At 42.3% G+C, this 72,089-nt stretch overlaps 2 protein-coding genes across 2 annotated transcripts; both read left to right on the top strand.

The window, feature by feature from the left end:
• The first annotated feature begins 13,832 nt into the window (after positions 1-13,832).
• Positions 13,833-15,738, top strand: LOC124271107. Its single transcript, XM_046706175.1, has 3 exons — positions 13,833-14,028; positions 14,469-14,672; positions 14,876-15,738. The coding sequence occupies exons 1-3, from the start codon at positions 13,833-13,835 to the stop codon at positions 15,736-15,738; spliced, it is 1,263 nt and encodes a 420-aa protein (XP_046562131.1).
• A 3,967-nt stretch (positions 15,739-19,705) lies between these two features.
• LOC124271110 (cytochrome P450 3A24-like) lies at positions 19,706-66,073 on the top strand. Its single transcript, XM_046706177.1, has 14 exons — positions 19,706-19,998; positions 21,938-22,031; positions 27,091-27,146; positions 29,238-29,334; positions 30,508-30,630; positions 31,356-31,447; positions 52,018-52,169; positions 52,364-52,488; positions 52,747-52,855; positions 54,408-54,565; positions 55,220-55,308; positions 56,811-56,948; positions 61,789-61,951; positions 63,120-66,073. The coding sequence occupies exons 1-14, from the start codon at positions 19,841-19,843 to the stop codon at positions 63,189-63,191; spliced, it is 1,626 nt and encodes a 541-aa protein (XP_046562133.1). The 5' UTR covers positions 19,706-19,840; the 3' UTR covers positions 63,192-66,073.
• Positions 66,074-72,089: the final 6,016 nt, after the last annotated feature.

The raw sequence follows: 72,089 nt of genomic DNA, 5'->3' as shown, positions 1-72,089 counted from the left end.
TTACATTCTAAGATGTCTAGCGGTTAGAACAATCGGAAAAAAATGCATTATCAGACAATAAAGGTATAGTTTTTTGATGACGTAACAATTGAATGACGTTATCTCGTCACTGCGCCATTCTAGTGTGCCCCCTCGTAATCGAACCATTTTACATTACGTCACGATGCATGTGACATCACTGGTGGAAACATTACGTTTATCTTTTACGACGGTTAAAATGTGTCATTTCGACTCACAAGTTTTCAGCGACACGGTAACGTTCGTAATGTTTACATTCCCACAATGCAATTGTCGAATGTCGCTTGACTACTCAACTTCCTCTGGATGTACTGATCTAAACTTACGCTGGTAGTAGAAATGCAACGTTCATATTCATACATGGTTTACGTTAATGACAGATGTAATTAAAATAATTCAGAGAAGATATTTAATCCGAACGTAAACCGTCATCAAACTGTTATCATTTGGGTTTTTTCTGGTAACGTTCGTCTTAACGTAGGGGGCAGACACATCAATAGAACAGCGCGCCAGTTAGCCCTGTGCGAGGATTCTTAATTTAGGTCACCGACACGACCGTTTGTTTTCTGCCTTAAATTAATCGTAATTATCTTTAGAAAGTATTAAATTTGGCATCTTAGAAAAGAAATACACTTCGCCCTACCACAATGTATAGTGTAATAAAACACACTTTCGCCCTGAACTATTATAACGTTAAAGCACTCGGACGCAAGCGTCCTCGTGCTTTAACTATAATAGTTCAGGGCAAAAGTGTGTTTTATTACACTATACATGATGGTAGAGCGAAGTTTATTTCTTAATTCAGTTAATAACCTCACAATACTTTGACATCACTAAGAAACACAGCTGACAATGCTACGACGTAACAAAGTTGATGACGTCACAATGCTATGACCTCACTGGGATCGCTGCTAAGAAGCCTAATGGCAGTTATTTGTTCAGACAAATTCATTCTGTTACTGATAACTGATGAAGAATGATTTTGGATGATAAATGCAATCTCACCCTCGTGTCTTCTGATATCAAATATATCAACACTCGTTGATTAAAGTAAAAAATCCTCGGCAAGCCACGGATATTTGTAACTTTATCAACTCGTGTTGATATATTTGATATCAGAAGACACTTGGGTGAGATTCTATATATAACGAATAAGGTATGTACATATATTACGTGCACTAAGAATGAAATGTGCATTGAGTGATGATTACTCTCCTCTAACACTCCAGAGATAAGTAATCACTAAGACATAATTAGCTTACTAGACTTAAATACCCAACAAGGACGGTTCGTGCTCTCTGTGAACATTTTGCTTCTGTTTTCGCGACAGATGGTGACGTTTGTTGCACTGTCGCCACGCGACATCCAGAACACCGTCTGGAATGAAGACCACAAAAACATCTTTGCCGCATCCTCGATGGCGCGTGTGGTGCAGTTTGACGACTACATCAAAGACGACTACTGCAGCGGGGCACCATAATGATGTATGACTTGTACGTCAATAAAATCCTGTGACCGCTATTGTCTTTTGAAACTAATGTTTACGTACACACCACAGGTATATAGATTGTGGCAAGAGTTAGTTGGCTGGACAGATGAACAATGGTTTATTTAAAGGACACACGTGGTTTTCACATTATGACTCAGGTTAAGCAACCCATGGATATAATGGAGCGGGCTGGTCAGGCTCACTGACCTACGTGACGTACTGTCATCGTGTTACAACTGCGTAGGTCGATGCTCATGGTGTCCATCACGGGATTGTCTGATCTAGGCTTGATTATTGACAGACCGCCCTCTCATAGCTGAAATATTGCTGAATAACACAAACAACATTCATAACATTTTAAGGCAGTGATTGACTGAGTGAGTATGGTTTTGTGGGGATTCGAACCCGGGTCTTCGACGTGACGAGCCAATGCTTTAACCAATAGGCTACCCCACTGCCCCGTTTAAAGGTAGACATGTACAACACCAGTAACGATGTACCAGATCACATCGTCTACAACTCTACCTGAGTCAAAGATAATTCTGCAATTTCCAATTGTAACGAAAATTATGTCTGGCTCAATTTCCTATTTTGCACACAGTCCTTCTTGGGACCGAGCAGTTCTGGAAATTGCAGCCCTTGACCATAGCCAGCGGGCATTGTCTGGCTGGTAGTGGACTTATTCATTCAGATTAATCAGGTTAATTCATTATAGTAATATTAAGCTTGCCTAATTTTTCACATGCCATCAACTACTGATTAATGACTTTAATAGGGATGAAATCACTAAAGGAAATGAATCACCAATATGACATATTTTTCAAAAAAGGTTAAAGTTATCTTTAAGTTGTTGTGAAGAAGTGTGTTGCTTGGGTTCTAACGCCGCCCTCACCTGTGCTACTGCTATATACCGGAAGTCTGTACATAACCTGCCCTGGACCAGACAACCTAGTGACTGACATCATGAACATCGTTCTGAGGTACGAGGCCATGCAATAATTTCACTGAGCCAAAGTATTAAGCAATGTATTGAAACAATGAGGCCATACGATAAATGCCCACGCTGCTTATTCTAATTATTTTAGCGAGAATGTATATTGATCGAAGTGCAGGCTTCCACTAGACCAAACTGCAGAATTAAAGCGTTCATACACAATTAAGAGAAACGACTGAAAACGTGATATACTGAAGGAAAAAAATAATTAAGAAATACAGTTCGCTCTACCATCATGTATAGTGTAATAAAGCACACTTTCGCCCTGAACTATCATAGTTAAAGTACGAGGACGCTTGCAATAAGGACACGGATTGGAAGTATTCCCAGACGTTGTCAGACAGTCGCAAGAACACGTGGAGGACATACTCGATACTAACTTTCTTCATTTAAACTGAAAATAATGATTCAAGCCTGTTATGTTAGACGTGATTAAAATTTGAAATTTTATGCTATCCCGTATTTTCTTCTCTCAGTATATATAAATCATTTTTTGTCAGTGGTGAGTTAGTGAGTGTGTGGGTTTCTTCATGCCCATCAGACAGTTTATGCTTGTCTCAGCACTCTTCAGCCAAAATGCTGGGCTTCAGCTTGTTTTTTTCACTGTGTTAGTATGTAAGTCCGTACAAAATATAGACATGGCATCACAACAAAGATCGAAAATATTTAATGCCATGAAAATCATTCAGAAATAAGCTTGGTTTACTTGACTTTAGTTTGGTTAGACCCCAAACTGGAAGTTTTGGGGAACGAGTGGTTCATTCTTCTTGGGTCCAGCGAGTCTTCTCTGCTGAGTTGGGTTGCAGAGCCACCTTTGACCATGTGTTCGAATCCCTTATCGCCCTGATTATAATCCGTATTGAGATAGGGATATAAACCAAAGTAATTTACTAACTCCCTCAAAGTAGGTGACGTCATGTCAGTGATAACAATGACCCTGCGTAGAACGTTAGATGTTCCCATTACTTGGAGTTTGGTTAAGTCTCTGCAGCTGAGGAAACATGATCCGAAGTGATGCTGATCAGGTCTCACAAGCCTGAAACCCAACGCGCTATCGTGGCAGTATTGCACTATTACTCCTTAGCCAAATGTAGAGATAACATCATTATCAGGTAATATGATACACCCGGCTGTATCACCCATACTGCATATCCTGATCATGTTGAACATCAGTGCTTGTCACCGTCCTTTAAACCATACGGTTAATAGTCATGAAGTTGGTCTATGAACATGTGGACACTGTTTCAACAGCTGGGTAATCCTTGTTTGTTTTCAGCAACCTGACACATTCTGTGTCTAGTTCCACATTGATAAGAATCTCTGGAGGGTGGGAGTTGTCATACCAATTACTGGATAACGCTTTTACTGCTGCTGAGAGATCTTAAAAGATAGGGACTTTTGTAACATTTGACCTAGGACTACTATGATAGTTGTACATTTAGAATTACTCGACTTTAGAATTACTCCCCAATACCTAACACCATCGGACGTTTGGACATGGACGGATTTGGCGGGATTCTATTGGGAAACCAGTCTACTAAGTATTGGGGTGTGGCTTTTAGTAGCAAGGTAATCTCCAATCAAATGCATACTGTGTAACAGTGTTAAGAGTTATAGACCTTTAGTTGTGGTGCTGACTAGTGTAGTGTCATGACGAGCAAGCGTGACAACTGGGATGTTGAGTCCATGTACAATGAAACAACAGTCTTTACTTCTCAGTTCACGATCAGATAATTAATATAGACAATAAAGAGCCACGAAGGAAGAACCCGTCCTTGCCAGACACCTCATCCAACAGGGAAACTACGTGACATTTCACCACAGTATGTGGCATGCGAAGAGCTGTTGCTGATAACGTTGATGCAGGAGATTCCACATAGCTCCGTATATCAGTCCCCACACATACAGGCCAACTAATAGTTTGTCTCACAGAGTCCCAGTCCCTGAACCACATTACTTTCCCTACAGCCAAGCCCTCTCTGCAGTGCTAAAGCTCTAAATAAAGCAGTCCTTGATTTCCTCTGGTCTGAATCTCTGGTCTACCTGGGGCTCCTTTTCAATTTAAATGGGCTTGTTTGTAACTATCAGAAGTACATATATTCAGATTAAGCGTTAGTCTAGCCAACTAACTCATTTCCGGTTGTAGCTCGCTCGGTACAATCACATTACTGAACTACAAAAATCAGATACGGATAACCTCCACTGCTCAATCATTAGCCCACAAAAGGCATAAAATTTCCCATTGGATTAGCAGTACTACTTTTTATAGCAAAACGTATTGGAGCGCTTGGAATACTCCGTGGAATGAAAAACTGCAGGATTAACTCGGAGAACTGCACTGTACAGCAGATGTTCATGGTTCTATCAGACCGTGGTCCCAGTATATAGTGATGGGGGCAGATGTTCGTGGTTCTGTCAGGCCGTGGTCCCAGTATATAGTGATGGCAGCAGATGTTCATGGTTCTATCAGGCCGTTGTCCCAGTATATAGTGATGACAGCAGATGTTCGTGGTTCTGTCAGGCCGTGGTCCCAGTATATAGTGATGGCAGCAGATGTTCATGGTTCTATCAGGCCGTGGTCCCAGTATATAGTGATGGCAGCAGATGTTCATGGTTCTATCAGGCCGTGGTCCCAGTATATAGTGATGGGGGCAGATGTTCATGGTTCTATCAGGCCGTGGTCCCAGTATATAGTGATGGCGGCAGATGTTCATGGTTCTATCAGACCGTGGTCCCAGTATATAGTGATGGGGGCAGATGTTCGTGGTTCTGTCAGGCCGTGGTCCCAGTATATGGTGATGGCAGCAGATGTTCATGGTTCTATCAGGCCGTTGTCCCAGTATATAGTGATGGGGGCAGATGTTCATGGTTCTATCAGGCCGTGGTCCCAGTATATAGTGATGACAGCAGATGTTCATGGTTCTGTCAGGCCGTTGTCCCAGTATATAGTGATGGCGGCAGATGTTCGTGGTTCTGTCAGGCCGTGGTCCCAGTACAGGGTGATGGCGGCAGATGTTCATGGTTCTATCAGGCCGTGGTCCCAGTACAGGGTGATGGCAGCAGATGTTCGTGGTTCTGTCAGGCCGTGGTCCCAGTACAGGGTGATGGCAGCAGATGTTCGTGGTTCTGTCAGGCCGTGGTCCCAGTACAGGGTGATGGCAGCAGATGTTCGTGGTTCTATCAGACCGTGGTCCCAGTACAGGGTGATGACAGCAGATGTTCATGGTTCTATCAGGCCGTGGTCCCAGTACAGGGTGATGGCAGCAGATGTTCGTGGTTCTGTCAGGCCGTGGTCCCAGTATATAGTGATGGCAGCAGATGTTCGTGGTTCTGTCAGGCCGTGGTCCCAGTATATAGTGATGGGGGCAGATGTTCATGGTTCTGTCAGGCCGTGGTCCCAGTATATAGTGATGGCAGCAGATGTTCATGGTTCTATCAGGCCGTGGTCCCAGTATATAGTGATGGCGGCAGATGTTCATGGTTCTATCAGGCCGTGGTCCCAGTATATAGTGATGGCAGCAGATGTTCATGGTTCTATCAGGCCGTGGTCCCAGTATATAGTGATGGCAGCAGATGTTCATGGTTCTATCAGGCCGTGGTCGTGGTCCCAGTATATAGTGATGGCAGCAGATGTTCATGGTTCTATCAGGCCGTGGTCCCAGTATATAGTGATGGCAGCAGATGTTCATGGTTCTATCAGGCCGTGGTCCCAGTATATAGTGATGGCAGCAGATGTTCATGGTTCTATCAGGTGGTCTATCATGGCAGCGATGTTCATGGTTCTATCAGGCCGTATATATATAGTGATGGCAGCAGATGTTCATGGTTCTATCAGACCGTGGTCCCAGTATATAGTGATGGGGGAAGATGTTCATGGTTCTATCAGGCCGTGGTCCCAGTATATAGTGATGGCAGCAGATGTTCATGGTTCTATCAGACCGTGGTCCCAGTATATAGTGATGGCAGCAGATGTTCGTGGTTCTATCAGGCCGAGGTCTTAGTATATAGTGATGGCAGCAGATGTTCATGGTTCTATCAGACCGTGGTCCCAGTATATAGTGATGGCAGCAGATGTTCGTGGTTCTGTCAGGCCGTGGTCCCAGTATATAGTGATGGCAGCAGATGTTCATGGTTCTATCAGGCCGTGGTCCCAGTATATAGTGATGGGGGCAGATGTTCATGGTTCTGTCAGGCCGTGGTCCCAGTATATAGTGATGGCAGCAGATGTTCATGGTTCTATCAGGCCGTGGTCCCAGTATATAGTGATGGCAGCAGATGTTCGTGGTTCTGTCAGGCCGTGGTCCCAGTATATAGTGATGGCGGCAGATGTTCGTGGTTCTGTCAGGCCGTGGTCCCAGTATATAGTGATGACAGCAGATGTTCATGGTTCTATCAGGCCGTGGTCCCAGTATATAGTGATGACAGCAGATGTTCGTGGTTCTATCAGGCCGTGGTCCCAGTATATAGTGATGGCGGCAGATGTTCATGGTTCTATCAGACCGAGGTCCCAGTATAGAGTGATGGTGGCAGATGTTCATGGTTCTATCAGGCCGTGGTCCCAGTATATAGTGATGACAGCAGATGTTCATGGTTCTATCAGGCCGTGGTCCCAGTATATAGTGATGGCGGCAGATGTTCATGGTTCTATCAGGCCGTGGTCCCAGTATATAGTGATGACAGCAGATGTTCGTGGTTCTATCAGACCGTGGTCCCAGTATATAGTGATGGCGGCAGATGTTCGTGGTTCTGTCAGGCCGTGGTCCCAGTATATAGTGATGGCGGCAGATGTTCATGGTTCTGTCAGGCCGTGGTCCCAGTATATAGTGATGGCAACAGATGTTCATGGTTCTGTCAGGCCGTGGTCCCAGTATATAGTGATGGCAGCAGATGTTCATGGTTCTATCAGGCCGTGGTCCCAGTATATAGTGATGGCGGCAGATGTTCGTGGTTCTGTCAGGCCGAGGTCTTAGTATATAGTGATGGCGGCAGATGTTCGTGGTTCTGTCAGGCCGAGGTCTTAGTATATAGTGATGGCGGCAGATGTTCGTGGTTCTGTCAGGCCGAGGTCTTAGTATATAGTGATGGCAGCAGATGTTCATGGTTCTATCAGGCCGAGGTCCTAGTATATAGTAAGGGCGGCAGATGTTCGTGGTTCTGTCAGGCCGAGGTCTTAGTATATAGTGATGGCGGCAGATGTTCATGGTTCTATCAGGCCGAGGTCCTAGTATATAGTGATGGCGGCAGATGTTCGTGGTTCTGTCAGGCCGTGGTCCCAGTATATAGTGATGGCAGCAGATGTTCATGGTTCTATCAGACCGTGGTCCCAGTATATAGTGATGGCGGCAGATGTTCATGGTTCTATCAGGCCGAGGTCCTAGTATATAGTGATGGCGGCAGATGTTCGTGGTTCTGTCAGGCCGAGGTCCTAGTATATAGTGATGGCGGCAGATGTTCATGGTTCTATCAGGCCGAGGTCCTAGTATATAGTGATGGCGGCAGATGTTCGTGGTTCTGTCAGGCCGAGGTCTTAGTATATAGTGATGGCAGCAGATGTTCATGGTTCTATCAGGCCGAGGTCCTAGTATACAGGGATAGCCGCATATGTTCATGGTTCTAATAGGCTGGCTTTGTGGATTTAAGATCGAACTGAATAATCAGGAAACTTAATAGTGACAAAATGGAAGTCGGTAATATACTGAGTCAAAAAAGAAACTTCACATTCCTTCTTCAGGGCACTATAAAAGAACAAGAGATGGTAAGATGGTTAAATTGTTATTATTTCATTGCTGAGATCTGTGTGATGTACTCGATACACTGACAGTGCCATAATCAGTTCCATTAGGCTACACCGCCGTTCCAAAACATGGGTATACAGAAAGTCAAGTCACAAGAATAAAATGCGAAATTTCTCAGTTCAATATCGTGTGTGGCCGCCCCGCGCATTTACCACTGCCAAACACCGTCTCCTCATCGACTGCCTGATGCTTGTGAACACGTAGTTGGGGAATTTGCGCCATTGCTCTTGCAAGGCAGCGCCAAGTTCCTGCAAATGCTGAGGTTGGTTCCTAAGACCACGAAGCCTTCTCCCAAGTGCATCACAAACGTGCTCTATTGGGATTAAGGTCAGGGGACCTCCATGGCCAGTCCATGACGTTGACTCCAGCGTTTTGAAGGAAATTTCGTGTCAACATCGCGGTATGCGGCCGAGCATTATCATGCTGGAACTGTAGACCTGGGCCATGAGCCGCCATGAAAGGAACGAGTTCAGGGGTGAGCACCTGGTCGCGGTAAGCAGCAGCTGTGAGGTTTCCACGGATGACCAGAAGTCGGGAACGGTTTTTCCCACAGAAAGCACCCCACACCATGCAACTTCCGCCCCCGAATCTGTCGACTCCCCTGTACACAACATTGGGCATACCGTTCACGACATCGTCTCCAGACTCTCTATATTCCTGCCGTCCGCGAATCTGAGGGTAAACCTGGATTCATCGCTAAAGACGACCCGATTCCAGTCTCTCTGGGTCCATCGGAGGTGACGTTGGGCCCACAGCAGACGTTGACGTTGATGAAACGGCGTCAATATTAGCCCACGATATGGAAGTCGAGAATGGAGATTGGCAGCCCGCAACCGATTTCGAATGGTCTGTGAGGACAGTCCACCTCTAAACATCTCAGCCCTGGTGTGTGCACATGTAGCCGGCAGAAATCTGTCACGTAGGTGACGTAGGACGATTTGACGGTCTTCTGCTGGTGACGTCACACGTGGATGACCCGACCTTGGGCGATCAGAAGTGGTGGCAGTTTGTTGTAGACGACCTCGCAAGTCATACACAGTACGACGGCTGTATCCCATTGCTCTTGCGACGTCAATAACTGACCTTCACGCTTGCAACATGCCAACGGCACGTTCACGTTGCACATTTGACAATCGTGGCATTTCAAGTACCGTTAGAACTGTGGTTTAAAAGTGTTTTTTCAATTCTTGATCACGTGATCGACTGCACGTGCAAAACCTGATTTGGCACTAACGTCATTTACACGACGAATGGATGGGTTTGAGTGGGTTTTGCTAACGTTTTTCTAGAGTCGAAAGATAGGGATCCCATTTCGGATACATAGATGTATCATCAGAGAAAAATTATTCATTATTTTTCAAATTACATTTTGTGAAGTTTCTTTTTTGACTCAGTATACAATTTTGCCATAGAACGTATTCTCAACATCTTTTGCGTTAGTTTCGAATATAGGTCCACCTTTCAGTTTCATTAAGGGAAACAGTCACGAAACGATTCACAGACTGTTGTCATAAGGAAATATTTATTGCCTCCTGGCATCAGGAAACAGCGAATTGATGTATGTATATAACATTCTAAGATGCCTAGCGGTTAGAACAATCGAAAAAAAGACAACATTATCAGAAAATAAAGGTATAGTTTTTTGATGACGTAAAAATTGAATGACGTTATCCCGTCACTGCGCCATTCTAGTGTGCCCCCCTCGTAATGGAACTATTTTACATTACGTCACAATGTAAGCGACGTCACGATGCATGTCAGTTGTCATCGCCTCGTACGGCCTCCTACAGTAAACTACACCGTTGCATCACGTTTCTTGGTTTGCTGTTGCTTCACGCAGCTAACATCACTGGTGGAAACATTACGTTTATGTTTTACGACGGTTAAAATGTGTCATTTCGACTCACAAGTTTTCAGCGACACGGTAACGTTCGTAATGTTTACATTCCCACAATGCAACTTCCTCTGGATGTACTGATCTAAACGTACGCTGATAGTAGAAATGCAAAGTTCATATTGCCCCATATGGTTTACGTTAATCACAGATGTAATTAAAATGATTCAGAGAAGATATTTAATCCGAACGTAAACCGTCATCAAACTGTTATCATTTGCTTTTTTCTGGTAACGTTCGTCTTAACGTAGGGGGGCAAACACATCAATAGGACAGCGCGCCAGTTAGCCCTGTGCGAGGATTCTTAATTTAGGTCACCGACACCGTCGTTTGGTTTCTGCCTTAAATTAATCGTAATTATCTTTAGAAAGTATTAAATTTGGCATCTTAGAAAATAAATACACTTCGCCCTACCACCATGTATAGTGTAATAAAACACACTTTCGCCCTGAACTATTATAACGTTAAAGCACTCGGACGCAAGCGTCCTCGTGCTTTAACTATAATAGTTCAGGGCAAAAGTGTGTTTTATTACACTATACATGGTGGTAGAGCGAAGTGTATTTCTTAATTAAAATGTTGAGTGTGTTCGGAGGTCATACTCTCGTTCCAGTGCCGTCAGTCGTAACTGTACACTGTAAAAAATCCCTGTAATTTCTACGGTTGGACCGACGTGAAATATTCACGTTTGTCGCTGTAAACGAAAATAACGTCGAAATGCACGTAAGCGTTGCATCGTGGGAGACAAATTCGGGTTATCGCGCTCGTACATATTGTACAGCTAAGAAGTTGGCAACCGCGGGAGCTCAAAATTCATTATGATTAGCAGGTAAAGGCATAGGGCGTGACAGGGAGAGACTTTCCATGGGGCAGTTGTACAATTTATGGAATATTTGTTATGTATTGTCGAATATTTTATCTGTTTTTGTTCAACAATTTGATAGTTGTACAATTCATCAGTTCCGTGCAGATAGTGGCCACTATATCGTCATGTATCGATGCAAACACTGTTCATACTTATCTAGTACTCAAAGAAATTATGCTGCCCACTACCAGTACCATCGCAATGATGGCAATGTCAGATTCCCTTGCTGTTACGGCGAATGTAGACGCGATTTTAATACCTATTCATCGTTCAAATCACATGTAGTTAGAGATCACTTACACCCTGGACAGAATGTGCAGCGGAGTGACACTGAGATTATGCAAGGAAATGTACTTGCCTGCAGTATCTTTGATTGTTGAGAAAGGTTTACGAAATTTCACGATTTCATAAAACATTTGAAACTTCATATTGCAAAGCACGATCGTGTTGGATGTCCCTACAAACAGTGTAATTCGTGCTTCACCAAAGTGTCTACCTTTACAAGTCACTTATCTAGAAAGCATAGGTCACAAAGTTTGGAACATCTGGAAAATGATTTCATTGTGTCATTGATAGATGGTAACACAAGTTCTGTGAGTATGGTAGTTGATTCAGGCCTAAACATGTTAGATGGAGGAACCAACCCTTCTGATGAAATAACTGACATGAATAAAGAATTTGAACCAGAGGTCACTGATGACACATGAAACTGCAGAGTAAGAATCTTTTGCCAGTTAGTACCTTACAACAAATTGTTACTGAATTCCAGGAAATGCATAATGCAAGCCAGTCCATTCGTAAACACAATGTCACTGAGAAAATGAAAAAAATAGGACTGCCAGAGGAGGTGATGGGTGAAATTATTGATGAAATAACTGTCAGTGATATATTCTCATCATGCAATGAAGGACCTTTGAAAACAAACCAGAAAAGAAACACCTTTTATAAACAAAACTTTGCCCATGTTGAACCAACAGAGGTTTATCTTGGTTTTGATAACAATGAGAAGGCATCCTCATACCAGTATGTGTCAATTAAGGACACAATTAAAATGTTGTATCAGCATTTTCCAGATAGTTTTAATTTTGAACCATCAAACATTGAACATATACTCAGAGATGTGCATGATGGGAAAGTCTACAAGTCAAATACCCTTTTGAGTAGGAGGGAAAAAACATTCACAATAATCCTTTATCAGGATGCATTTGAGGTAGTAAATCCCTTGGGTTCAGCAAAGAAAAAGCATAAATTGATTGGTGTATACTACACTTTAGCCAACTTTAATGTTCACAATAGGTCCAATATAGGTCATATGCAGTTAGCTGTTTTGTGCAAGGAGAGTTACCTGAAAGTATTTGGTGCCCAAAATGTGTTGTCAAAACTGGTTGGAGAAATCCGAGAGCTGGAGTCAGTTGGTATAAGAGTTGGGGAAGATGATTACATCAAAGGGACATTGTTATGTGTAGCAGGAGACAACCTTGGATCTCACATGTTAGGTGGGTTTGTAGAAAACTTTAATGCTACTTATTTCTGTAGATACTGTTCTATAAAAAGGCAGACTTTCAAGAGTCAGATGGTTTAGCTAAAGGCTGTAGAAGGACAATAGAACTCTACAAGCACTCTGTTCAAATTCTCATGGACAATCCAGACATGGCAAATCATATGGGCATAAAATCAGACAGCATTATGAACACTTTAGACTTTTACCATGTTGCAATGCCAGGTTTGCCCCCCTGCATTGGTCATGACTTGTTTGAAGGGATAGTTCCATATGACATGGCACTAATGATTCGCTATTTTGCAACAGAGAAACACTTTTTTACATATGATCAGTTAAATAGGAAAATTGAAAACTTTCCTTATAAAAGCACTGACGCTTTAGATCGTCCATGCACTGTAAATCATCAAAGTAACAAAGCAGGAGGTCAAGCTATACAGAACTGGGTTTTTATCAGACTTTTTTCCCTTTTGGTTGGATCATGGATTCAACACACTGACAGTGTTTGGCAGTTGTATTTGAAACTGAAGGAAGTCATTGAAATTATATGTTCTCCACGCATATCTTTCAATCAGATCGCATATCTCAAGGTTTGCATTGAGGAATATATCTGCGATCGAAAGTCACTCTTTGCTCATACACCACTGCGTCCAAAACACCACTTCCTCACTGACTACCCTGAAATGATTTTAGCTTTTGGTCCTCTGATACATGTTTGGACAGTTAGATTTGAAAGTAAACACTCCTACTTTAAACAGTGTGTGAGAAAATTTCACAACTACAAACACATCACTAAAACTCTAGCATGTAGGCATCAACTTTTGCAAACCTATCACTGTTCTGTTAGTTTGTTTTCAAGTGAAATTCGCTGTGATGATGGTATCCCTTTTGTTACAGAAAATTACTGCAAAGATTTCCAGGAAGCTGTTAAAGAAAAGTCTTTTACTGGGATGAACACCATTATTTCCAATAAACTTGTGTACAGAGGAATAAAATATGAGACTGGCATGGTATTGGTGCTATCATTTGCAGGAATTGACAGTCATATTAGAAGAGAAGGCTATATCAAAGGGATTCTTGTCAGGGACTCAACTGTTTTCTTTCTATTGCATCTTGGAAAGTCTCTTCCTGTTCCAACACTTGGCCTTTGTGCTCTGATATTTGAAACATTTTCAATTGTATGTGTTAATACATCTGAACTTGCAGATCTACATCCCCTCAGTGAATATACAGCTTTCGGTGAAACTTACATTTCTTTGAAACACAGTCTAGAGAAATAATGGCTGATCCCACTGATGGACTTACTGAAGAAATAATGAACACTTTACCCAATATTGATGACACGTTGCTGCAGTCATTAATGGGAAGATTAATGTCATTGGGTGTAGAAACTGTTGATGATATAGGACTTCTACAGGAGCAAGATCTTGAGGGGTTTTTGAAGCCTATCCAGATAAGGAAAATCCTCACATCTGGTAAGTCGAGCACATTTTCTTGTTGATCTTTTTCATCTGTGTTTAGATATTGTGCCCCAGTATTGTTTTCCACAGGGGTTGACAAATGGAATGCCCATGGCATGACTTGCCTGGTTTTCTTTTCTTATGGCGAGCTGACATACTGAGCCAAAATCTTGTTTATTCTTTACAATAAATTCTCTCAAAAGCATTATGATTTAGTGGATAACTAATGTATATGTCAGTTAAGTGAATGTTTGAGCCCTATATGTATTGTAGATTGTATATTTTTAATATATTATTATATATTATTTCATTACAATAAACCATTTTGTTTACGGTGGCTGACAATAAAGCCAGATGAAGCTAGAACTAGTAGAAGTTTCTTACAATTGCTTCAGTTAAGTTGCATTCATATAATTGTACTAATACATACTGAATTTGTATTGGTTTTTTTTAAGGTGGGCAAGTGAATGTTCAACTTGCAAAAAGGTCCTCATCTCAATTTGAACCTTCAAGTCCTGTTTCTGGAACAGCATCGATGTCTCCTTTAAGCAGTTTAGGGTCACCAAGCCAGATATTCTTTGAGAACAGCACCAACACAGATCCAAACTGGGCTTACAAGGTTGATATTCCATGGACCAAAATGGGCAGAGATATAACAGGTCAGATTCCATCATGTTGCTAATGCTCATTATCAAAGTTGTATTCAACTCATGTTCGAAGACTAGATTGGTCAGCAGTCATTTTATTATGGTGAGTAAGTTGTCAGTGAAATGTGTTTTTATATATTTTTAAATTTTCTTCTGCTTCAAATTAGGAAATTTATATACCCTGTTAACGATATGCTCTTTCTTTCCTCCACCAGATCCATTGCAGAGAGGGAAAAGACTAATGCCTGATGCCAGGAGAAAACTGGTGAGAATCATTGTTGATGAAATCAGAGAGAGGACCTTTCATGCGACAAAAACACAGTTCAGTGTCATTGCAAAGAGAATTGTACAGAGGTTTCCAAAGAGTCTAGAGGATAGGATAGAAGATATTGTTGTAGGTACAGGATATGATTTATTTGCAAAGCAGCTCCTTAACAGAAATGACAATCTGAATAGACCAATGGGAGTGAAGATGGGTGTGAAGACAAGTGACGTAGGAGAATCAAGTGGGAAAAGAAATGATTCTCAGGAAGTCCAAGTTGTGGGAGAAACGTCAAAGAAGAAAGTTGATTCTTATGGATGCATTAACTTTTCACCAAGTTTGAACAGCGATACAGCAGAAAGTTTGGAAGAAATTAGAGAAGACATGTGCAGAAAGTACAACAATCAGAATCCAAAGGATCATGATTGGGAGATGAAAGAAACTCAACTTCGTGATACATACAGCTTACAGAGATACAATATCAATGAAGGAGAAAGCGTCAGGGATCTGTTGTCTAAATGGCCATTTTTATTCACAGAGAGGGGTCTGTTTCTCCATTTCAAGCTACTGGTTGGGCTGGATATCAGAAACACAATCTGCGAAGCTTTTTCTAAGAAAGCTCACAGACTGAACAAGTTTTTTAAAACAGAAGAATCTGGTATTTGTAAAGAAGCTGATGAAATCATCAAAGAGGCTAAAGCTCAAAGTGCAAAGGACAGTGTTATTGCTTGGCTACCTGCTAATATCCTTGCTATCATGAAGTACTTCTCAGAGAAGGAAGAACAACTTTTCTTGACAGTTGATGTAAGAACTTAGAACTTCTTAGTTATTAGTCGTTTTACAATTTTGGGTGTTTGGGGAATAACCTTGTCATGATATTTATTTTAGAGAACAATAATGGGTAACATGTCCAACCTTACCAATGAAAACCAGCCTCCTATCCAAGAACAAAAGCTTAGTGTCTTTTCACAGTGTAGTAGCTGCAGCAAGATGTATTTAATAACATGCTGAAAAGGATAGATGTTTATGAACTTCATGTGTTGCTTTGGTACTGAATATATTGTTATACATGTACCTTTCAGGACACGTCTACCAGAGCTGAAGTTGAAGCTGCAGACACAGATGGCTTGCCACGGATAGTTTGCTCTGGTAAATTTTGTGTGAGATGAGTAATATAGCTTGTACAGCAATAACCCAGTTTGGGGCAAAAGCTCTCTCTTAGCGCTTGATTCAAGAAAAAGCACGTATCTAAGGGATACACAGTCACTCTTGAGTCTTTACCCTGAGTTCTCAGATAAACAAAATTTCTAAACTAATTTTGTACTCTGGTAGAATGTCTGTATCAAAGTTTAGAACATAACGAATAGAAAAGAAACATATATTTGCATGTATCATTCATGTTACAGGCAGGAGTGTTATGGAGGCCAAAAGTTCAGGATTGTGGTTGACAGAGTGGTGGTGATGTCTGACTTGACAAGCTTTATAACATCCCTGAGTGCCCTGTTTGCTCTCTTTTTTACATTCTGAACATTCAGTACCAACATGGAGCATCAGCTACCTTAGAATTCATACAAAGGTGAGTATCACTTGCCAATTATTGCTTTTCGTGATTATTTCACTACAAAATTTCAGTATTGGGTGATTCAAATAGCTTATATGAAAACGTTGCTTGTTATAGATGAAAGTGTACTGCAGGGCTTGATTTAGTGCGTAGTTACTTGCACTGGTGCAACCCAATATTGCAATGTGCAACCTAGTTATTTGTCTAACATTACAAACATAATTATGTCATTATGTAAACTTTGAACAATTCAATAGTATATTTCTTTCATTACTATTGCACTAAAAGCAGTGCAACTGGAATTAGGCTGGTGCAACTAGTTGTTTTTTCTTAGGTTGCACCTGGTGCAAGTACAGGGGTGGAAATAACCCATTGCCCGACGCCCGAGTCCAGTGTTTTTTTCTGTCGGGCAAGCAAAATTGTATGTCACACTGTACCAGTGTCCAGTTGACTTTCCAATGTTAATTATGTTCTTTAAGTAAAAAATCAACAAGAAAACAGCTGGTATAGTGGAAAAATTATCAGGGCAAGTGATTTTTGCTTGTGCCACTGTACCGGAGTACACTAGCAATTTTAAAGTTATTTCCACCCCTGAAGTTGGTTAACACCTCTTAAATCAAGCCCGGTACTGTATTTGACTTTGTGGCTCTACTACTAAAATCTGCCTGAGGAAGCAGACTGTAAAGGAATGAGATTTGTTTTTTCTCATAAAAATTTCTTTGATCTCAAAAGTTAATGTTTTTAGAGATCATTCTGAAATTTGGATTGATGTTCATTTTATATTGTAGTGGCTAAGGGAAATAAGTTATCTATTTTTATCCCGTCACAAAGTTGGGAGGGATCTAAGAATGTCTGTCTCATCTGTCACATTTTGTTTGTAGGATAACGACTGTTCAATATTTCTGGATGAAATTTTGCACACAATTGAAATTGTTTGTTTAGTTAATTTCCAAAATATAATCATAATAGATTCAATAATTCATTCAATACATTTGTCAGAACATAACCTGTGAACCTTTTCCATGTTTGACACATTTCAATGGTTTAAAAAGAAAGTTTTTACTACTAGATTTCTTTTCCTATTCCATCTGAACAAATGGAAAATAATATCCAATGATAATCACTGCTTCTATTATTCATTTGATAGTAGCACCACCCTACTAACTAGTACCGAGATAGCTAAAGGTATTGTGGGCCATTTCTTTATTCAGTGTCATTGATCCTTGGCAAGTCCAAGTCAACTTTTGTGGTCAGGGTTTTCAGCTTGCACTCAATAGAAGTATTAGTATTTTATGCTTATCTTCACTGAATCTGCTTCATGGTTATTGTTTCTATGAAATAACACACACAGACTATTTGGTTTACTTTCAGATGTTTCGTTGGAATCAACCCAGACAGGGGCAGCAAGAGTGACCGAAAAAGGAAATCTAGTTGTGCTGGAAGTGTAAATGCCAAGGTTCTGCGACTTATCAACCAAATGGCGAATTTTGAATGGACTACCTGTTAAATTGTGAACTGTGACTGTTGTTACTGTTATCTCACTTGACTGAAAGGACATGGTGATTCATGTACAATTTATTTGGTGGAAGTTTTCCAAAGTTATTGTGAACCAGTTATTGTAAGTTTGTTTTTAGTGGCACCTCAGGTCAAAGTGAGTTTTTGGCATAGTGTCTTGTCTGTCCACCCATGAACCTCTTGTCTGAAGAGAGCTTTATGTTTATGAGACTATTTAGAACTATGACACATTTGTATCATCAACATTTTCTTAAATGATGGTTTCAGAATTGTCAGGTATAATGGAAAATATCTGGTGAGCAGCACGTTTCATGTAAAAAAAATTCATTGCAAGTGAGACAGCATTATAATTATCTTAGTTTTGACATGGCTCTGATGGTGTGCAAGAATGCATAAAGATGCATTTAGAGTTAAATTGTTCATTGAAACAGTGGACATAATATGTTTCTATAAATGAATCTGTTGCAATTGTGTTGGTATTGAGTTATGCAACTGTTAGTGACATTAGTTTGCATACCATGCAAACAGGCTAGTTGCCTACAATCATACTAAATTACTGCTATTAGAGAAATTAGCTTTCATATATTGCAAACAGGCTGTTTGTTTGCATTTGTATTGAGTACATCATGTTGAGATTTAAATCACTAGACTTTATGGCTCATAACTAAATGATGATGCACTAAGACTTAATTGCTGTTTGCATGATTTAACTTTTCTTTCATGGTGTTAATTACACTATTTAACACACCTTATTGTTCCAGATGTAATAATAAAAATTCGCAAACCTTCCTTCTTTGTCATGTTCTATGTATTTCAATAAATTCGTGTAGTTTTAGTGTTTTCCTTTTCATGTTGAAATACAGAATTAATGTTAATTTACAGAAAGACTGTGAATTGCAAATTACATTTGGAATGTTTATCCACGACAAATGTTTGGCAACCATGCTGCCAGTTATTTCGTCGTAAATTTACAGAATATCTGTTAAATTACGGAATCACTGTAAATTACAATTTACATTTCGAATGTTAATTCACGACAAAAGTTTGGCAACCATGCTGCCAGTTATTTCGTCGTAAATTTACGTGGGAATTTTTTACAGTGTATTCTATGGTATATTTAGTTGCCATACACGGTGACACATTAGTTTATCAGAATATTTCATCAGTTTACAGTACATGTAATACCTATATGTAGAAATTGACTCATGAGTGAACAGTGGCAATTTTGAAAAAGTCGTTATCGCTGCCAGGGTGAGTTCAGGGCAACGGGTAACTAGACGGCAAGCTCCTATCATCGCTGTTTATCTAAACTATAACGCAACAGGATTCGCCAGACATGCTGTTAGGAGTTAAATACACCCGGTGGGGGTTTCGAGAACATTTTTACGTTGTTGTAAATTAGGTTAAATAACATTAAACTCTTTCCTAACACTGAATTATTCGCCATGACAGTATGGTTTTAAGTATAATAAATATTCGCTTGAAAATGAACCAGTCGAGAAGTCTTCACTTCACAATCTCACCATATATGGTCACTCAACGAATCACACAGTATACGAAAGCTGAAATGATTGGGCGATGATGTTATTATTTTGATTCTGCGCACTCCTGTTTCGCTGTTAAATATAACTCTAATCAGGGGTCCAAATATGGACCTGTTGCACAAAGGGATTGTGGTATATAGTATCTGTTAATATAGTAGGAGAGCACATAAAGTCCCGATGCTGCGCGAGGGTTAAATCGATTGCCGTTTTGTACACGAGGTTTCTACCTTTATGGTCGTGCCGTTTTCTACTGTTGCCTTTGTTTACATCACAGGAAAGTTTGAGGAAATTGTGAGCAATGGACAGGTTGTCGTCGACGATGGAGAGGTTGTTGTCGCCAGAGACAGTGGACATCATAAAAGAGAAGACAGGAGAGGGGTATAAGTTAGTTGTCGAACTGCCAACAGGTTACAAGGTCGTCCTTGTCGGAGTCGGGGCTGTTGTTCTGATGTACAAGTAAGTTCATTGACACAAAGACAATCTACTCGTCATTGCATCAGTCGTAATTTCACCTAAATTGTGAAGTAAAACTGCTGGTATATCAAGATACAAAAATCAAAATGGTGTGATTGTCACTTCAATTATCCGTTGTCATCTCAACGGAGACCTCAATACTCGCTGTGGAGTGACCCAGGAATTATGTTATGAAGTCTTGTGCAATGTCGAAACTAGGCCTTAGGCAAACTCGTGCTTAGCCGAGACTTGCGATACGTAAATTCATATCTCGTGCTCAAGATAAACCTACTGTACGTTCACTGTCCCACTGTAGAGTAGATACCTCTTAATATTTCAATTATATAGCAAGGATTTAAATCATAAATTCAGCCACAGCGTCTTTAACAGATATTACTAATTTTCAGATTGTGGTTGACAATCCGTACCCACGAGATCCAAGGAAAATACTTAAACTACTGGTTACATTGTTACCTGTTTTAGAGCATGAGTCAACCAGTAAAATGACTCATAGCCAATTTTGTAAGTCTCATACCCATTTATATATACTTCATATGGATGAAACTAAATTGCATTAACAGATATATATACCTTATAAACGACAAAAGATATTTTAACATTCCATTTCATCTTCCTTTTGGAATACTTTGGTGAAATATTGCTAGCTGAGCAGACGACAAACTAAGGGACATAACTCTAATATCATACTACACCAATTCATATTGACTTCCCTTTCTATTGGCAGGCGATATTACCCAGTTATGCAATAAATACACATTTTGTTACAATCATTGTGACTACCACAGGACTTCATAAACCACCACACACACACACACACACACACACACACACACACACACACACACACACACACACACACACACACCCTCACACTTACCACTCTTACAGATCACCCACCCACACAGTTCATCTCTCACTAATACAGTCCACCAATCAAAAAGTCCACTCTCGCAGATCACTCACTCACACATTCCACCCACTCACACAGTCCACACACAAAGTCGACTCACTCACACTGTCCACACACTCATACACAGTCCACTCACACAGGCCTCTCACTCACAATCCACTCACACAGTCCATTCACACAGTCCACTCACTCACACATTCCACCCACTCGCACAGTCCACCCACTTGCACAGTCCACCCACTCGCACAGTTCACTCACTTGCACAGTCCACTCCAGTCCACTCCGCACAGTCCACTCACTCGCAGTCCACCCACTCGCACAGTCCACCCACTCGCACAGTCCACCCACTCGCACAGTCCACTCACTCACACAGTCCACTCACTCACACAGTCCTCCCACTCACACTGTCCACTCACTCACACAGTCCACCCACTCACACAGTCCACCCACTCTCCACACAGTCCACCCACTCACACACAGTCCACTCAATCACCCAGTCCACTCACTCTCAAGACAGTCCACTCACTCACACAGTCCACTCACTCACAGTCCACCCACTCCACTCACTCACTCACACAGTCCACTCCACTCCACACAGTCCATTCACTCACACAGTCCACTCACTCACACAGTCAACCCACTCAGTCACACAGTCCACTCACACAGTCCACCCACTCACACATTCCACTGAATCACACATTCCACTCACACAGTCCACTTACACTGTCCAACCACTTACACAGTCCACTTAATTACACAGTCTGCTCACACAGTCTACCCACACAGTCCACAAACTCACACAGTCCACCCACTCACACAATTCACTCACACAGTCCACACTCACAGTCCACTCACTCACACAGTCAACCCACTAACATAGTGCACTCACACACACAGTCCACTCACTCACCCACAGTCCACCCACTCACATAGACCACTCACACAGCTCACTCACATTGTTCATTCACTATGTGATCCACAGTCACACGGCACAACCTTCCTTTGTTTCAGGTATGCCACCTCAACTCATGGGTTCTTCAAGAAGTTGGGAATTCCAGGGCCAAATCCAGGAATATTTGGAGCAATTAGTGGAATCAAGAAATCTGTAAGCTAAACCAACATCTTTTGATTTTGTGCTTTGTAGATCTGTGACAGGAGATATACTGTTTCAGAACTGTTTGACAGTGGCTTTTGATATGGTATACATGTCATGGTGAACAGGTGCCAAGCCATGATATACACAGTAATAGTCATTAAGTGACAATTATAATCTTTTTAGCTGAGGTGCAGCACTGCCCATCTAGTTTTAACAGCAATATCACCTTTCACTTATAAGAATATCCCAGTAGAATCCCAGATGTAAAGAACACAATGAATCCAGATGTAAAGAACACAATGAATCCAGGTGTAAAGAACACAATGAATACAGATGTAAAGAACACAATGAATACAGATGTAAAGAACACAATGAATACAGGTGTAAAGAACTCAATGAATACAGATGTAAAGAACACAATGAATACAGATGTAAAGAACACAATGAATACAGGTGTAAAGAACACAATGAATACAGGTGTAAAGGACACAATGAATACAGGTGTAAAGAACACAATGAACACAGATGTACAGAACACTATGAATACAGGTGTAAAGAACTCAATGAATACAGGTGTAAAGAACACAATGAATACAGATCTTAAAAACACAATGCATACAGGTGTAGAGAACACAATGAAAGCAGGTGTGTAGAACACAATGAATACAGATGTAAAGAACATAATGAATACAGGGGTAAAGAACACAATGAATACAGATGTAAAGAACACAATGAATACAGATGTAAAGAACATAATGAATACAGATGTAAAGAACAATGAATACAGGTGTAAAGAACAATGAATACAGATGTAAAGAACACAATGAAAACAGACGTAAAGAACACAATGAATACAGGTGTAAAGAACACAATGAAAACAGATGTAAAGAACACAATGAATACAGATGTAAAGAACACAATGAATACAGATGTAAAGAACACAATGAATACAGGTGTAAAGAACACAATGAAACCAGATGTAAAGAACACAATGAATACAGGTGTAAAGAACACTATGAATACAGATGTAAAGAACACAATGAATACAGATGTAAAGAACACAGTGAATACAGATGTAAAGAACACAATGAATACAGGTGTAAAGAACACAATGAATACAGATGTAAAGAACACAATGAATACAGATGTAAAGAACACAATGAATACAGATGTAAAGAACACAATGAATACAGATGTTAAGAACATAATGAATACAGGTGTAAAGAACACAATGAAAACAGGTGTAAAGAACACAATGAAAACAGATGTAAAGAACACAATGAATACAGATGTAAAGAACACAATGAATACAGATGTAAAGAACACAATGAATACAGATGTAAAGAACATAATGAATACAGATGTAAAGGACACAATGAATACAGATGTAAAGAACACAATGAATACAGGTGTAAAGAACACAATGAATACAGGTGTAAAGAACACAATGAATACAGATGTAAAGAACACAATGAATACAGATGTAAAGAACACAATGAATACAGGTGTAAAGAACATAATGAATACAGATGTAAAGAACAGAATGAATACAGGTGTAAAGAACACAATGAAAACAGGTGTAAGAACACAATGAAAACAGATGTAAAGAACACAATGAATACAGATGTAAAGAACACAATGAATACAGATGTAAAGAACACAATGAATACAGGTGTAAAGAACATAATGAATACAGATGTAAAGAACATAATGAATACAGATGTAAAGAACACAATGAAAACAGATGTAAAGAACACAATGAATACAGATGTAAAGAACACAATGAACACAGATATAAAGAACACAATGAATACAGGTGTAAAGAACACAATGAATACAGATGTAAAGAACACAATGAATACAGATGTAAAGAACACAATGAATACAGATGTAAAGAACACAATGAATACAGATGTAAAGAACATAATGAATACAGGTGTAAAGAACACAATGAAAACAGGTGTAAAGAACACAATGAAAACAGATGTAAAGAACACAATGAATACAGATGTAAAGAACACAATGAATACAGATGTAAAGAACACAATGAATACAGATGTAAAGAACATAATGAATACAGATGTAAAGGACACAATGAATACAGATGTAAAGAACACAATGAATACAGGTGTAAAGAACACAATGAATACAGGTGTAAAGAACACAATGAATACAGATGTAAAGAACACAATGAATACAGGTGTAAAGAACACAATGAATACAGGTGTAAAGAACATAATGAATACAGATGTAAAGAACACAATGAATACAGGTGTAAAGAACACAATGAAAACAGGTGTAAAGAACACAATGAAAACAGATGTAAAGAACACAATGAATACAGATGTAAAGAACACAATGAATACAGGTGTAAAGAACATAATGAATACAGATGTAAAGAACATAATGAATACAGATGTAAAGAACACAATGAAAACAGATGTAAAGAACACAATGAATACAGATGTAAAGAACATAATGAACACAGATATAAAGAACACAATGAATACAGATGTAAAGAACATAATGAATACAGATGTAAAGAACACAATGAAAACAGATGTAAAGAACACAATGAATACAGATGTAAAGAACACAATGAATACAGATGTAAAGAACACAATGAATACAGATGTAAAGAACATAATGAATACAGATGTAAAGAACACAATGAATACAGATGTAAAGAACACAATGAAAACAGATGTAAAGAACACAATGAATACAGATGTAAAGAACATAATGAACACAGATATAAAGAACACAATGAATACAGATGTAAAGAACACAATGAATACAGATGTAAAGAACACAATGAAAACAGATGTAAAGAACACAATGAATACAGATGTAAAGAACATAATGAACACAGATATAAAGAACACAATGAATACAGATGTAAAGAACACAATGAATACAGATGTAAAGAACACAATGAAAACAGATGTAAAGAACACAATGAATACAGATGTAAAGAACATAATGAAAACAGATGTAAAGAACACAATGAATACAGATGTAAAGAACATAATGAACACAGATATAAAGAACACAATGAATACAGATGTAAAGAACACAATGAATACAGATGTAAAGAACACAATGAAAACAGATGTAAAGAACACAATGAATACAGATGTAAAGAACATAATGAACACAGATATAAAGAACATAATGAATACAGATGTAAAGAACATAATGAATACAGATGTAAAGAACACAATGAATACAGATGTAAAGAACACAATGAATACAGATGTAAAGAACACAATGAATACAGGTGTAAAGAACACAGTGAAAACCGATGTAAAGAACACAATGAATACAGGTGTAAAGAACACAATGAATGCAGATGTAAAGAACACAATGAATCCCGGATGTAGCAAAGACAGTGAATCAAAGAACACAGTGAAGATGTTCACACCTTATTATATAAAAGATATAGACTGATCCAAAGTTATTAAAGATGTGTACCAAATTTGCAGAGAATTGAAACGTACAAAGAAAGCATATTTCAGCATAAGTTGATGAGCCCTGTGGTTGCACATCCTAACCTCAGTGAAGTATCAAAGGTTGTACCTATACTGTAGAAATATCAATAAAACACAGTGCAACACAGATCTATACATCTATATTTTTTCACCTATCCAAGCACAAAACAGCTGACCAGAACTGTTCAAAGAGATGTATAATATCAATGTAGATACATAGTATAGATTTATAAAATCCAATTTTCTCATATCCTAAAGTTTTGAAAAGTTGATGTTTACCCAGCTGACACAGAACATTTCTCAGTGGTTTGGGAAGGTTGTAGATTAGTTATGGCATGACACAACGCTGTGACGAGGTTAGTATTACGTCATTTTTATCCCCCGCAACGCGTTTTGCGGGGGGTATTAAAATGGACTCTGTGCATGCGTGCGTGCGTCCGTCCGTCCGTCCGTCCGTCCGTGTGCACATTTGTCTTTTTTGTCTAAAACCGATCAATATTTCTTCACCAAACTTGGCACATAGATATATCTGGTGGTGTACAGGTGCCTTTTGGTAGTTTTGAAATTCTGAATAAAATATTTTTGGCCTTTCCATGGCAACCAGTTTGACTTAAAATGAAATTAGTGGTAGTGCTCTTTTCTGGAGCAGAACTCTAAAACCATTCACTATTTCTTCACCAAACTTGGCACATAGATAGATCTGGTGGTGTACTGGTGCCATTTGGTAGTTTTGGAATTCTGAATAAAATATTTTTGGCATTTCCATGGCAACAAGTTCGACTTTGAATGAAATTAGTGATAGTGCTCTTTTCCAGAGCAGAACTCTAAAACCGTTCGCTATTTCTTCACCAAACTTGGCACATAGATAGATCTGTTGGTGTACTGGTGCCTTTTGGTAGTTTTGAAATTCTGAATAAAATATTTTTGGCGTTTCCATGGCAACAAGTTTGACATAGACTGAAATTGGTGATAGTGCTCCTTTCTGGAGCATAACTTTAAAAACCTTTCAATAGTCTCCTTCCACTTTTCTTTATACACACCTAAATATTTGACGTAATCATGAAGAGTATTTTGCTATTGCGGGGGATATTGATGACTTTGTCTTCTTGTATAACCTTATGTCACAACGTTGAGGAAACGTTATGCTTTGGCCTCCTCACAACATTATAACAATGTTTCTTATAGCTTGGTGTCACAATAGAGTTTTCTGTAAATCTTTTCACTTTGAGATTCTTTCTTCTCTATTCAGCTACAGCTTCAAAAACTTACAACCAAAACAACATGCAAATTGACGAGCAACGTCAGGCCACAATGTCGTGACAACACTAATGGGAATCCACAGAATAACGACGAACGCATAATGTTGTGACACCATTGTGACAACATGAAATGGCTAGCTGTGGGTAGAGCATAATGAACAAAGTACCGAGAAATGAAAGGTCTCTTCAGAAGACACTGTAGCGTGTCTAGTCGTGGGTTTAGTTGACCATCTTTGTCACATTTCCTATGACTGAATGAGATAAGCTTCTTTACATTTTTGGTAGACATGTTCATGTTACAAATGCTTTCCATTTTAGGGATCTGTTTCGAAACATGATCAAGACATGATTGAGAAATATGGCAAAGTTGTAGGGTAAGTAGCACTTTCAATATCTAATTAGTTACAAACTTTTAATGATAATAGAACTAATAAGGACACATATAGTAACGAGCAGAATAAATGCGACAAAAACTTTATTTTGTAGACTCGATCCTACTATCAAAAAAGCCGAAATACATTGTTTCTAGCGGCCAGTAGCTTGCCTCGTTGGTATGGAATTATCTCCCTTTGGGTTCAGGGATGGCTTGATCACATGACCTGGTTGCTAGCAGACGATACCGAAACTTTGCCATGACGTTACAAAACTACAGAAATCGACTCTTGGCATATTTTGAAGCAGATATTACATCCGTAACTAGACTTGTAAAACTGACAGGACTGCATCGGGCCTCTGTTTTCCGAAATTTGAAGAAGTTTGATGCAGGGTTAGGGACAGACGACAGGCTGGATCGGGACATCGTGCTACTCTTGGGGCAAATGACAGACGACGTATCGTGTGTCTCACGGCGGCGTACCCAAACTGGTCTGCAAAATAGCTTGCTGTGAAGGCGTCAAGTCAAGGAACCCCTAAGGTATCACAATGAACAATCAGAAGATCTTTAAAGCAATCTGGATATGTCAAAGCGAGTGCCGAAGAAAGTTCCATTGATGACCACAGCACATAAGGAGGAAAGGCTCGAGTGGTGCAAGGAAATGCAGGGTACAGACTTTTCAAATGTGATTTTTAAGGGCGAATCAAAGCTTCAGTTTTATAGGATCACTAGAAAGAGATGGTCAAGAGGTGGACGTAGCTGCAAAATGGTTCCGAGGTTCTCACCCAGTGTCATGGTTTGGGGTGGTATAGGCAAACTCGGGGTAACGCCGCTACTAACTATTACAGGAAGGATGGATTCATGCAAGTACTGTCAACTTATACAAGAAGGCATAGTGGAATCCCATAAAGGACAGAGTGGAATACCTTTCAAACTTTTACAGGACAATGCACCTGTACACATGTCAAGACACACCTGTAACTGGTTTGAAACGAGTCACGTGACCTTACAGAAATTTCCAGCGGCATCACCAGACCTGAACCCAATTGAAAATGTGTGGCAGATTATGAAGGACAAATTATAGAAAAATTGGAACTGAAGAGCGTCGTTGAGCGGTCTAATCTCATCCGTCAAATATGGGTGGACCTACCCCAGGATTATAGACAATTTGATTGACAGCATGGGACGCCATATTCAGCAGTCCATCGAGAGAAACGGTGGACTATTGACTTGCATAAATGGAAACTTCAGTATCCAGAGTGGATGTATGAAAAAATATAACTGAATTTATCAGTAAATAAATTTTGAAACCTCGTCTGTGAAAAGTCGCATTTTTTCTGCTCGTTCCTGTATATGGGGCTGAACTCCATGTCGCACAGGGCATGCTCTAAGCCCATATACATAATTTATAGATGAACAACATTTTCAGTGATTTTTAAACAGATGGTTCTTTAGCTGGATTTAAAGGTATTCAAGGAAGGGGCACATCTGAGGTGAAGGGGAAGAGTGAGTGAGTGAGTTTAGTTTTTACGTCTGGGCCAGACAATACAGTGATCAACAGCATAAGCATCGATCTACGCAATTGGGATATGATGACATGTGTCAACCAAGTCAGCGAGCCTGACCCAACTTCCTGAATTTTCAAAGCGTTAATTTACACATTTGGAAGGTAACGATACCAAAGGAAATTTCTTTTCAACCAAAAACGTTCGAGTGGATTGTTTTCAATTTTGGGGAAATCCCCTCCATATCTATAGGGGTAGAGTACAAAGTTATATCTTGATACTTCTAATTTATGAACATTAATCACAAATTACATCTCTTCATCTCAAGAAAAAGTCTCAAATCAAATTTGTTCCACCAAACATTTTTCAATCATGTAATTGATGTTTTTCATATTTGGATACTGGCTTCTTTGTTTTTCGGAAAGGTGTAGTGCAAAGTTTGATACAAATGTTCTATTTTGTCAAGAAAAGTCAATATTGACTGATGTACAGCTGGAGCTGAGAGCCAAAGTTGGGGCTGTTAGTGACCTTGCTCACATTGTTTTAGCTTGGTACACATAACGGTCAAAAACTTAATTTCCTTTCAGTCTTTTCCATATGCGACAACCAATATACCTCCTTGCTGACATTGACATGATCAAACAGATCACAGTGAAGGAGTTCCCATCATTCATAAACCGCTCGGTAAGTAATATGTATATACTGACTCCCAGTGGGGAGACCTCCCTTGCTGGGTGTAGTTACCTCATCTGTTATAGTCCAGATGACAGTACTTAGTTCTGGACTACTGAAAATGAAGCTAAGAGCAAAGTTTGGGTTAGTAGTCTCGAAGGTTCCGGGGATAGTTCCTTCACAACCAGCACTGACAGTGGTCCCACTTTAATACATGGTGCCCTGATCCCCCACCTACACAAGCCCTGGGAACTGACAGTGTATTCCATCTCTGAACCCTCTACTTTAACCTGGTGTTGTACAAGGTCCCCTGTCCCCCACCTACACAAGCCATGGGAACTGACAGTGTATTCCAACTCTGAACCCTCTACTTTAACCTGGTGTTGTGCAAGGTCTCCTGTCCCTCCACCTACACAAGCCCTGGGAACTGACAGTGTATGCCAACTCTGAACCCTCTACTTTAACCTGGTGTTGTACAAGGTCTCCTGTCCTCCACCTACACAAGCCATGGGAACTGACAGTGTATTCCAACTCTGAACCCTCTACTTTAACCTGGTGTTGTTCAAGGTCTCCTGTCCCTCCACCTACACAAGGCCTGGGAACTGACAGTGTATTCCAACTCTGAACCCTCTACATTAACCTAGTGTTGTACAAGGTTCCCTGTCCCTCGACCTACACAAGCCCTGGGAACTGACAGTGTATTCCATCTCTGAAACCTCTACTTTAACCTGGTGTTGTACAAGGTTCCCTGTCCCTCGACCTACACAAGCCATGGGAACTGACAGTGTATTCCATCTCTGAAACCTCTACTTTAACCTGGTGTTGTACAAGGTCTCCTGCCCCTCCACCTACACAAGCCCTGGGAACTGACAGTGTGTTCCATCTCTCAACCCTCCACTCTGGGCTGGTGTTTTGCAAGGTCTCCTCCCCTATAGGTTAGCCTTGGGATCTGACAGTGTAATCTCTCTCAGTGTGTATTGCAGGTGCCCCCTGTCCCCCTTTCCTACAAAACAAGCAGTAGAACACAGAAAAGACAAATGCAAAGTCCCTGAGTTGCTCCATCTTATTGAACTGTAACTGTGCATTCGTTGTTTCTAACTGTTTGATACTTGTTTCATATGTATGAACTTTAATCCTCAGCATTATGCAGAAAATATTTGAATGTAATATGTGAAATTCTTTCAGAAACACTCCAACTTTCCACGAGATCCACTGTTTAAGGATTCCCTGGTTTTCTTGGCTGATGATCACTGGAAGTTCATCCGAGGCGTCCTGAGTCCCACGTTCACAGGAGTCAGGATGAGGGAGGTAAGGAGGTCTTACATGTCCTCGTCATCCCCACATTGATGTCATGACCTCATGGTGTGTAGATCTTGCCCTGGATCCTTGACTCAGATCCCTGCCCTGGATCCTTACCCTGGATCCCTGCCCTGTATCTTCAACCTGGATCCCTGCCCTGTATCCTTGCCCTGGATCCCTGCCCTGGATCCTTGCCCTGGACCCCTGCCCTGTATCATTACCCTGGGTCCCTGTCCTGTATCACTGCCCTGTATCTTCAACCTGGATCCCTGCCCTGTATCACTGCCCTGTATCCTTGCCCTCGACCCCTGCCCTGTATCCTTGCCCAGGATCCCTGCCCTGTATCACTGCCCTGTATCCTTGCCCTGGATCCCTGCCCTGTATCACTGCCCTGTATCTTCAACCTGGATCCCTGCCCTGTATCACTGCCCTGTATCTTCCACCTGGATCCCTGCCCTGTATCACTGCCCTATATCCTTGCCCTGGATCCCTGCCCTGTATCCTTGCCCTGGATCCCTGCCCTGTATCACTGCCCTGTATCACTGCCCTGGATCACTGTCCTGGATCCCTGCCCTGTATCACTGCCCTGGATCCCTGCCCTGTATCACTGCCCTGTATCCTAGCCCATGAGAAATGTGTTTTTTTATAATTTACATGAAGAAGGTTTTGTAGAGGGAACTGGACTGGAATGATTAAATGGAGAACGGACTGAATGGGGGAATATATGTTTACAGATGATACCGCTGATGCAGAAGTGCATTGATTCTCTGGTGACGAACCTCTGGAAAACTACAGAAGGAGGCACAAAAACGATCAAAATGAAAGAGTAAGTAAACTGAACAGTATTGGTTGAGCAGCACTGAGTAGATTCAGGGCAGACGATGTCTGCCATTCCTCATACTGTCTTCAAGGCTATCTTGCCCTGATGATGTAGATCATTGTTCATGCTCGGTGCAAGGCCTCTGTAACATCAGTGTGGGTGATCAAACACCTTGCTCTGAGATTGTGGATCATTGTTCATGCTCTGTGCAAGGCCTCTGTAACATCAGTGTGAGTAGTATGGTAGCAGCACATTTCCGAGGTGACGTAACGTGACGCAACCCCGAAAATATGCTGCTACACTGACGTCATACACGTATGACGTCACGACGATAGGTCTCGTGACGTCACGACCTACAAACGAAGGTAGTGACGTCACTTGATGGTGACGCAACCTCGAAAATATACTACCATACTGACGTCATACACGTATGACGTGTCACGACGATAGGTCTCGTGACGTCACGACCTACAAACGAAGGTAGTGACGTCACGTGATGGTGACGCAACCTCGAAAATATACTACCACACTGACGTCACGCCCTACAACGACGGTATTGACGTCACGTGGTCATTGACTGACTGACTGACTGAGTTTAGTTTTACGCCGCTTTTAGCAATATTCCAGCAATATCACGGCGGGGGACACCAGAAATGGGCTTAACACATTGTGCCCATGTGGGGAATCGAACCCGGGTCTTCGGCGTGACGAGCCAACGCTTTAACCACTAGGCTACCCCACCGCCCCCGTGGTCATTGAACTGTCACAAATAAGGGTAATGGTCGTTTAGTACGTGTTCGTGCATGTACGTGTGTGTGTGTGTTCGCGCGCATATGACATCTACTAATGACGTCACACAGACCAAAATGACCACCATAAGAATCCATCCGTCAAGCTAAATTCTCAATTGCTCTCAGACGCGTTTTTACCTCATAAATGCACCATTAGCGTGCCAATAATATTTGAGTTTTTGAAGGAGGCTAGGGAATCTCGTGCTGTCTATGTAAAGCTCTCTACAATACTAGACCGCAAGAAACACCTAGACACTCTTAATCACCACGACCACCCGCCTGTGTAAAGCTCTCTACAATACAAGACGGTAAGACAGTGATATTCTACATGAAACAAAATGTGAGGTAGAAAACGGCAAAGCAGCAAGAGTGGTACCGAGTGTTACGTTCTTTACGTCAGTGTCGTAAACCCAAAGTGGGAATGAATAATAATTTTGAAGGAGGTCTGTAAATGTCGTACTGCCAATGTAAAGCTCTCTACAATACTAGGCAGCAAAACAAATGTAACAAGACACTCAAAAATAACACACCCTCCAGTTTATGTAAAGCTCTCTACAATACAACACGGAAGGCGGTTATATTCTACCAAATACAACAAAGAAGATATTGAGTCGGACAGTCTATGTAAAGCTCTCTACAATACTAGACCAGCTAGCGAACACCGTGATCCCTCGTTGTTTAAACCACCCCAAAATATACCCACGAGGTAGACAACGTCAACACTTTTATATAAAACACAACAGAGACTAGTAAAAACAACATTTCACAAATTTTATTCGTAAATATGCACATCTACATTTCTACTATCCACAAAGCAACTCAGTTTACGAAACAGTTCTCATGTCAGTATCAAACCTGACGGGGCACGTGATTTTGAGAAATGCGCACGACGAGCTGAACCTGTTGTGTTCAAAGTCTATGTCGTCTTCTGCACACCATTTCCATAGTCTTAATCCACACCATGCACATACGACCTTGTCCGCCATGCCCGTGATAAAAGAATCCTCTCGGGCTAGCTGTCTTCCCTTTTTGAACCATTTGTTCTGGCCATTCCTGGAAAGAAACCATCCTGGCGTGGCAGCTGAGCATTGCTTCGTAACAGTAATTCTGGCTTAAATCCGTCAGTAGCCTCCTAGGTTCCCCATGTGTCTCCGTGTACCAAGAATCTGTCTATCACCGTTTCTCCTCCATTCTCCCTGTTGCGAAACGGTAATTTTGAATCCACATCATCATCGCTGAAACGTTGGATACCATATTTCCTGTCCACAGACAAGGTGTCTTCGCTTCCAGAGTCCTTTGATGGCGATACTTCTCCCTTCTTATTGAAGAAAAGTTTACATCTTTCTCCATCGCTCTGATCATTATACTGAATCGGGAACGAGCAGCAGGACATCGTTGTAATGGAGCACTCAAAATATACAACCTCGCCTCGGCAGACGGCTTCAACTACTTACTGCGTGCTGGGGTGCGTGATACTCTCGACACCATCAGCGTTACGTCGCGAAAAGAATAGGGTGTGACCTAAGGGCCCCTCGTCCTGCCATTGGACGGTAAGGGGTCAAATCCCGCCCTGGACATAATTATACCTATTACATCAAACACAGTCGTTATTGCTGCGCGAGTACCTGTCAGCGTAAGCTAAAAGCCGGGCTTGACACCTCCTTGTATGGTTGCCTAGTAAGACCGGTTTTCGCGACGAGATGATGGCGTGGGAAAAAAATCGACACCATTCCTACAGCTCTATCAATAACCTAATTTTTCCCTCGTCAAAATCCATAGCTCTTAAAGTTCTCGAGTATATTCTTCTTGGCATTATCATACCATCTGAAAACCATGGAATCGCTTTGCAAGCGTGTTACTTTTACTGAAATGACTAACTATATCGTGGGTTAGAAATACCTCGAGATCGCCAGCTACCGAAATATAAACAATGGTGACCGCAAGCTACTGACGATAGACTTTGCACCACGAACTCTGTTGTAGGAATAATGCAAACGACCGTATTTTGTCACAAAATCGTGAAATTCGGGCCATATTCGCGTGTAATCTATACCGTGCGAGTCGTGCATGTGTAATCTACCGGTGCCTCTACGCTTTAAAGCGAGCCAGTGACTTCCGGTTCACTTTTTCTGTCCGTGTTGCAAATAAACAATATAGGATATTTCAGTCTCTTCATCCCGACTATTTTATTACCACACACCTCTTCCAAAGTATCTCTGCTACTTATGCCGCCATAGTTGTTTTTAAGGAAAGGCTCATTACGACCAGACCATTCCAAATCTCGACCGTACAACATTTTAGAAGGATATGTAACTCGTCCCTCGCCTCGTCCAGTGTATAGCGGCATTTCTAAAGTGGTCAAATTCTATTACGCTGTCCAGCTCTCTATAATACACTAACGTCAGAGCTCGGGCGTTATTGCGAAAATTTCAATTCTATGCCGACCTTACCAGAGCTCTTTGGATACACGTGTGACATGTCAGCACCTAAATCGTCGTTAAATCGAACACAAACAATGTAGTGCCGTCTAAAAACTCTTTGAGAGTTACTGTGTAAGCGTGGAATTTCTCCCCAAACCCCCTGTATTTCTAAACAGCTCTAGGTATGTCTGATACATCCGTGTAGAGTCGGGTTCGAAATTGACGGTATGGCATCTTTTGCCTACCTCCTGACCGTTTACTTTAACGTTATTTCCGTCAATCCAAAAGGCTGGAAATTAAAAGGATTTTTGTTCGAAACCCCCGCAAAGGATTCGTTGTCAACGAGACCGAGTACTATTCTTTTAGGAATGTGACCCATTATTAAATGTTCGGAATTATATTCTCTCAGGCCTTGGGGAATGTTGTGTGCCGTAGTTTTCACCTGGGCTATGGGATATTTCACGGTACTTCCACGCGTCAAACCTCTAATATGGCTATCTCTAATAGCTGGTGCTACGCTTACTTGTCTGACATGAAATTGGCTGAGAGTATATGGCAAGCATAACCGGTATGCGAAAGTACCGGCCTCGTCGGTAGTGGAGTGTAACATATAGAAGTTATTCGACTCATTATCAATTCGATTTTTAAAGGTACCCGTCTATGAGGTATCTATGCTGCATGAACAAATCAGAGTGTAATTTCCCAACGAGTTCTAAGGGCCTACTGGGCACACATTTTGCCGTCGTTTAGCGAATGGGGGTTGGAATCTTCATTGCCTAGAGAAAAGTTATTAAAATACCCTGCCTTATCTTTACTGAAATTCTGTGCTACCAAATTGTTGTCTATTTGGCGATTTATCGCAGCTCAGTAGTGTTTCTATGTGCGCTCTGTGTACGGTATGTACCCAAACTGTCTGTTAATTCTAGTTGATTAGAGCCCGCTATTACTCTCACCTCCGAAATAGAGAATGTAGAGTATTTGTCACGGGGGCGCACACGTCTCTATGTCTAGTCACCGTCTCCCCATCAGCGCTCATCACATTGTCAGCGACTGTAGCACGACCATCCGTCGTCTTAAATTCGCATACAATTCTCAGGTAACATTCGGCCAAGTCTACGTAGCTGTTTATAGGGTTATTGATATCAAACCTTATGGTGCCGTCCAACTGCCCGAGGCCTGTAACGTGGCTATATTTGGTCCAGTGTGAATCCGTCATCGTGGAAACCATACCTGGTAATGAAAATAAATCCAGTTCGCTTTTACCACATTGCGCGTGTTCCATATCCCTTGACATCGTGATGGATGGTACGATATCTCTACTAAAATACCAAACGCCTCTTAGACTTTCTCCTACGCTTCTTTCTGCTTGGGAGGGATCTAACAGCCAGAATTCTCTCTTTTAGACGGCGTATTTTTTTACGAGGTGTCTGAGTACCCGTACTAACGAGTCTACGCTTATGGCTCGACGTCCCCGATGGAAATAATCCCAAAACACCTTTCACCGTGCTTTTAAGCGCCCTGCTACTACGTCGTTTTATACTTTCTGACGCTTTTGCACTACCCGTCACCACGTCGCCCACAACACCTGCAGCAGCCTTGGCTCCCTCCCTCAATAGTATTTTACCCGTTGACTTTAGCAGGGGCATCGCTATTCTACCTATAGCCTAAAATATTCCCCGAGTCCAGCACCACCTTGACCATAATGCCTGCCCATGCATACCGGTATGTGATTCCCGTACATCCCTTTACACGTTTATCCTCGCTTTTAAAATGGAGTATCACCACCGACCGACCGCTAGCAAATGATACGGGTCGTCCGCGATCGTCTCTTATAAGAATAGTCACAGAACGTATCTCGTCAAATTTTAAAGACAGATATTGAATAGGGTTCTTTTTGCTCACGTATACTACATCTTTTAACATTTTCCTTTTGACGGTATCAATGTCAACAGAGGCCATTGGCGTGACCAACTATCTGGTCATCTATAATGTCGGCATAGACGTACATATTGTGGAAAAGTTGTTCTTTGGAGAAATTGGAACACGATCGCTACGGGGTCGTTCTGGGGTCGAGTACGCATACATGGGTGTCGCCCCTTGCCTCGGGCACTACGGTTGTGAAACCCAGCATGGAAGCCAAGTAAGGAGACACGTCGAATCTAGGGCCACAATTGCCTAAAACATGTCTCACCTCTTCAGCATTGGACCCCTCGAAATCGCTTTCCACAAAGCCTGAGGCCATGTAGACTAAATCGTCCTGGGAGTACACATATTTACTAGTCTCTTTAGGCATTATCAATTCTATATCGATTTCCACACCACCCCCTGCATTGCTATGTTTATGATATTCTTCACGCCACGCTTGCAACCGCTGCGTTGATGGAACTATTCATGGTATCTAAGAGTCTCGCGATCGATAATTCCTTTGCGGCAACATTATCTGCCCCAGAAATTTAGTTTCTAAACCGAATCTATCCTTTCTCACCATGCCCTGCTTATACACTCTCTCACGGACGGGGACAGTCATATACGCCAGCTGAAAGCGTTATGAGGAACGGGTAAATTGTGCCATGTCACGGGTATCTGTACAGTACTAACGCCAACCCTCCAATTATCCTTTCTGTTTACCTTCAGGGGGTATGGTAAATCTACCGTGTAGGTGTGTTGTACATTATCCGGTCGAGTTTTCGGACTGGCATCGCTTGGTAGGGTAATGTAAAAATCTGTCGCTTTCGTGCCGTTATTCATAATGCGCCGGTGCTGTTCTCCCATACGCTGACGCTTCGGTGACAGGCGAGAGCTGTTGCTGTTACGACTTCTTAAAGGGCGGGGAGGGGTATGAACCGAGCGTGAACAGCGATACTTTCAGTAATTCCAACAACGGTTCTTCAACCTTCTTTATATCCTCGGCTAGATTGGACAATGTGGTACCTTTCAGCGACAGGTAGCATAACGATCAGCACGCATAGCAGGATGGTGTGTAGTGGTAGCTTCCTCATGCATGTCAGCCCTTTTTTGAGGAAATCCCTACCATGTGACTTTCTGGTAGCCATTGGTCGAATTCTTTGCTCGGGTATCCCTTCCATCGAACCAGTATTTCTCTTTTACCCATAGTCTTATTGACCCTTCTCTTTAACACTTTTTCTGCCGTGCGCCTCTGGCTCGACCGACTTGTAACTCATCCCGGTAAAATGTTCCTTTTATAGCGTTTCTATTGTAGTCGCAGTATTTTATAGACAGTCGGTTTCCTATATCTAACTTTGTTGACCACGTAAAATATTTCCCTGGTCCAATTGGCCTCGTAACCTTTAACAAAATTCCCTTTACTCGTCCGAAATTCTGACTGGTGTTTGCGGCAATAAGTATTTCTCGCGCGTTTGGGGAATCTTTGACTGCGTTTGCTGCCCGCGCTGTGGTTTCCATACCGCTATCTCGTCGAGAATAGTTATCACGCCGCTAGGCTTACGTCCCTATGGATGTGTGGTATGCGTTATTGTAGGCTTTCAATATTTTAGCCAATACCCGACATACCGAGGTTCGCGATACAGTGTTGAAGTATCTCCACATGCGGGTCTTTAGAGTTCTCTGAAATCTTTCCACGACGGAACATTTCACGTCATCGTTCTGACTGGTATAAAAACATTTCCCCAGAACATTCCTAATATGATGCTTAAAACAACTGTTGACAAATTCGCTACCTTTATCAGTCATTAAGCTATGGAAAATACGAGGCTTAGCACGGTCCAGAATTCTTTTGAAACCGACGGTCACTGTTTTAGCCTTTTTATCCTTGAGCGGTTCGGCAAACGCGTATCTACTGAACACGTCTATAACGCATAATATAAATTTGTAACCATCGTTGACTTTGCTAATACGCGACATGTCAGACAAATCAGCCTGCCACAACTGATCCTTTCTACATATGGTAGCGGAATAGGGTGTTCTAGGAAAGCGCTTGGCGGGGCGAGGCCTATGTAGACTGTAAGCGGGCTGTCTCTTTAACCAAACCGTCACCTGAGCAGGAGTAGGTTTGACAGACCCCTTTCGTTGCCTAGCCTCCGATAATTTTCTTAAGAGGCCAACCCGTGAATCAAAACCTCTCGATACATCATAATACATGCGTTTCAACCATTTCAGCCAGTAAGGCTTAATAGCTTTTCCAGCTATTGTCGATAATTGTCGACCCACCGTGTCGCCCTTTCTTTTCCCGCCCTCCGGCATTGTCCAAGCTCCAACCTTCCTCATTACTTCGTTTCTTCTTCCTTCGCCGTGACTTCCCAGGAGTGTAAGCCCCTCGATGTATAACCTGTTTTAATAGCCAGTGCTCGCGACCAGTGTCTGCCATTCTCGATGACAGGAAAGCAGCTACCTCGTTGTATTTACTACCCCTTTTTTTCGTCAGTTCATGTAATACGTCGCGCAAGGTCTCTGGTCCCAGAGACGAGCCCTTATAGCTCAAAGTTCCTTTGTCCAACACTCCCAAGTCTGGATCGTTTTTAATAAAGTCGGTAATATCTTTAGCATCTCGTCTGTACGTTTTAGGTAAATCGGTCAAAACCTTAGAAAGCGTGGTATCTAAACCCGATGTTGTTACTCCCGGCTTAACCACAGGAGCTACAGTCGTTGCTACGCTACCGTCGTTTAATGGCTTCCGGGGAAAATGTGTATCATCTCGACTCACGTTTACCCCTTCCACACGCCGGGCTCTCGACTGTAAATCTAGAGCGTCTTCCAATAGGGCGTTATAGCGCAACATTTTCTCGTGTAGTTTAACCGCACGGATGACGCCCTATTCGCAACATCCCCTACTCGTCCGCCACCGTCGTCATACACAACATTTCTCATTTCATCTAAATTGTCTCGCCTTTCTTTCGTTAAAAGAGCATTTCCTTCCAGAGAGGAGAGTATCTTGCCCGAGACCCTGACCATTCGTCACGAGAGGAATGTACGAGTCGGGAATACGCTGCCTACTAAGATAGGTAGCACCACCATCTTAGTAAAGGAGGACATCGCGTGGTTATTTTGAGCCTGTAATAGACCCTACCACACTTGATACGAGGTTTGTTACGACTGGAGCTAAAAGAGGCAACAACAATGGTAATATACCACCCCTTTGCGCCAATATTTTCCTCTTGCCAGCGTGCGAAACTCTGCGTCTCTGACATAGGGTATGAAGAGCTCTTTTCTTGCGATTTAACTCGAGTCTCTGATCATCTGTCATAGGTAAATTGCCGGAATATACATTAACGGCTGTCTCGCTAAAAGCGTCTATGACTTCTTTGGGTAAACGATTAACGAGTCGGCGTCTGACAGCGGATGGGGCTCTACATAGGTAGTGTATAATGTCGGCGTTGGCTTTTAACCCTGTTGACCGAATCGCCTTTGGCGACACCTTTCGCTTACCACCCGGTGTTCTTTTCCAGCGCGCCACAGCGAGGTCGAAAGTGTAATTTACTGTTAGAACGACGATATTTTCGTGAATTTACTCGTGTCAGGGGTAGGGTGTCGCATCTACTCGAGGGTGCACAATAAAATGACGACAAAACTCACTCATCTTCTTCAGATTTATGGTTATTTATTTCCTTTTCAGAACAATCTTGGGTATTGGTATAGGAGGTATTATCTGACCTCTGCTGTTGTTACTAAGCGCTCCACCACCCTCATCGCCGGGCGTAATGTGACACGTTCTCCGCTGTATCGTCGCCCTCGGCATAATCGCCGCTGTTATCGCTGTCGTCGTTATACAAAGCTACATCGTCCGACAATGTAGCAACGCTGTCGCTGTCCCCAAACAAAGAAGAGCTTCGTGGTGGTAGACGCCGTCGTTATCGTCTATGCTAGTACTAGAGTCATCGCTGTAGTCGCCGTGATGATGGCGTCGAAGAATAGTCGTCGTCATAGGTGCTGGTGCTACTATTGCTATCCTGGTCTTCATCCGTCGTAGCCTCTCCCACGACCGTCGTCTGCTCAGCATTTCATTCCTCGAAACGCAACTCTGAGCGTTATGGCAATCCATTCTATTCACTTTTGTTTAGGTCGGTATACGTCTATTTCTCCGTTTTCTCTGTTAAACTGGTTTCCACGCACTCTAAACTCGTCGGGCGTGTTCGGTGTTAAATCTAGCAGTATGTAAGTGTGTGGTTGTGATGTAGCTTGGGCGTAAGCCTCTCTTATAAAGCCCGACTGACCCGGAAATATTTGTCTAGCTAAATGCTCTATCTGACTTCTGTCCCGGGGATTCTTGTACACAACAATGTGCGTACAATTTAAGCTGATCGTTCTATGGAACGGTGTTCGCACAAAAATATTCTGTTGTAAGTCTGTCTGTGATGAGATCTCTTAACGAACCATCTAAGTAACTCTTGCTCGTCCTCCTTTGTCAAATTGCCTGCCGCGTCGTCGACGACTAGCCAGTTATACTTGGAAGCGTCAACGTAACCTTCTACGTCGTCACTAATCTTTTGCACGAAATGAATGTCGATACCTCCCTGACGCAGATGGCTTTTATAGCGTCAGATATCACGGTTATGCTTCACTGTAGACCCATACTATAACGTCTGGTAATTTTGTAGTAAAGGCTGACGGACCACCTATATCGCTTTTCTAGCATGTGCTTCACGAAAGTGGTTTTACCCGCACCGCTAGGACCTCCTATTAAGAGTCTGAATATCTTTGGGAATTGAAATGAATTCTGTCGACTAGACGTTTCTGCCCGTCCAGCCGATAGTCGTCCATGTTTACTCGAGTTGGTGACATTGCTATGGGTTTCTCTCTCTCTCAACGACGAGTATATAAATGGGGAGTCTCTCTCAACACGACAGTATATATAAAAGGGGTAAGAGTGTACGAGTAGAAGGGGAATACGCTTATGCCGTTATTTGTGTTGCGTGATCGCGTGTATGTTGAAAATGTCGAATACCCGAAGAGGATTGTCTTTATTTGAAAATGGAAACCACGGCAAGAGACGGAGAAAGAGACTGGTGTGTATCAAAGCATGCGTGTCTGACGGTGTTGGGATTATTGGTAGCTATCTCGTACTGCACGCTGATAGCTTTACCGCCCACTCATACGGAACAACACCCCGGGTCATTTGTCGCGGGAACAGGTGTGAATCTAACGGATAACGAAAGTGTATGCTAATCAGCTACGCTCTTCGACAACAAAAGCGTGTTTCCGTTTGTTTGAAAGAAAATTTACCCATCGTAGATATCAGACAATTTATAGCTGGTAAAGAGACAATTTTAGGTATTTCTATCTCCACGGAGGAATGGCGTAAATTAACCGCTAACATTGCGCGTATAAATAATCTTATCAAAGCATTACCGTGACGTCTTTGTTAAAACGCGTATTACTGTCTCGGGTTTTCTAGCGTCCGTAGATTTTACTACTGAAATAAATGTAGGGAGAATGTATAACCACACCCGAAGGCATGACACACGCTCCCCCCCCCCCCAAATTACAACACGCTTATTCTAAAAGTGTCACACGTCCTTCCCAATGTACGACTTACCGCTCCAAATGTATGACGCGTCGTTTCAAAAGTATGACGCGTTGTTCTAATAATTACGATGTGCTTGCCATAAAAAGGCGACTATCTTGTCGTAAGAGGCGACTAACGGGATCGGGTGGTCAGTTTCGCTGACTTGGTTGACACATGTCATCGGTTCCCAATTGCGCAGATCGATGCTCATGCTGTTGATCACTGGATTGTCTGGTCCAGACTCGATTATTTACAGACCGCCGCCATATAGCTGGAATATTGCTGAGTGCGGCGTAAAACTAAACTCACTCACTCACTCTAATAATTACACACACGCTGTTCCAAAAGTATGACAGACCCCTTCCAAAATCGTGTCATTAGCCGTGGACCCGTTCCATAGATTTTACTACTAAAAAAGCATGGGTAGAACGAATAATCGCGCCAAAAGGTATGACATGCCGTTCCAAAAGTATGACACGCTATTCCTAAAAGTATCCATCGTCGCACACAATGTACGACTAACTGATCTAAAAGTATGATGGGGGAAAGTTCTAAAAAAAAAACCTGTGACAACCATGCACCCCTTTTTTTTCAAATCCAGACCTCGACATACCCTGTTGGGGGTATGCGAGAATAACGACAGAAATAGCGGAATATACATTTCCAACGGAACACGCGATCCGTTCGTTTATTTTTTTTTTAAAACAAAATATATTATTATCATCATCGTTGTTATAGTCGTCCACCGCCGAAGGGAGGCGTCGCTTTGTTCAGGCACTAGTATCGGAGCCTGCTGTACTGCCTATCAGCTCGGCCACGAGCTTGTGCAACTCGATGTCTATCTTGACGTTGGTTTCTCCCTCCCTCGGGTGCTGTTCGCCGTCCTCGGTGTCGCGCATAGGCGACGGTAATGCTGTAGGGTTCTTCTTCTTCTTCTTCTTCTGCTTCTTCGTCGTTGCGTCGTCGCCGAGTTTTCTCTTTTGGTGCGTGGTTGGCTTCTTCGGCGGGTGGTTCGTGGTTGTCGTCGCCGTGAGTGTGTTTTTTTCGTGGTGGTGTTCGGTGGTGCTGCTGCCGTTGTTGGTCGTGGTCGGGTGGTCCTTGTTGTTGGTGGTGGTGTGGTCTCTTTTGGTCCCCTGAAGTGACAGGCTGGAGGATGATTGTATACTGAGACGCAGAGCCACCATGACGTGTGACAGGGCATTCGTCAGGGCGTAGCTTATTTGGAACACGTCGTCATTCTTACACATATGATCGTTTGACTGTAGAGACATGACCGTAGGTGATGGTGAATGGAGCGAGGTGTTCGTGGCTTTTATAGTAGAGAGCGACTGTCTAGCGAGCTATTACCGGTCGGACGCGGATCGACGAATCACGATGCATTGGTTTTGGTTTCGTAACCGTAAGGCACGGTATAGGTCAACCTAGAGGTTACGGGGTCGCGAATAATGCGATGTTTTGTGTAACAAAACCCGTATTCTTTAGTTTGAACGGTGGTGTGCACGTCCAGCCCACGCTTAAGCCCAGCCCTCTTGAGAAAATAAGGGTACGTGACGCTTATCTTCCCTCGTTTTTCTAGGCTTAAGAGCTGTCCTGACCATGGCCTTGAAATTCAGGCGAGCCGGTAGCGATAGTTCAAGGTGAAACCTCAATTTTGCAAACTTCCTGAGGACCTTCAATTGAAGATCGTGTAGCCTTAGCCTGTAGGCGTAATTTTCGGTCCGCGAGGTGACAAATTCGTCAATCCAATTACCATCCTCTATTTCGTCAGTCCACTGCGCCCAAAGAATCACCGAGCTTCAAACAGAGAGGGCGCGTCATCGTTTGTAATGTAAATGACCGAATCCGTGTCAAAAGTACAGCACGCTTTTAAGCCTAAAGCGTCAAGGCCTCATACAGCTTCAAACGGCTTGTGCCGTTACCCATGCGGCTAAGACTGGATTGCTGGCGGTATGAGGTATTAGGTGTGTTTCCTTGGGAGAGTAGGTGGCGAGTAGAGTGTCGGGGCTAATCAAAGCGGCGTCTTTCAGTTCTATGGTCTTGTCGTGAAAGAGGTTAGAGAAATTTCTCGTCTGTGATGTAATTGCACTGGGTCTTGTCATTAGACTGACCAAATTTGCCCCAGTGACTGTTCATCATAAACTTGGCTATGGCGCCGCGCATACCCTTGTTTTTAATATTGGCAGGGTCCAGGCGAACACCTTCCTTATTGAAAACCCTGTCGACGAAAACGTGCCTTACTATCATCCGTCTTACACTCCCCAGGATAGCCGCTTAGCTTCCTGTTTCAGTTTGTAGAAGTTGTCGGCGTATTCGCGAACAACCCCGAGGTGTCGGCTGCTCTGTCGTAAACCTCAAACCGAAAAAAGTGCCATCTGGAGAAAATACGTCCAACCACATAACCCAGTTCTCGAACGCTTTCTGTACTTCCACCGTGGTGTCATGCGGTACCCACCCACGATCTCTGATCGTCGGTATGCTGACAGCGTTGCTGGCATGAGTTTCGCACACGTTCGGCAGAGAGGGAAGTAAAGCTTCCCGTTAGTGCGGTATGGTAGGAGAGGATGATAGAGACGCCGGGGGGGAAGAATGTCACATTTGACGAGACCATCCAATTCGAACAGCTCGTCCGGAGAGGGGTTGTGTAAAACGCGGGGGTGAGATACGGGAAAGCGACCCGTTTTACGCACGTATGGGTACAGCGAACATACGTCGGCATACCGTATTTTTTCTCCCTCGCCACACTTTTTGTGCAAGTGAATCCCATTAGTACGACCCCCGTAAAACGCGTCCCGAGGTTGGAGAGGCGCGACAGCCTCGTTAGGTAATTCGTCTTCCCTGGGCCTAGCGGCTCTGTAATGACACTCCCATATGACGTGTATGGCAGACACTTCTGCATGGCCTGAGCCGTAGTGTACTTTGACATTCCGCTTACGAGGAAAGCACGACATGCAACCATGCCAAAAGCATCCCAGGAATTCGTACACTACTTTGTTGTGCGGATCGTATCCGTCTACCTTGAAGGTATGGCGTCTCTCCTCGGTCGTCGTTACCGAGCAGTGGTCGTCGACGACGCCGCAGGTGAAGGATACTTCACGGTCCAGCTGTAAACCACGGTTTCGTTCAAGAGACGCCAACCATTCGGTACATATTTTAGACTGTCGCGGTTGATTGTCCTCGTACCCCCCGGGCCGGGGGGTATTATAGCTATAGTATTGGGTTTCAGGTACTTGCGTCTAAAGGTCAACATGCAGGCATGAGGCAACGTGATGCATTCGTACAAAGGGTTAACGTCGTTAAGGGACATGAAGGCATCTATGAATTTAGCGCAACCCCGTCTTAAGATGGACACATCTTGCCGACAATACTTCAAGAGCTCGACCTGCATGTTGAAAGGTGTTTGGGTGGTAGTTTACTCTGGATAGCTGTCTGGTACGCGCCAGTCTTATTAAAAAGGTGTGGAAAATATCCCTTTTCACCGTCTTCCAAAGCAAAAGTATCCCAGAACTTTTTCAGAGCTGTAGGGATATAGTTGTGTGAGTCACGGAAAAGTAGCCTACCGATGGTCATATTCAAAATTTTACCCCCTGTCAAAATAACTTGCGGTATCTGAGTGAGCTGTTCTAACAACGATTTCAAAATGAAATGATTGTCGTAACCTTTAGCATAGTGTGCCACGACCACTATGCTAGCGTCACACAATCGACGTCATCTGCGGTAGAATTGTGATTGACCGTGTCGGTAGACTCACTCTCCGGGCGGGGTGGCGATGTTCTCGGCAGTATCTCGTGGTTTCTGCATGGGTGAGTGCGAGGCGAGAAACAAACAGCCCTACGAAAGTGTCTCGGTATGGGGACCGTCTATGACTATTTCCGTTTAAAATCAGTAGGCACGCAGCCGGGTTTACTTCACTACGCCAAGGGCATGTCTGACACAGGTATTCAGATTCTGATCCCATACACTTGCCGCCCAACCCGAGCTGGAGAACGATAGATTAGGTATGTGTTTACCATTTTCGTCGCATTGACTCGAAATCGTAAAAACGTGCCTTAGTCAAATCATAGTCTACCGGTCCTCATCCTTGACGATGTCGACGGGTATGTGGCAGCGATGCGAAGGTCGAAAAACTTTACACCGATAACACACACTAGCTTTATCGTCTTTGAGACACTCGTGGCTTGCATTTCTATCGGTCTTACATTTAGGACACCAGAATTTCTCTCGTCTACGAATGCGGTTGGCGATATGAGCCGCGTGACAGTCCCTAGTAGGAAACCACACTCGACACTCTCGACAAGGTTGACCGAACAGCATCAGTTCGCCGACGTCACCATCACCACTACCGGTACCGCTTATGGCGCTGTTGCTGCCTCTGTCGTCGAAAATCGTTCAGACAGCTTTTACCCTTACGCCCGCATTTCCCACACGCGTACTCTTTAGTGCATGCATGAGTATTGTCCGACCTGTATCCTCTATGACACACCCTACAATATTTACTATTTCCGTACAACCCTACTACTGTATTGATGCAGTCATAGTGACCATGCGGTCCACCTCTGGGAGTGTTAGCAGGCCACCAGAAAATATCGATACAGGGGATGTGTTCAACCGTGTCAAGAGGAGTGTGTGGGCGTACAAGATAGAAGCACCATTACCGGGTGTAATGGTGTGTACATCTAGCGCACCTCATTCCTTAGACATGTTTGGAAGGCCTCCCACGCTGGACGGCGACCTTCCATACATCTCGGACGGACGGAGACCCGCCGTCTGTACAATTCATGCGTGGCTATCGTTTGTACACCCCGCGCATCTCTCAGGAACGCTTCGAGCTCTGTATATCGCTGTCTGTGTTCCTTCTTGGACACATCCCGTAGTTGCGAAGCATGCTTTAGAAAATAGAGGGCTACAGCAATAGCCCGACCTAGACATAAATTGTCGCTGTTCTCTATTTTAGTTAGACAACCACCCCTAGTGTTTTTACGGCTGGTAAAAGCCTCCAGCGTGATTAGCTCTTTCTTAGTCAATCGACCATTACCTCTCCCTACAACGGCGGGATTCCTCGCTATGTTTAACCTTACGGTCATGGTACTGTCAAACGTAAAGATGTGTTAGACTGGGCAACGCGTGTTCCATACCTCCCAATATGATGTCACCCGTGAGTTCTTCAAATCTGACCTAACGGTATGGCGTGACGGGCGTTGAGGGCGTCATGATGAATATACAGGGTGACGATATCCTGAGGGCGTATATCTGGGGGGAAAAAAGTAAAAGAAAAATATAATGGCAACAAGAATGCGCTTTTGTCAGTTTTGAAAAGACACGCAATGTTAAAAAATTATTAGTTACCACACTGTAAATGTATAGAGCTTATGTTGTTTTTTATACACTTACTTTCCGAAGTTACCCAAATGAGCCACGAGGGAGTCGAACCCGCGTGACAGGTTGTCTTCCACATCCACGCTGCCCTGTACTCTCTCCAGAAATTGTTGTAAAAACCCGAAGAGGTACACGATGTTCGACACCCCATATCTCTGACTATCCATCCGACGAAGTTCTGAGGAAAAAAACTTGTTGCGGCGAGTAGTCATACTCGCCATTTTCTTCCTCGATAACCTCGTGGTGTTCGTCGTTGCGGGGAGAATGACACGGTAACCCTTCCTCTACGACCTCGATGATGTCATCGTCGTGTTGTCGCAAAGGTTGCCCTGTCCCAGACTGTCGGCATGTGTCACTGATGAGGCGTTGGTATTTCTCATCATCCGACGAAAAATATATAAGCATGTCATCCTCGGAATGTTCTATAAGAGACATGTTCGTATTTCTTGCTAGCTCGTTCACGGGGTCTTCCCTCGTCAACCATGATGAGAATGTTGTCAAGCAGCGCCATTTTGTGATTTTGGCCGATAGCGAGAGAAGGCTGTTTGCTTTACGACCGTGATTGAAAGGTTTATATCGTCAACGCACTCAATGGAAGACACAGGCAGAGAGAAATGGCGTGTGTATTTTTCGCGATATTACGCGAGTTTATTTGGGAAAAACTGGCGAGACGATGGCGACGATTAACGCACGACTGTGTATTAGAGACACTTAGGGCAGTTAAACCTGTTGTTGGCGATGTATGTAGAGGCTATTTGAGGCGGTAGGTAAGTCTATGTGAAGGGAAAAATGTGTAGAGACGGCGAGGTGGACACTCACGACTGTGTATAATAAGGGGATGATTAGAGCGGTTAGGTCGATTAACCTATAATGCGTGAGGGTTATTTTTGAAGGAAAGTGTGTAGAGGCGACGGGGGTGGACACTAGCGGTCATGTATAATAGGGGATGATTGGAGCAGCTAGGCCAATTAACGATGTACGTAAGGGGTTATTTTCGAAGGAGAGGGTGTAGAGACGAAGGGGGGTGGACACTACCGATTGCGTATGACAGGGACGATTAGAGCAGCTAGACCGATTAACGATGTACGTAAGGGGATTATTTTCGAAGGAGAGGGTGTAGCGGCGACGGGGGTGGGTACTCGCGGTTGTGTATAATAGGGGGCGATTAGAGCGGCTAGACCGATAAACGACGCACGTGGGGGAATATTTTTGAGGGAGAAGGGGTGTAGAGACAACGGGGTGGACACTCACGATTGCGTATAATAGGGGACCGATTAGAGCTGTTAGACCGATTAACGATGCACGTATGGGCTATTTTCGAAGGCTTCGGCACATGTGGTGGTCGAAACGATTGCGTAATAAGGAGTGGTTAGACCCATGAGCAGCAATATACGATAAACCGTGGACATATGGTGCGTAAGATAATAGAGGCGATTTTCGTCTTCCTGCTGCGCTTGTCGGACGTGTATGGTCATGTCTACATCGCGGACACGGTCATTTACCCTCTGGGGTGTATATGACCATTCGCTTGACCACTCTCAAACCATACTGATTACAGCTCGCCATACAGTAAGACGTACTCCTGACCAGCTCTCCGCTACTACTACTGCTACTACCACGACTATTACAACTACTACTACTACTACTACCAACCATGGATTTAAGCAAGATGTGTGATGCTGCTCCAACAACCATGCTATACTGCTGGAAGTGTCCCCAGAAGAATGACCACGTGTTTAAGAACTGTCCATTGGCGGTGTGTGGAAACAGGTGTGGGGGACAGGGGCACTGGGGAACAGATTGCCCCATGCCGTGCACCATCTGCCAACAGAGTGGGCATTACAGGAGGAACTGCCCGTCCTTCAACATGACCTCCTCTTCCTCCGTGATCACCACCCCACCTTCCGCGACTGCCACGACTCCTCCACCGACTGCTCCTTCTTATGGTCATTGCTATAGGTGTGGGGACTCTGGTCACTGGTCTCCCCAATGTCCGACGGCCTCGTGTTACAAGTGTGGAGGGAGTGGCCACTCACGCCGGTCATGTAATGGCGTGATGCCACCCCGCTAAGAAGGTCAAGCGGAACAACCTAAACCTGCGACAGATGACTGGGCGGACGAGGATGTACTGGTGATCCCCGTGAGAGGTGTGCTAAGTGTGTCGTGAAGACATCTGATGTTGGCACACAGACTCGCGGGGATAGTGATGTCGAGCATGAAATATAGAAACATTGCTCAGTGGTGTGGATGGGGGTGAAAGGGGAGGACCTTGGGGTGGCTACCCCTATTGTGAGGAGCATACCAACAGAGGAGTTGGAAGAAGACGATGAAGATGGAGCCCCTCAGCCCTCAGGGACCTCTTGTATCTGATGACAACACCTCCCCTTTCCTCTCCGCCCGACATCGGGTACCTCCCCTTCTTCATCGGTGACGATGAAGAAGGAAGAAGAACACGCCAGCAGCTGTTGCGTGGGACGGCGGCGATAACGACGGCAATGGAGGGGTTTTCACTCATTTTGAGGAGGCCTCTCATAACCGTCACCCCTCAGAAAATACGGTGACAGTGGTTGCAGACGTACACAGGAACGGCGAGACACCTACTCGCCGTATCCGTGTGCGCAACCGGAGAGGTCGCCTCATTTTGTGAAATGTATGAAATTGTATGTATATATTGTATTATATTGTGTTATATGTTGTATATATCTGTATTAAAAAATTTTTTTGATATCGTACACATTTAGTTGGTGCTGATTCGCGAATTGTGGGAGTGTGGAAAGGTAGAAGAGAGCACACACACACACGTACATGCACGAACACGTACTAAACGACCATTACCCTTATTTGTGTCAGTTCAATGACCACGTGACGTCAATACCGTCGTTGTAGGGCGTGAGGTCAGTGTGGTAGTATATTTTCGAGGTTGCGTCACCATCACGTGACGTCACTACCTTCGTTTGTAGATTTTGACGTCACGAGACCTATCGTCGTGACACGTTATACGTGTACGACGTCAGTATGGTAGTATATTTTCGAGGTTGCGTCACCATCAAGTGACGTCACGACCTTCGTTTGTAGGTCGTGACGTCACGAGACCTATCGTCGTGACGTCATAAGTGTATGACGTCAGTGTAGCAGCATATTTTCGGGGTTGCGTCACGTTACGTCACCTCGGAAATGTGCTGCTACCATACTACTGTGTGGGTGATCAAACATCTTGCTCTGAGATTGTGGATCATTGTTCATGCTCTGTGCAAGGCCTCTGTAACATCAATGTGGGTGATCAAACACCTTGCCCTGAGATTGTGGATCATTGTTCATGCTCTGTGCAAGGCCTCAGTTACACCGGGATGGGGTGATCAAACATCTTGCCCTGTGACTGTGGATCATTGTTCATGCTCGGTGCAAGGCCTCAGTAGTAGTCACTCACTCACCCAGCCACCCTAGTTGACTATCACCTGTAATTTCAGAAACTTTTGTGTCAATAGGTAAGTTTCACTTGAGCTGCACCAAGAATGGCTTATACAACTGTGAGAATTTAATTTGAAGAAGTGAAATGAAACTTTCCCTTATGGATAAGTGTAGAAAATAATTTTGAAGAAGTGATTACAAAGATGTTGACAAAGCGATCTGTACACCATCCTTAGAGTATTATACTGGGACTCTCTATTATCGCGGGCACTCTATTATCGCGGCACGCGAAAACATCGGGAAAACAGAAACACCACGCCCCGCATCGGCTGTTTACATATGCAAATTACGTAAAATATATCCATCGCTGTTGAAAAAGTCATTTATTTCATTGGAATGTTATGTGTAATCGCAGAAATATTAAAGCATTCATCTTTTCAGTAAGTTCTTGAACATTTTGAAACTTGTATGACCCCTACTGCCCTTACATCAAGCATGAATCAAAACTTACTTCATCAAGAGCAATCCTGCGACAACTATAAGGTCATTTGCATATTTTCCGTGCTACAAATATAACAGGAAGTGACGTATTATGCAACTTCACTCTGCACACGGCAGCAACTTGTATGGTACGTTTTAAGCCGGAAAAACCATATTTTGTTACGTTATTGTTACCTTGTATCCAGATGAAAAGAAGTTTCAGATGTTTGGGTTAAAAACATGATGATATTACTAATGTGAATGAAAATCCTAAATATCTTTGAATGATCAAACTATTTAGATTCGTTACTTGTCTTAGTAAACGTTTCACAGTGTCATCTGCTTGTACCGCATGCCATAGTAAGAAAATAGCAATACCGCGATAATAGAGAGTTGCTTCAATTTCCGGGTCAAACGAGACAATCGGAATTGCCGCAATGGTATTAAACGAGTTGCAACTATGTTACACATTATTTGTGACAGAAATGAAGATTAAACATGAGTCAACTGAAAATATATATAAAATGCTAAATGTCAGTAGCCGTTCATAATCCCGATGCCGACAACATTAACTACCGCGATAATAGAGGGTCCCATGATACATCTGACTGTGTTTTCTTCCAGCTTGTTTGGACTGTATTCCCTGGATGTCATCGCCTCCACCGCGTTTGGTATTGAAGCTGACTGTCAGGCAGACCCTGAAAATGCTTTTATACTCAACGCTCAGAAGATGACACAAAGAGGAAAAAAAGCAATAGTCGTTTTTATCTTTTGTAGTAAGTTTCGGGAGTAGGGGTGGTTGGTGTTTATGAATGTATGTCTTCTTCTGTTGACCCAATAGGACTAGCAATTTTTAACTAAAAAATTTACAATGGTGAAGAATGACTGAATAAATGCACAGGATCACTCGCTTCCTTGAAGCCTACAGACATTGTTCTGCTGCTGTGGAAGGAACACTTTCTTGTTGCAGCCTTGTTTCCCTTCCTGGGCAAATGGTTGGAAGCTGTTGGTTTCAGGATGGTTGATGCTTCCTGTCGACAATTCTTCACAAAGGCTGTGCTCCAGACCATTTCAGAGAGAAGAGAACTTAACATTGTAAGACTTGATGACTAACTAAATGCTCGAACAACTGATTTGTTTAAAGATGTTGAAATGTACTATGACATTCATTGGTTTGCTGTGTAACGCCGCACTCAGCAATGTTCCAGCTGTATGGCGGCGACCATAACATTGAAAAATCATCCATTTTCACTTGTGAAAGTAACACTAAAATCAGGTTTAACCCACTCATTGTCTTCTGTATAACTCACCTACTCTCTTCCATATCAAACTCACTCACTCACTCTCCACCAGAGTCAGCGGGACTTCCTGCAACTGATGCTCAACTCCCACAAGCTGGAGGTGGCTCAGGAGGAGAAGGACTCTGACTCCTACGTGGACCTCGACAAGTCACTGAGGAGAGGTGAGCTATGTGGTTGAGAGGAAATTCTGGTGGTCTTGAGTAGGCGGGAAGCTATTGGAGACTTTCAGATGAACTGGTGAATAGTTGTCAAGATTTTGAATACAGAGGTGAATACAGAATAGATTGTTAAGATGACCAGATGTCTGTTCCAGTGAATAATCAGTGAAGATTAAAGACATCTGTTGCAGACTTGGTAGTCTCTCGTACAGACCCTGAAGCAAATATATCCAAGAAAGCCCACACAAGTCTAGAAAATGTGGCAAGTCTAGATTTCCTCAGCTTCAGGAAATGAAGAAAGTCTCAGGGCTCCTTTTCATTATATATTTTTTTTTTACTATGAACTTTTTTCAGTAAAATATGTTCATTTCAGAGACTAGTTGTTAGTCTACAGACTTGGCTGATTGTGAACCATTTCAAGCACATATGTGTTAGCGTCTCAGTATAATGAATCAAAATCTCAATATAGATTTCATCAAATTTCGGGAATTAAGACAGATATATAAGTGATTTAAAGCTCTTCTCTTTGGGTTCTCCTGCAATTGTCAACACTCTTGGTTGGGTAGAAGTTTTGGCCATCATGTTGTTTTACCTTCTCTATCATGTTGTTTTACCTTCTCTATCTTGTTGTTTTACCTTCTCTATCATGTTGTTTTACCTTCTCTACCTTGTTGTTTTACCTTCTCTATCTTGTTGTTTTACCTTCTCTATCATGTTGTTTTACCTTCTCTATCTTGTTGTTTTACCTTCTCTACCTTGTTGTTTTACCTTCTCTACCTTGTTGTTTTACCTTCTCTACTTTACCTTCTCTACCTTGTTGTTTTACCTTCTCTACTTTTACCTTCTCTACCTTGTTGTTTTACCTTCTCTATCATGTTGTTTTACCTTCTCTATCTTGTTGTTTTACCTTCTCTATCATGTTGTTTTACCTTCTCTATCATGTTGTTTTACCTTCTCTATCATGTTGTTTTACCTTCTATCATGTTGTTTTACCTTCTCTATCATGTTGTTTTACCTTCTCTATCATGTTGTTTTACCTTCTCTATCATGTTGTTTTACCTTCTCTATCTTGTTGTTTTACCTTCTCTATCTTGTTGTTTTACCTTCTCTATCTTGTTGTTTTACCTTCTCTATCATGTTGTTTTTCCTTCTCTACCATGTTGTACCTTCTCTATCATGTTGTTTTACCTTCACCTTCATGTTGTTTTACCTTCTCTGTGTTGTTGTTTTACCTTCTCTATGTTGTAGTTTTACCTTCTCTATCATGTTGTTTTACCTTCTCTATCTTGTTGTTTTACCTTCTCTATCATGTTGTTTTACCTTCTCTATCTTTTTGTTTTACCTTCTCTATCATGTTTTTTTACCTTCTCTATGTTGTTTTACCTTCTCTATGTTGTAGTTTTACCTTCTCTATCATGTTGTTTTACCTTCTCTGTCTTGTTGTTTTACCTTTTCTCTCAGGTTGTTTTACCTTCTCCATCGTGTTTACAATCAGACCCTTGTTGGAGTGCAACAAGATAATGTACGATGATCTTGCAATATTTCTGTTCTTTAGGGATGACAAATGATGAGATTCTGGCCAATGCAATCCTGTTTCTTTTTGCTGGCTATGAAACTACAAACCTGACTCTGGCATATTTCGCCTACAACCTAGCGACCAATCAGGACTGTCAAGACAAACTCATAGAAGAGATCGACCGAGTTCTCAATGGGGTAAGCATTATGTAATGGTAGCCTCTCTTATGAGTAGGATTCTAAACTGCAGGATTTCTGGTCTGAGATCACATCTACCCATCCATCTAACCTTACTGCTTTTATAACATCAAGGGGCGGTGGGGTAGCCTAATGGTTAAAGCGTTGGCTCGTCACCCCGAAAACCCGGGTTCAAATCCCCACATGGGCACAATGTGTGAAGCCCATTTCTGGTGTCCCCAGCTGTGATGTTGCTGGAATATTGCTAAAAGCGGTGTAAAACCAAACTTAGTCAGTCCGGTGTAACATCAAATCTAAAACCCTCTAGTAGACGTTACTTGATCCTGTTTTTGTTGTTGTTGTAATATTGTTTGTTTTAGAATTACAAAACACAGAGAGCTAAACATTCAAATTAAGAACTTGATTATAAGGCAGCACTTAAACAAGATAATGAAACAGCTGGTATGTAGTATGCAGGGTAACATTAATGTTTTGGGGATCATATTTGGAGTTTGAGTTTTCTGTTTTGTATACATATCACAGCATTTTCAACATCTTACTTGAATCTGAAAGTTTGATGGAGCTGAAACCCGGCTCTATACTGTCAGAATTCCAATCAGAAGTTGAAAATAGCTGCGAAGTTTGTTTGTTTAAGTTATTTTAATCCCATTACAGCAACCCCCAAGTTATGAGACCATGCCAAGATTAGAATACCTGGACTGTGCCTACCTGGAAAGTCTGCGTCTCTTCCCACCAGCAACAAGGTATCTACCATTATCAGTAGTCACAGGAATGGTTTAAATCTTATTATGCTGCCTCCATGTGGTTTAAATCTTATTATGCTGCCTCCATATGGGTTAAGTCTTATTATGCTGCCTCCATGTGGTTTAAATCTTATTATGCTGCCTCCATATGGGTTAAGACTTATTATGCTGCCTCCATGTGGTTTAAATCTTATTATGCTGCCTCCATATGGTTTAAGTCTTATTATGCTGCCGCCATATGGTTTAAATCTTATTATGCTATGTCCATATGGTTAAAGACTTATTATGCTGCCCCTATATGGTTTAAGACTTATTATCCTACTCCCATATGGTTTAAGACTTATTATCCTACTCCCATGTGGTTTAAGACTTAATATGCTGTCTCCATTTGGTTTAAGCCTTATTATGCTGCTCCCACGTGGTTTAAGACTTATTATGCTGTCCCCATGTGGTTTAAGCCTTATTATCATGCTCCAATGTGGTTTAAGACTTATTATCATGCTCCCATGTGGTTTAAGACTTATTATCCTGCACCCAGGTGGTTTAAGACTTATTATCCTGCACCCAGGTGGTTTAAGACTTATTATCCTTCTCCCAAGTGGTTTAAGACTTATTATCCTGCTCCCAGGTGGTTTAAGACTTATTATCCTGCTCCCAGGTGGTTTAAGACTAATTATCCTGCACCCAGGTGGTTTAAGACTAATTATCCTGCTCCCAGGTGGTTTAAGACTTATTATCCTGCTCCCAGGTGGTTTAAGACTTATTATCCTGCACCCAGGTGGTTTAAGACTTATTATCCTGCTCCCAGGTGGTTTAAGACTTATTATCCTGCTCCCAGGTGGTTTAAAACTTATTATCCTGCACCCAGGTGGTTTAAGACTAATTATCCTGCACCCAGGTGGTTTAAGACTTATTATCCTGCTCCCATGTGGTTTAAGACTTATTATCCTGCACCCAGGTGGTTTAAGACTTATTATCCTGCACCCAGGTGGTTTAAGACTTATTATCCTGCTCCAATGTGGTTTAAAACTTATTATCCTGCACCCAGGTGGTTTAAGACTTATTATCATGCTCCCATGTGGTTTAAGACTTATTATCCTGCTCCCAGGTGGTTTAAGACTTATTATCCTGCACCCAGGTGGTTTAAGACTTATTATCCTGCTCCAATGTGGTTTAAAACTTATTATCCTGCACCCAGGTGGTTTAAGACTAATTATCCTGCTCCCAGGTGGTTTAAGACTTATTATCCTGCTCCCAGGTGGTTTAAGACTTATTATCCTGCACCCAGGTGGTTTAAGACTTATTATCCTGCACCCAGGTGGTTTAAGACTAATTATCCTGCTCCCAGGTGGTTTAAGACTAATTATCCTGCTCCCAGGTGGTTTAAGACTTATTATCCTGCACCCAGGTGGTTTAAGACTTATTATGCTGCTTTGGTATGGTTTAATTCATATTATGCTAATCCCATATCTTGACTTATCCTGTACACTTGACCATTGTAGAATGTCCAGAGTTGCCGAAGAGGACATCACGATTAATGGCATCCTTATCAAAAAGGGAATTGAAATCCATATTCCTGTTGGAGCCATACACAAAGACCCTGAATACTGGCCTGATCCGGAGACCTACAACCCAGAGAGGTAAAATAGTTTATCATTGTTGTCAGTTGAGAGTGGTCAAATGTATGATAACCCTGTCTGAAGAGTTGCTGGAATATTGCTAAAAAGTTGCGCCCCTTGTATACACCAGGATATAGATGGTTTTGCTCAGAATTATGAATGAGATATCATCCTTGGTATATAAGCTCTCATTGTTTTGGTTACCAGGGAGGTGGATATCATTGTTGAATGTTGGTATCACGTTCAATACCACTACAACTACTTCGGAAGCTGCTACTACTACCACAACCAGTTTAGCTACAGCTGTTGCAAATACCAGAACCACTTTAGCTGCTACTACTACTATTACCTATTTACTGACAGCTCCTATTGCTGCTGCTACTACTACTATTACCTATATACTAACAGCTCCTATTGCTGCTGCCACTACTACTATTACCTATTTACTGACAGCTCCTATTGCTGCTACTGCTACTATTACCTATTTACTAACAGCTCCTATTACTGCTACTGCTACTATTACCTATTTACTAACAGCTCCTTTTGCTGCTGCTACTACTACTGTTACCTGTTGCTACTTACAGCTCCTTGCTGCTAACGCTGCTACTACTATTACCTGTTGCTAACAGCTCATGTTGCTGCTACTACTACTATTACCTGTTGCCTAGCAGCTCCTGTTGCTGCTGCTACTACTACTATTACCTGTTTTACTGACGGCTCCTATTGCTGCTGCTGCTACTACTATTACCTGTATGCTAACAGCTCCTATTGCTGCCACTGCCACTACTTACTATTACCTGTTGCTGACGGCTCCTATTGCTTGCTGCTGCTGCTATTACCTGTTACTGACGGCTTCTGTTAACCGCTGCTACTACTATTACCTGTTGCTAACGGCTCCTGTTGCTGCATTACTGCTACTACTATTACCTATATACTAACAGCTCCTATTACTGCTGCCACTACTACTATTACCTGTTGCTGACGGCTTCTGTTGCTGCAACAACACTATTACCTGTTACTAACGGCTCCTATTGCGCTGCCACTACTACTATTAGCCTGTTTACTTACGGCTCCTGTTTGCTGCTGCTGCTGCTATTACCCATTTACTGACAGCTCCCTTGTTAGCTACTACTACTATTAGCTGTTTACTTACAGCTCCTGTTGCTGCTGCTGCTGCTATTACCTGTTTACTGACGGCTCCTGTTGCTGCTGCCACTACTACTATTACCTGTTGCTAACGGCTCCTATTGCTGCTTGCTTCTACCACTTCTACTATTGCCTGTTGCTGACCCAGCTCCTATTGCTGCTGCTGCTGCTATTACCTGTTTACTAACGGCTCCTGTTGCTGCTGCTGCTACTACTATTACCTGTTTACTAACAGCTCCTGGCTGCTGCTGCTACTACTATTACCTTTTTGCTAACAGGCTCCTATTGCTTAAGCTGCTGCTACTATTACCTGTTACTGACGGCTCCTATTGCTGCTACTGCTACTATTACCTGTTTACTAACGGCTCTATTGCTGCTACTACTACTATTACCTTTTTACTAACAGCTCCTATTGCTGCTACTGCTACTATTACCTATTTACTAACAGTTCCTATTGCTGCTGCTACTACTACTATTACCTATTTACTAACAGTTCCTATTGCTGCTGCTACTACTACTATTACCTATTTACTAACAGCTCCTATTGCTGCTGCTACTACTACTATTACCTTTTTACTAACAGCTCCTATTGCTGCTACTACTACTATTACCTATTTACTAACAGCTCCTATTGCTGCTGCTGCTACTACTATTACCTATTTACTAACAGCTCCTATTGCTGCTGCTACTACTACTATTACCTATTTACTAACAGCTCCTATTGCTGCTGCTACTACTACTATTACCTTTTTACTAACAGCTCCTATTGCTGCTACTACTACTATTACCTATTTACTGACAGCTCCTATTGCTGCTGCTACTACTACTATTAGCTATTTACTTACAGCTCCTATTGCTGCTGCTGCTACTATTACCTATTTACTGACAGCTCCTATTGCTGCTGCCACTACTACTATTACCTATTTACTAACAGCTCCTATTGCTGCCACTACTACTATTACCGATTTACTTACAGCTCCTATTGCTGCTACTGCTACTATTACCTATTTACTTACAGCTCCTATTGCTGCCACTACTACTATTACCTATTTACTAACAGCTCCTATTGCTGCTGCTACTACTACTATTACCTTTTTACTAACAGCTCCTATTGCTGCTACTACTACTATTACCTATTTACTAACAGCTCCTATTGCTGCTACTGCTACTATTACCTATTTACTAACAGCTCCTATTGCTGCTGCTACTACTACTATTACCTATTTACTAACAGCTCCTATTGCTGCTGCTACTACTACTATTACCTTTTACTAACAGCTCCTATTGCTGCTACTACTACTATTACCTATTTACTGACAGCTCCTATTGCTGCTGCTACTACTACTATTAGCTATTTACTGACAGCTCCTATTGCTGCTGCTACTACTATTACCTATTTACTGACAGCTCCTATTGCTGCTGCTACTACTACTATTACCTATTTACTAACAGCTCCTATTGCTGCTACTGCTACTATTACCTATTTACTAACAGCTCCTATTGCTGCTGCTACTACTACTATTACCTATTTACTAACAGCTCCTATTGCTGCCACTACTACTATTACCTATTTACTAACAGCTCCTATTGCTGCTACTACTACTACCTATTGCCTGTTGCTAACGGCCCTATTGCTGCTGCTGCTACTACTATTACCTGTTTACTGACAGCTCCCATTGCTGCTGCTACTACTACTATTACCTGTTTACTAACAGCTCTTATTGCTGCTACTGCTACTATTACCCTGTTTACTAACAGCTCCTATTGCTGCTGCTACTACTACTATTACCTATTTACTAACAGCTCCTATTGCTGCCACTACTACTATTACCTATTTACTAACAGCTCCTATTGCTGCTACTACTACTATTACCTATTTACTGACAGCTCCTATTGCTGCTGCTACTACTACTATTACCTATTTACTGACAGCTCCTATTGCTGCTGCTACTACTACTATTACCTATTTACTAACAGCTCCTATTGCTGCCACTACTACTATTACCTATTTACTAACAGTTCCTATTGCTGCCACTACTACTATTACCTATTTACTAACAGCTCCTATTGCTGCTGCCACTACTACTATTACCTATTTACTAACAGCTCCTATTGCTGCTACTGCTACTATTACCTATTTACTGACAGCTCCTATTGCTGCTACTGCTACTATTACCTATTTACTAACAGCTCCTATTGCTGCTGCTACTACTACTATTACCTATTTACTGACAGGCTCCTATTGCTGCTACTGCTACTATTACCCATTTTAACAGCCCTATTGCTGCTGCTACTACTACTATTACCTATTTACTAACAGCTCCTATTGCTGCTGCTACTACTACTATTACCTATTTACTAACAGCTCCTATTGCTGCTTCTACTACTACTATTACCTATTTACTGACAGCTTCTATTGCTGCTGCTACTACTACTATTACCTATTTACTAACAGCTCCTATTGCTGCCACTACTACTATTACCTATTTACTGACAGCTCCTATTGCTGCTACTGCTACTATTACCTATTTACTAACAGCTCCTATTGCTGCTGCCACTACTACTATTACCTATTTACTGACAGCTCCTATTGCTGCTACTACTACTATTACCTATTTACTAACAGCTCCTATTGCTGCTGCTACTACTACTATTACCTATTTACTAACAGCTCCTATTGCTGCTGCTACTACTACTATTACCTATTTACTAACAGCTCCTATTGCTGCTGCTACTACTACTATTACCTATTTACTGACAGCTTCTATTGCTGCTACTACTACTATTACCTATTTACTAACAGCTCCTATTGCTGCTGCTACTACTATTACCTATTTACTGACAGCTCCTATTGCTGCCACTACTACTATTACCTATTTACTAACAGCTCCTATTGCTGCTACTGCTACTATTACCTATTTACTGACAGCTCCTATTGCTGCTGCCACTACTACTATTACCTATTTACTGACAGCTCCTATTGCTGCCACTACTACTATTACCTATTTACTAACAGCTCCTATTGCTGCTACCACTACTACTATTACCTGTTTACTGACAGCTCCTATTGCTGCTACTACTACTATTACCTATTTACTGACAGCTCCTATTGCTGCTACTGCTACTATTACCTATTTACTAACAGCTCCTTTTGCTGCTGCTACTACTACTATTACCTATTTACCTACAGCTCCTATTGCTGCTACTACTACCCCATTATTATTATTTTACTGATTACAAATAGTAGCAGGGAGTGTTTGGGTGATTCTAGCACAGTCAGGCTGGTAAGGCTCATCATCAGCTCAGGGCCCTTGCCCCCTCTACACACAGCCCAGGCAGCGAAAGGGACTTCTCCCAGGAATCGCTGCCTAGTCAAACCCACCCAGAACTTTCTGGAGAATATGAAGGCTCCCCAACACTGCAGCCTTCTGCATTACACAGATTGTCAGAAGGGCTGTGCTCCCGTTGGAGAACCTGGGCACTCTCCTGATCTGCGCCAAGAGATCAGGAGGTACCAAACCAAGGGCACCGAGAACAATGGGGAGCCTGACAACAGTGTACTTTGGATGCAAGCGAGACATTTCAAAGGCGAGGTCTGCATATGTAGCATGCTTTTTCTGAATCTTGCATTATTATTATGTTTTACAGATTAAAAATGATATGGAGCAGACAGGGTTCGTCCGGCATATTATTATCATTATTATTTCATTTATAGGTTCCGCCCAGAAAATCGCCCAGACAATTACAACTATGTGTACCTGCCGTTCGGTGCGGGTCCAAGAAACTGCATTGGGATGAGGTTTGCCCACCTGACTGTCAAGATGGCTATAGCAGGAATTCTTCAGAAGTATCGTTTTGTCACCGGTCCAGAAACAAAGGTAGAAGCCCTGTTGATACCAGGCTTGAACCAATCTTGAACCAATCTTTACACTGATCTGACACATTTGTGACACATGTGAGGCGTTTCCAGTTCAGAATGACTGGTTACTGATGGGGACCCATTGTCATCTCAAACATATTTGTTTTGTGAGGACAAGGTGGCTGTCCTTGGGGAGGTGTCTAGCCCTGGGGGAGATAGTGTCTGGCCTTGGGGGAGAGGGTGTCTGACCTTTCGGGAGAGGGTGTCTGGCCTTGGGGGAGAGGGTGTCTGGCCTTGGGGGAGAGGGTGTCTGGCCTTGGGGAGAGGGTGTCTGACCTTGGGGAGAGGTCTGGCCTTGGGGAGAGGATGTCTGACCTCAGGGGAGAGGGTGTGTCTGGCCTTGGGGAGATTATGTCTGACCTTGGGGTAGAGGATGTCTGACCTTAAGGGAGAGGGTGTCTGACCTTGGGGGAGAGGGTACAAGTCTTGGGGGAGAGGATGTCTGACCTCAGGGGAAAGGGTGTCTGGCCTTGGGGGAGATTATGTCTGACCTTAGGGTAGAGGATGTCTGACCTTAAGGGAGAGGGTGTCTGACCTTGGGGGGAGAGGGTGTCTGACCTTGGGGTAGATGATGTCTGACCTTAGGGGAAAGGATGTCTGACCTTGGTGGAGAAGATGTTTGATCTTAAGGGAGAGGGTACATGCCTTGGGGGAGAAGATGTCTGACCTCTGGGGAGAGGGTGACTGATCTTGGGGGAGAAGGTCCAAGTTTAGAATCTCATCTCATTGGCTCAGCATGCTCATATCAAATGTGAGAACCAAATGCTTCAGTACCTGACCCTGTGGCCAAGGATGTTGATGTGCCTTCGGCTGATGGTATACATGTAAAAGTGTATGCATTGTGCAAAGTCATGTCACAAAGTATGTCCTCACCATCTTCCTTTAGTGATAACACATCCATGATCTGTTCAACCACCTTATGGGTCTGCCGTGCTGATAGGGATGGATTATTGCTGAAACACCATGTTTTGTAGGGGAGTGTTTCAATGATGACAAATGAAGCAAATCTTTCAGAAGAGATGCACCACCCATCCATGGCTGCCGGTGCAGTTACTGAGACTTGATGCTGCTCTGAAGGGAAACTGTTGACAGGGTTGTAATTCAAGGGTTGTCTTTCTCTCTTCCAGATACCTCCAGAGACAAATGCCTTTGAACCAAAGCCTCAGGATGGAATGATGCTGAGAATTGAGAAAAGATAAAAGGGACATCACTCTGTGTCTTTCATGTAAGGGAGGTAACTCCATGCAAAGTGAAACTCTTATAATTGATCCAAAAGGCTATCTCTGTGATTCATCCACATCAGGAAGGCCAGTCTACTGTATTCGTGAAATGGCAACAGTCTGTTTCTTTAATTTCATGTAGGGGAGGTCACTGATTTATTCATGAAAGGGAGCAAACTCAGTGTGATTGATCCAACAAGGTTGTCACTCAGCTTAATCCATGAAATGGTGGTCAGTATGAGTTATTTGGGAAAGATCAGAATTGCTTCTTATTCTATAAAATGACATCATTCTGATTCATTCCACAAAGGATTGTTATTCCGATATATCTGCGAAGCCAGCAAACTCTATTTCACAGAGCAGAGAGGCAACTGTTCAGTTGTCTCATTCATCAAGGCAAGGTTATTCTGTTTCCTTCTGAAAGTAAAGTCACTTTGGTCTAATGTTGCATTTTCATGCCGTAAAATGTCATCAATGTGTTTTTCCCCATTTATTTATACAAAGGCTCTAATCCATGGACAAACCAGGCATTTGATCAATAGCTTCATTCCTCAAAGGGACGATACCCTTATTCATTTTGTTGATTTTTTTCAACTTATTTAGTCTCAAACCAATCTTCACAGATACCTAAAGCATCTACAATGTCCCTGAAAGATTTGGAGAGTTGTTTACATATACATGCGTTGTGAAGTCATTTACACTTACAATAAGACCTACAGATGATCAAGTATTAAGAATGATGGAAAATGTTGTTTGATGCATTCTGTAATGCCCAATAAACAGCTCAAAGTTTAGATTAGAATATGTATATCAGGATGAAATATGTATTGGTAGAATATGTAACTGTACCATCTATGAAGAATAATGTATAGATAATGTATAGATAAGTATATGTCTACAGACCTGCTAGAGAAGAACCAAGTAGCACTGTCAGTGAGGGAGTGATGCATTGATTGTTATAATGTATGTCCCAGCAATCCGTTTGTGGGAACAAGCACATACTGGCAAGTGGTCCTGCGCACAGCACACATGTCACAAATTGGTTGAAGTTAAGGAATTTTGGTTAGGGTGGATGCGAAAATTCTGACTTCCTCGAGTTTCAGGGTTCTGCTCTGTCCTGATGTCTCCTCAGTCAAGTGAATGTTAGAAATGTGCCTCTGTTCACCAAGCAGTGACTGGGTACCCGGCAGGATAAGATTTTTATGTGACTTAACCTTCTTGGGTTATATACCACCCAGGGAGCTGAGAATGAAATCGACAGCACAGTGATCCATTGATGGGGGTAATAATGTAGCACTTAGAGCACATGTCCACACTATTATTAGGGTAAATATATTCAGGTTGTTACTAAGACTATGTAACTATGGGATAGTAGCTATGGGATAGTCATAATGCTCCCCTCAATATGATGTCATGACGCTGGTCAACAAAAATCACAGATCTGACAACTCACTCACTGACATTGTAAATATGAAAGATATGTCTCAACTTTCTAAATTAACTGGAACAGATCTAAAACGTAAGTTTGATCTCTTCATACAACCAGTTACCTGTGTGAACTGTAATGTAAATGTTAAATATATAACTGTGTGATATCCAATTTTGATGTAAAATTTCAGACTGTGATATTCAATTTAAGTGAAATGTAAGACTGTGATATTAATAATGATATGTAAGGCCACACTCCAGAATATTCAGACGTTCATATAAAATAGACAGATTCCATTTACAGGTGTTTTCGTTTTGTTAGTATTGAAGTACAAAATGTCCTAAACACCTCAGAACATCAACTCCTTGTAGATTAACAGTGACACATATTGTTTGTTTATAACAAGAGCCATGACAAATGTCCTTCCAGCAGCCACTGCTTGCCAGAGTGAAGATTGGATTGGTAGGCGATCACTTATAATGGGTTTCAGTGACGTTGCTAGGTAATAATATCACTTCGTCTGCTAGCTGGCTAGTACTACAGCTCATACTCAAGAGGGTTTACAGACTTCAAATGTTAAGAATGATATTGGGTGATGAACAGAATCTAAACTGAATCAGCATTTTGCGATGGTGTATATACCAAGCATTTGTTTACCTTTTCGAGTATTAAAATGTTTTTGAGGCCTTCAGATTGTCTATGTTGTTGTTGATTTGCTTCACAGAGTTGAATCATTGCGTAAAAACAATATCGACTTTTTGGGTTGTAGTAAAAGGGCCAAAGGACAAAAGGACCAAAATTGAAAAAGTCAAAGTCAAAAGTCTGGTCATGAGCATGCTCATAAAATAAACACTTAACCGCTCTGAGATGTTTTAAATAAGGAACACTGAGACACTCTGAGCTGTTTAGGATTAGAACCACTGCAACAACATGTAATGATTTTCTTCTAATGTTACTATTTTTTAAACGTTTGGCCCTTTTGACTTTAATGTGTGGCCCTTTGACTTTTCTTTGGCCCTTTTGACTTTCCAGTTTTGGCCCTTTTGTCCTCTGGCCCTTTTGTCCTTTGGCCGTTTTGACCTGTTCCCGACTGATTTACTTCTTTGATAACTTTTTACTTCTTTAAAAAATGTTAATCTCCTGTAGCATTATAGGCAGCTGGTACTTAGATGGTGTTAAAACCTCTTATGTTCAATTAGTAGAATTTTCACAGCTGTTGTGCACACGTCATCGTAATTACGTAGATCTATGTTGATGCTGCTCATCACTGGATTGTCTGGTCAGAACCGCTCCTAATCGATATGTTCAATGATTTTATGGGTTAAAGTGTTTGTGAAACATATATATTTCATGTCTGTGAGCCGAAGTACTTTACAAACAAAATGCCAAAACCTTCTTCTCTTAGTACACATAATAAAGCATGGTCAATTAATGTTGGCGTTCTTCTTTTTTGTGCATAATTTTTTGGGCACGTTTTCGTTACTTTTAACTTAAATTGCTATGTGAAGGGATCACCCTCTATAAGCATCATTTTACGTCTTCGAGCGCAGAATCATTGTCTACAAACCGAATAGCATAATATTTCACTGGATTCATTGGGACATGAAGAGTGAAACGTATGCACGGGCAAGTGACAGTTGAAGGAAAATATCGACATGAACTGTTGTTCAGTGAGTGAGTGAGTTTAGTTGTACGCCGCTTGTATCAATATTCCAGCAATATCACGACGGGGGACACCAGAAATGGACTTTACACATTGTACCCATGTGGGGAATCGAACCCGGGCCCTCGGCGTGATGGGAAAGGCTTTAACCACTAGGCTACCTCACCGCCCCTGTTGTTCAGAAATAACGTATGATTGGTAGGAGGTTTATATAAACCACCGTGTCAGGGCAGGCTTTCTTCTGTATTCTCGATATTTATGTACTGACCAAATGAAACAATTCGCCCACTGTATGTTGTTTCCAACCACTCAAAGTGCTACAACACGGAAGAAGCTGCAGCAAGGACTGCAAGCGAACTGTCCAACTGAATGTACATCGTCACTGCCGGATGCTGCTGTTACTTATGTGACAAGGTGGACATACTTCAGTGTCTGGTCGGACGCAAGTAGGAAGCCGGCCATCACAAAATACACATGAGGATGTGACTTGAAAAGTCTCGCACCCAGTGGTGAATGATTTTGGTACGCTGGTCCATCATCGTAAAAACCCAAAATACACCGGATGAGGAAACAAAATATGCAGAAATAATTACACTTCAACACAGTGGCTTATCGATACTCCGTAACTGACCAGGAAATAATAATGACCGGAAGCATGAGCAAGGAGTCAGTGCGCAGACAACCAATTAGCTATCACGTGACAGCAGTGTGCGAAATAGCCCCTCTGGGCCCTTATTCTCGAAACGTTCGTAGCCCTAAGAATTGTTAACTTTGATCGTAGCCAATGTGTTAAGAATGGTCTTAAGAAGTTCTTAGAGCTACGAACGTTTCGAGAATAGCTAGCCAGGCCCGCAAGCCCGTGGCGAGTAAAAATCCAGTCGGGCCAGTGAGTGAGTGAGTTTAGTTTTACGCCGCACTCAGCAATATTCCAGCTATATGGCGGCGGTCTGTAAATAATCGAGTCTGGACCAGACAATCCAGTGATCAACAGCATGAGCATCGATCTGCGCAATTGGGAACCGATGACATATGTCAACCAAGTCAGCGAAACTGACCACCCGATCCCGTTAGTCGCCTCTTACGACAAGATAGTCGCTTTTTATGGCAAGCACATGGGTTGCTGAAGACCTATTCTACCCCGGATCTTCACGGGTCTCGGGCCAGTAAATCTCCACAGTCACTGGCCCGACTGGCTAATGAATTTTCATGGGTCGACCCATTTTGTAAATATACCACTCTCTCCGACTTGTTAAGTTATAACACACTTTTAAAACATGCAAGATTATGGCCTCATAAAAATGTTTAACATTTAGCTAGCAGCTTAATGATGAAACCCGTGTCTACATTCATTTTTCGGACTGGTGAATTATTTTATGGGCTAGTAACTTTCAGGCATAGCTAGCCCGACTGGCTAGCAAAAACTTGGAAACTGTTTCGCACACTGCACTGGGTGACAATGTCATATTTTCCACGTTTTATTTTTGTAAATACAACATTGTCATATTCTCTGTTTTATTTGTGTAAATATGGTATTGGTTTGTTTAGACAGTTAAGTTGTGTTTTTATTAGATTATATCAGGTAACAGTCTCCGGCTTCATCGCTACAGGCTGGCCCTATTGTGTCCCTGTGGCTGCAGTACATTGCTTTTATCACAGGGATTCGAATCACTGGACAATAATTTTAAAGAATAAAAATCTATATTTTTTGCAACCGTATATTGTTTTTATATGTTATGAGTAACTTATCTTTCAAATACACAAGTGTATTTTATGTAATGAGTGCAGCGGGAGAATTTACTAAAAAAATCCATTTCTTCACCGATTCCTTTCCAATTTGAAACATAAGTTACCCATAACACATAAAAACAATATACGGTTGCAAATATGTATATTTTTATATTTAAAAATTATTGTCCAAACAGGGATTCGAACCTCAGTGGCTTTTGTCTTTCTTTTAGAGGGCAAGCTATCTTTCGCTCTCTTATTGGTCAGTTTAATCTGCTATGTTAAATTCCTCACTAACATCTGCACAATTTTGAGAATTTGCACAAGACAATCCCTCGACCATTCCATTTTGATAGGACGTATAAGCGTTAACAAACGTTTCAAAGACAGACATCTTATGAACGCACCACCTTTTCTCTTTGTCACCACCCCTAAACACAACGCATGGGATGCACGTGCACAACGCAGTAGCACCCATACATGTGCATGGGGTGTCATTCTTGATTTTCATGGCAAACCAATCCATTGAGTCTCTACACTTCAGAGATCTTCTCAAAAAGTGTTTTCAGTTTACGTAGTTCCTGAATTTATATTATTCCACAGATACAGGCCTGTTGTCTGGACAACCAGAAATCTTAGTCCTGGATGGCACCATAATGGCCTCTTATTTAATTACAAAATCTCAGTAATCGTTGGAGCCGGTGTTTCTACATGAAGTCAGACAGGCAAAGTAAATGCCAGGCAGTGGAGTGCCTTGAACCCAAGCACAAGCACTTTCAACGCAATACCAATGTACAACTGCAGATCTTTAATGGCTGGCGTGATGTGCTCCAAGTTTCTTTTGCGGGTAACTATCAGTGCTGATGACTCTGTTGAGATGTCCTGGGAGGCCACAGAGCGCTCATAATATAATCCGAGAATTTCATTCTGTACCCTATGTCATTTTAAAAGTGAGCGAGTTTAGTTTTACAATATATTTGATCGCTTTTAGCAATATTCCAGCAATATCACGGCGGGGGACACCGCTTCACTTATTGTACTCACCCATGTGGGGAATCGAACCCGGGTATTCAGCGTGAAGAGCCAACGCTTAAACCATTAGGCTACGTCACTTCTCTTCCCCTCCCCACCCCTTGTTTTTTTAGACACCAAATAAAAGAATTTGAGGAATTGCAAGCCGTTATCGATACGTGGTTCAGACAGAAAATGTGTGTGACATCATTCAAGCATAGCCTATCAATTCTCCATGAACTACACGCTAATCTTCATGATCATTCTGATAACTTTATTCATCAAGTCACGTAATAAACTTTATATTGTGTAAGAGCATTTGAGTTTAAACTAAAGAAATCCCTGGTGATATTGAGCCCACGTGATGCCCTGTGGCAGTGTTGATATTGTGACATTTTCCTACAAAATGTAAATATCATTAGTGACGTATAGTGCTGTGCAACAATTATATAGAACATGTTTCAGAAGTACATCTCATCTGTTCATAGAACAAAACACCGAATCTGAAATGCTTCGGCCCATAGAGCCATACAACACATCTACTTCACAGATAACTCGGCTCCAATAGATCCATACAATGAATCTGTACACAAATACCTCGGCTCATAGAGCCATACACAGATACCTCGGCTCCAATAGAGCCATACAATGAATCTGTACACAAATACCTCGGCTCATAGAGCCATACACAGATAACTCGGCTCCAATAGAGCCATACAATGAATCTGTACACAAATACCTCGGCTCATAGAGCCATACACAGATACCTCGGCTCCAATAGAGCCATACAATGAATCTGTACACAAATACCTCGGCTCATAGAGCCATACACTGAATCTGTACACCTCGGCTTCGGCCCATAGAGCCATACAATGAATCTGTACACAAATACCTCGGCCCATAGAGCCATACAATGAATCTGTACACAGTTACTTCGGCCCATAGAGCCATAAAATGAATCTGTACACAAATACCTCGGCCCATAGAGCGATACAATGAATCTATTTCGCACTTTTCACAAATCTTTAGGTGGTGTCCTACAATCTAACTGTTAGATGCAACGTGAGAGTCATTTGGCCATATCACTACAGCGTAGCTGATTAGAAGAGTCGCAATGTGTCAAAACAAAACTGTTTGTGTTGGTACTTGTCTTAGGAGAGGCGTGTCGACCTGGAGTCAGTTGCTATAGAAACCAGACACAGCCTGGAGGTAGACTTCAGAGTCCTTAAACACGATGTAGTCTCGTTGAAACATGTTGGCGGTTGATCGAATGTTCCTGTACTTCAAGGCCATGGCATCTCGGGTAATGTGGAACTGGAGGGTGTAACCAAGGGAGTCGGCGGCAATCTTGATCCTACAAAGTGTGGCATGAAGTGCCGCCTGAAAGTTGCCCATGTCGGCGATGAAGGCGGTGGAAGCGTTCTGGATATGCTCCATAAACACAAGGACGGTTGACACGTCATCGTAGTCTCCCTGGAGACCAACCGTCATCTGGAAATATTTTGCAAAATCATCTGGAAATGTTTGGGGTTTGAGGGTCATCTTTTTCAAATCAGTCAACAGAGAATTACTTGTCCAGGACACTGAATATGTGTGAGTTTAACGCCCACGTCATCTTGAAAACATGTTAGATCAAAACAAGCTGGAATTCAACTTTCTTGTGTTTCAGACATTTTAATCATGGACCAACTGGACCTCTCTCGCGAGTGTTATGGAACCGCCATAGATTTCAACGATAGCTTTTACAAAGAAGCTGGTGCTCTGGGTTCAGGCGAGCTAACCAGTTGACGAAAAAACCCGAATACAAATAACAACAAAGTGAAAATTTGGCGACATCGCGCATATTAAACAATCATGACTTTGATAGTTTAGGGACTTGTCATGGCGGCTCACACAATAATGAAATTTGGACTGAGTCAGTGGGTCATCCAGTATGTCAGTTGGTTACTTCAGCGCTTTGATATTTAATTTCAGTTAATCATCGTCCAATGGTGGGGCATTGCCATGTCGTAACATATGTCTGTTAATATAAGACCGTCAAACACACTTCCATCTACACAAGAAAACACCATGCGTATCGGTTAAAGGATCGCTATAACTTTTTATTGATATCAGGTGTTCGAGCTCGAAAATGGGAATGTCACAGATACACCAAGAATCAAACCAGATTCCGAATGAATGTGTGACGGGCACAGCTGTGCACAGCCAATTCCGTGAAAGACTGGGGTAAGTCGAGTACATGATAACTTACGTTGGTGTTGTTAGATCTGTTGTAAGGGAAGTCATCCAAGTGGTAGTTTCTCAGGGTGGACGCCAGGCTGGACGAAATTCGTGTCTGAAACAGTTATTTCCCTTGGTTCAAGGACGTAACACCTACAGATGGATTATACAAATGGTCAAGTTGCTGGATAGATTTACACGTCACCTTTTCCATAATTGAATAGCTTTGTAAATATATGCTAAAAATCAATTTTCACGTAACATACGTGCACTTGTACACACGCAAACTCATTCTTGATTAGAATTATAATAGATGAACATTGTTCTTGCAAATAGACTTACCCTTTCATAGTTCAGCTTCAACACACGAGCAAGTCCTTTAGCTTGGGATGCGGACGATGCAATGTTTGCCAAATCCTCTGATGTGTTAGCACTTACACCTATCCCGTCTTGACCGGTTGATCCAGGAATAGGGGTTGTCCCTCCACAGGGGTCTGTTAGGATGGAATCCACGGAACGGCCTACGATGGATTGGTGGTAAAAACTGACCATTCCGACCACCAAAACCATCATTGAAATTGTAGCCTTCATCTTTACTACTGAAAGCAAGGATACAACATGACATACACGTGCGTGTGTGCGTCTTGCTGAACGAATGACCTACATATAGATAATTATAACTTGAAACTTTGGTTGATTTCTGCACAACTGATCACAATCCGAATCGACTTGAGTTAAACCAAGCAATATCAAACAGTTCATTTTTCGTAGAAATGCTTAAAAACAGATTACCATCCAGCATCAGCCTCACCTCAGAATCTCCGGAGAC

Source organism: Haliotis rubra, unplaced genomic scaffold (assembly GCF_003918875.1).
Source record: "Haliotis rubra isolate DU_JTF1 unplaced genomic scaffold, ASM391887v1 Scf1572, whole genome shotgun sequence".
Lineage (NCBI taxonomy): Eukaryota > Metazoa > Mollusca > Gastropoda > Lepetellida > Haliotidae > Haliotis > Haliotis rubra.
This window is presented reverse-complemented; position numbering and strand designations above follow the sequence as displayed.

Excerpts from the sequence above, each read along its gene's own strand:
- LOC124271107 (XM_046706175.1), top strand. The coding sequence starts at position 13,833 with ATGGCTGATCCCACTGATGGACTTACTGAAGAAATAATGAACACTTTA. Across the intron at positions 14,029-14,468 it reads AAGGAAAATCCTCACATCTG|GTGGGCAAGTGAATGTTCAA; the intron begins GTAAGTCGAGCA and ends GTTTTTTTTAAG. Across the intron at positions 14,673-14,875 it reads AATGGGCAGAGATATAACAG|ATCCATTGCAGAGAGGGAAA; the intron begins GTCAGATTCCAT and ends TTCCTCCACCAG.
- LOC124271110 (XM_046706177.1), top strand. The coding sequence starts at position 19,841 with ATGGACAGGTTGTCGTCGACGATGGAGAGGTTGTTGTCGCCAGAGACA. Across the intron at positions 29,335-30,507 it reads CATCATTCATAAACCGCTCG|AAACACTCCAACTTTCCACG; the intron begins GTAAGTAATATG and ends AAATTCTTTCAG. Across the intron at positions 61,952-63,119 it reads TCACCGGTCCAGAAACAAAG|ATACCTCCAGAGACAAATGC; the intron begins GTAGAAGCCCTG and ends TCTCTCTTCCAG.